Source organism: Puccinia triticina, chromosome 9A (genome assembly GCF_026914185.1).
Source record: "Puccinia triticina chromosome 9A, complete sequence".
Taxonomy (NCBI): Eukaryota; Fungi; Basidiomycota; class Pucciniomycetes; order Pucciniales; family Pucciniaceae; genus Puccinia; species Puccinia triticina.
The window spans coordinates 325,730-396,768 of NC_070566.1; the positions used below are offsets into that span (position 1 = coordinate 325,730).

The 71,039-nt window shown below is 49.5% G+C and overlaps 5 protein-coding genes across 5 annotated transcripts; 3 read left to right on the forward strand and 2 right to left on the reverse strand.

Annotated features, from left to right (window-relative positions):
- Window positions 1-19,450: 19,450 nt before the first annotated feature.
- PtA15_9A27 (uncharacterized protein) lies at window positions 19,451-19,657 on the forward strand (the record flags this gene model as incomplete). The annotated part of the gene is made up of 1 exon (XM_053172472.1): window positions 19,451-19,657. One exon carries the CDS (start codon window positions 19,451-19,453, stop codon window positions 19,655-19,657), a length of 207 nt encoding a protein of 68 aa, XP_053023458.1.
- Window positions 19,658-25,941: 6,284 nt separating this feature from the next.
- PtA15_9A28 (uncharacterized protein) lies at window positions 25,942-28,845 on the forward strand (the record flags this gene model as incomplete). Its single annotated transcript, XM_053172483.1, has 5 exons — window positions 25,942-26,054; window positions 26,139-26,898; window positions 26,976-27,448; window positions 27,537-27,791; window positions 27,873-28,845. 5 exons carry the CDS (start codon window positions 25,942-25,944, stop codon window positions 28,843-28,845), a joined length of 2,574 nt encoding a protein of 857 aa, XP_053023459.1.
- Window positions 28,846-29,835: 990 nt separating this feature from the next.
- On the forward strand, window positions 29,836-31,481 carry PtA15_9A29 (uncharacterized protein; the record flags this gene model as incomplete). The annotated part of the gene is made up of 7 exons (XM_053172494.1): window positions 29,836-30,035; window positions 30,118-30,304; window positions 30,412-30,495; window positions 30,630-30,763; window positions 30,855-30,887; window positions 30,977-31,047; window positions 31,114-31,481. 7 exons carry the CDS (start codon window positions 29,836-29,838, stop codon window positions 31,479-31,481), a joined length of 1,077 nt encoding a protein of 358 aa, XP_053023460.1.
- A 1,555-nt stretch (window positions 31,482-33,036) lies between these two features.
- PtA15_9A30 (uncharacterized protein) lies at window positions 33,037-35,214 on the reverse strand (the record flags this gene model as incomplete). The annotated part of the gene is made up of 1 exon (XM_053172506.1): window positions 33,037-35,214. One exon carries the CDS (start codon window positions 35,212-35,214, stop codon window positions 33,037-33,039), a length of 2,178 nt encoding a protein of 725 aa, XP_053023461.1.
- An 82-nt stretch (window positions 35,215-35,296) lies between these two features.
- PtA15_9A31 (uncharacterized protein) lies at window positions 35,297-48,034 on the reverse strand (the record flags this gene model as incomplete). The annotated part of the gene is made up of 8 exons (XM_053172516.1): window positions 35,297-35,437; window positions 35,498-36,278; window positions 36,343-36,720; window positions 36,823-36,989; window positions 37,139-37,465; window positions 47,573-47,612; window positions 47,711-47,859; window positions 47,948-48,034. The coding sequence occupies 8 exons, from the start codon at window positions 48,032-48,034 to the stop codon at window positions 35,297-35,299; spliced, it is 2,070 nt and encodes a 689-aa protein (XP_053023462.1).
- Window positions 48,035-71,039: the final 23,005 nt, after the last annotated feature.

A 71,039-nucleotide genomic window follows, 5' to 3' on the forward strand; every position in this document is an offset into this window, starting at 1 on the left:
TATTGATTAGAGATCGCCAAGTGGACCCGGGTACCCGCCGCGTTTCCGGGTACCCGCGGTGTTTTTTGTGATATTCAGACACCCGTACCCGTACACGGCACCCGCGGGCGGGTACCGGCGGTACTTTTTGCGGGTACCGCGGGTACTTCTGCTTTTTTTTATCCAACACCCTCACTCAATGACAGCTACAGACTGTTCATCGGGAGTGATGGTTCCTCCCGATGACCGGGCTCTGTCCCAGTCATCGGGAGGGTTGTTTCCTCTCGATGACCAGGCAGATCCTGGTCATCAGGAGTGATGGTTCCTCTCAATGACCGGGATAGACCCCGCTCATCGAGAGGCTTGTTTCCTCTCGATGACCGGGATAGATCCCGCTCATCGAGAGGCTTGTTTCCTCTTGATGACCGGGGTCTGTCCCAGTCATTGAGAGGAAACAACCCTCTCGATGAGCGGGTTCTTTCCCGGTCATCGAGAGGGTTGGTTCCTCACGATGAGCGGGTTCTTTCCCGGTCATCGAGAGGGTTGGTTCCTCACGATGACCGGGTTCTGTCACGGTCATCGAGAGGGTTTTTTCCTCTCGATGACCGGGTCCTGTCCCGGTCATCAAGAGTGTTGTTTTCTCTCGATGACCGGGTTCTGTCCCCGTCATCGAGAGGGTTGTTTCCTCTCGATGACCGGGATCTGTCCCGGTCATCGAGAGGGCTAATTCCCCTTGATGACCGAGATCTGTCCGGGTCACCTAGAGGGTTCAATTCCTCTCAATGACCGGGGTCTGTCCCGGTCATTGAGGGGGTTGATTCCTCCCGATGACCAGGATCTGTCCCGGTCATCAAGGGAAAACAACCCTCCCGATGACCAGGACAGATCCCGGTCATTGGGAGGGCTGATTCTTCTTGATGCGGTCATCGAGAGGGCTGTACTATTCCTCTCGATGTCATCGAGAGGGCTGATTCCCCTTGATGACCAGAATCTGTCCCGGTCATCTCGAGGAATCAACCCCCTCGGTGACCGTAAAAGCGGGTACCCGGGTGCCATGAAGACCCGCCTGGCGCGGGTATTTTTGGCGGGTATCTGGGTACCTTGTGCTTTTTTGCCAGAAATCCCGCACCCGGACCCGTACACGGCACCCGCGGGCGGGTACCCGACACTAGGTCACGGGTACCCGCGCACGGGTGCCAGGTACCCGCCCGCGGTTCCTGACGGCGATCTTTAATATTGATCATTATAGCCTATATTGATAATTTTTTTTTTATTCCTCTTGATACCTTTGTCTGTGTTCCATGTTGCATTAAAAATCTTCTATAGTCTCTCAACTTCCCCCTGGGTTAGCTTCAAGCCACAGGAATCTTTTATTTTTTTTCCCTAATAAAATTCATCAATTTCTACATACACCATTTTGTTCTTCCTGAAAAAAAGACATTTCAAGTTTTACGATTAATCCAGGGTGGCTGAGGGGTCTCAGAAGTTTTGTATTGTTTTTTTTTTACTTCAATTGTTGATGTTATCAGAAGTCTCCAAATCTACTTTTTGTCAAAAAAGGGAAACATTGACCCCTCACCTCTCTCACAATACCATCCTTCCTGGGTTGTTAATTTGGTGTGACCTTAAATTTCCTGAAGATGTTGCATATCATCCTTGCAGGTATGCTACATGCATATGAGGCCTTTTGAAATTAGTTTAACATGGTTATGCATATTTTTTTCAGGGTCTTAACACCAAGAAAATAACAAATTAGTGATATCTGGCAACCAATCATATTGTAGCTGCTACATTTGGGGGTTTTGCGGTCATTCAAGGTACACAATGAATCTTTGAGGTCATTCTATCATTTTTTTACCAATATCATGGAAGAAATACAACGCTGCGCTGAGATATAGTGGCAGAAACACAAAGAAAATACCAAATTAGTGATATTTGTCAACAGATCACATTGTGGCTGATACGTTTGGGGTTTTTGCGGTCATTCAAGGTACACGATGTATCTTTGAGGGCATGTGATTCTTTTGGTACCAATATCAATGAAGAACTCCCACGCTGCTCTGCGATATAGTGGCAGAAACACCAAGAAACTACCAAATTGGTTATATTTGGCAACTTGTCACATTGTGGCTGCTACATTTGGTGGTTTTGTGGGAATTCATGGTACACAATGAATCTTTGAGGGCATTAGATCATTTTAGTACCAATATCATGGAAGAAATCCCACGCTGCGCTGAGATATAGTGGCAGAAACACCAGGAAACTACCAAATTAGTGATATTTGGCAACTGATCACATTGTAGCTGCTACATTTGGGGGTTTTGTGGTCATTCAAGGGACACAAAGAATTTCCAGGGGCATTTGATCATTTTGGTACCAATCTCATGGAAGAAAGCCCACGCTGCGCTGAGATATAGTGGCAGAAACACCCAGAAACTACCAAATTAGTGACATTTGGCAACTGATCACATTGTGGCTGCTACATTTGGGGGTTTTGTGGTCATTCAAGGTACAAAATGAATCTTTGAGTGCATGTGATCATTTTGGTACCAATATCATGGAAGAAATCCCACGCTGCGCTAAGATATAGTGGCGGAAACACCAAGAAACTACCAAATTAGTGACATTGGGCAACTGATCAGATTGTGGCTGCTACATTTGGGGGTTTTGTGGTTATTCAAGGTACACAAAGAATCTTTGAGGGCATTTAATCATTTTTGTACCAATATCATTGAAGAAATCCCACACTGCGCTGTGGTATAGTGGCAGAAACACCAGGAAACCCCCAAATTAGTGATATTTGGCAACTGATCACATTGTGGCTGCTACATTTGGGGGTTTTGTGGTCATTCAAGATACAAGATGAATATTTGAGGGCATGTGATTATTTTGGTACCAATATCATGGAAGAAGTCCCACGCTGCGCTGAGATATAATGGCAGAAACACCATGAAACTACCAAATTAGTGATATTTGGCACCTGATCACATTGTGGCTGCTACGTTCTTCCATGATATTGGTACCAAAATGATCTAATGCCCTCAAAGATTCATTGTGTACCTTGAATGACCACAAAACCCCCAAATTTAGCAGCTACAATGTGATCAGTTGCCAAATATCACTAATTTGGGGGTTTCCTGGTGTTTCTGCCACTATACCACAGTGCAGCATGGGAGTTCTTCAACACTTCAAGGATAATTAAATTTCCCAAAAAAAATACTCAAAGTTTGAGGTTAGGAAAATCATTGAAAAAAAATCACTCGGTACTGAAAAAAAATGCAAACTGAGCGTGCTCAGCCAAAAAGATAAAAATGTGTCAGACTGAGTAAAAAACAATGGGGCACATTTTTGGGGTGATTTATTGGACGGGCCTGCACAAGGCCCGCATGGGCCCCTAACAGGCCCGTTGGGCCCATTGAAAAAGTAGTATTTGTTTGGAATTCCAATGCTCTGCTAAAATGTGAAATGGGCCAAACTGAATAAAAAACATGGGGGTACATTTTTGGTGAGATTTTTTGGACGGGCCTGAATGAGGCCCACATGGCCCCCACAAAGCCCACTGGGCCCATTGAAAGAGTAGCCTTGGTCAAGAATGCCTATGCTCAGCTAAGAAGCAAAAATGTGTCAACCTGAGTAAAAAACATGGGGCCACACTTTTGGGGAGGGCTTATTGACAGACCTGCATCAGGCCCGTCAGGGCCCACCCAAAGCTGGTTCGGCCAACCCAGAAGTATTCTTGGTCAAGAATGCCCATATATGATGTTTCAGAACAGCACCAATTGACCACTAATCAACAGAAGATATTGAAGGGCTTCTGACATCTGTATGACATTTGTGCACTCACAGAATGTATGTCCAGGCCCTTTCCTTTTCCTTGGAACCCTGTTGGCCCATACGGGCCTGCTGTAGGCCCGTCCAAAAAGCCTCCCCAACAATGTGCCCCTGGGGGTTTTACTCAGTCTGACACATTTTATTTCTTAGCTGAGCATATGCTTTCTTAACCAAGGCTACTCTTTCAATGGGCCCAGTGGGCTTTGTGGGGGCCATGTGGGCCTCATTCAGGCCCGTCCAAAAAATCTCACCAAAAATGTACCCCCATGTTTGTTATTCAGTTTGACCCATTTCACATTTTAGCAGAGCATCAGAATTCCAAACAAATACTACTTTTTCAATGGGCCCAACGGGCCTGTTAGGGGCCCATGCGGGCCTTGTGCAGGCCCGTCCAAAAAATCACCCCAAAAATGTGCCCCATTGTTTTTTACTCAGTCTGACAAATTTTTAATTTTTTGGCTGAGCACGCTCAGTTTGCATTTTTTTTCAGCACCGAGTGATTTTTTTTCAATGATTTTCCCAACCTCAAACTTTGAGTATTTTTTTTGGGAAATTTAATTATCCTTGAAGTGCAATGATATTGGTACAAAAATGATCAAATGCCCTCAAAGATTCTTTGTGTACCTTGAATGACCACAAAACCCCCAAATGTAGCAGCTACAATGTGATCAGTTGCCGAATATCACTAATTTGGTAGTTTCTTGGTGATTCTGCCAATATATCTCAGTGCAGCGTGGGAGTGCTTACATGATATTGCTACAAAAATTTTCAAATGCCCCTGAAGATTCATTTTGTACCTTGAATGACCACAAAACCCCCAAATGTAGCAGCCACAATCTGATCAGTTGCCAAATGTCACTAATTTGGTAGTTTCTTGGTGTTTCTGCCACTATATCTTAGCGCAACGTGGGACTTCTTCCATTATATTGGTATCAAAATGATCAAGTGCCCTCAAGGATTCATTTTGTTCCTTGAATGACCACAAAACCACCAAATCTAGCAACCACAATCTGATCAGTTGCCAATTATCACTAATTTGGTAGCTTCTTGGTGTTTCTGCCACTGTATCTCAGCGCAGCGTAGGACTTCTTCCATGATATTGGTACCAAAATGATCACATGCCCTCAAATATTCATTGTGTACCTTGAATGACCACAAAACCCCCAAATGTAGCAGCCACAATCTGATCAGTTGCCCAATGTCACTAATTTGGTAGTTTCTTGGTGTTTCCGCCACTATATCTTAGCGCAGCGTGGGATTTCTTCCATGATATTGGTACCAAAATGATCACATGCACTCAAAGATTCATTTTGTACCTTGAATGACCACAAAACCCCCAAATGTAGCAGCCACAATGTGATCAGTTGCCAAATGTCACTAATTTGGTAGTTTCTTGGTGTTTCTGCCACTATATCTCAGTGCAGTATGGGAGTTCTTCCATGATATTGATACCAAAATGGTCACATGCCCTCAAGTATCCATTGTGTACCTTGAATGACCACAAAACCCCCAAATGTAGCAGCCACAATCTGATCAGTTGCCAAATGTCACTAATTTGATGGTTTCTTGGTGTTTCTGCCACTATATCTTAGCGCAGTGTGGGAGTTCTTCCATGATATTGGTATCAAAATGATCACATGCCTTCAAAGATTCATTTTGTACCTTGAATGACCACAAAACCCCCAAATGTAGCAGCCACAATGTGATCAGTTGCCAAATATCACTAATTTGGTAGTTTCATGGTGTTTCTGTCATTATATCTCAGCGCAGCGTGGGACTTCTTCCATGATATTGGTACCAAAATAATCACATGCCCTCAAATATTCATCTTGTATCTTGAATGACCACAAAATCCCCAAATGTAGCAGCCACAATGTGATCAGTTGCCAAATATCACTCATTTGGTCGTTCCTTGGTCTTTCTGCCACTATATCTCAGCTCAGCATTGTAATTCTTCCATGATATTGCTACAAAAATAATAAAATGCCCTCAAAGATTCATTGTGTAACCTGAATGACCACAAAACCCCCAAATGTAGCAGCTACGATGTGATTGGTTGCCAGATATCACTAATTTGGTAGCTTCTTGGTGTTAAGACCCTGACAAAAATATGCTCAACCATGTTAAACTAATTTCTGTAGAGACTATAAAATGAAGATGCATCTGGTGAGAGTCGAACTCACGACCTCAGCTATGCTGAGACACATACTAGAGTGCTGCCTTTACCAACTAGCACTACGGGCAAATAGGTGTTGTTTTGGCCCGCAGTGTCACCTGACGTTGCATTTGGGGTCGCAGCCGCAGTGACTGCGCCTACTTGCGCAGTCACGCGGGCTTGCAACGACAGGGTGACGCTGCATCCCGCAGTGACAGCTACATGCCTGTAGTATAGGCTACAGACGCTTGTGGCTGCCAGCTGGCCGGTGGTTGGTTGGTAGTGCTCATGGGTCAATCCAACAGCCCTCCATACTGTGGTGATACATCATGGTAGCAGACTAACAGACAACTCAACAATCTCAAAATGCCTTATATGCATGTAGCATACCAAGGATGATATGCCAAATCTTCAGGAAATTTCAGGTCACACCAAATTAACAACCCAGGAAGGATGGTAGTTTGAGAGAGGTGAGTGGTCAATGTTTCCCTTTTTTGACAAAAAGTAGATTTGGAGACTTCTGATAACATCAATGGTTGAAGTAAAAAAAACACTTCAAAGTTTCTGAGACTTTTGAGCCACCCTGGATTAATCCTAATTCTTGCAATGTCTTTTTTCAGGAAGAACAGACTGGTGTATGTAGAAATTCAAGAATTTTATCAGGGAAAAAAAAGAAAAGATTCCTGTGGCTTGAAGCTAACACAGTGGGAATTTAAGAGATTATAGAAGAGTATTAAGGCAACATGGAACACAGACAAAGGTGTCAAGAGGAATAAAAAAAATTGATCAATATAATTTGATCAATATACGCTATACTGATCAATATACGCTATACTGATCAATATACAACATCACAAATTCATCCATGTTGGTAGTGTAACAAGTGCGCCTTTGCAACTGCTGATCAGCCTTTTGGGTCAATCAGGGGGCACGAGGTTTGAATCACCCTCACAGTCAACAAACCATATCCATTGGCTGTCAGCCACAGAGTACATGTCACAGTACCTTACACCTACCAAGTACCTGCAATTGTTCACATTACTTATAGTACATTCCTGTACACCTTTATTACATATGTATATTATTAGATACAAGCTTAAGAATGTACTCTTGTTATACATCACATTACAGATAACCATAGTTAAATACAGTTACCATAATGTACTGTTGTTATAAGAGTTAAGTTACGTGCAAACAGTAAGATTACAATACATTGTAATATTACTGTACACGTGAAATACCCCAAGACAGGTATCACTTATTTATCCCCGTTACACCTCAGTCCCTATTTACATAACATATTGGTTATGATATAAATACATAAACAATACTTGATGTAATCCAATTCAAAGAGCACTGAATGGAATCAATGATTGGTTATGATCAGCTAGGGTGCACTGCTACTGATCTAGGATCAGTACTGATCATTAAACTGCCTTGATCATTTCCAATGTTGATCCTCATGATGATCTGCTTCCCTTGAGCGCTTCCAGTTCCCCCCTGGTCCTGATGCGCCTCCAAGCGCCTCATGTTCCCTCCTGCTCTTTCCCCTCTATATAAACACACCCCCCAGGACTGTTTATCCCTCAGAATATTATTACAGCAAAGTTTAACCCATACTATAGTTAAACAGTGCTTTCATTCTCACCCATCTTTCAATTCAGGAATAACATCAACTCTTGATTACCCTTACCTTTCTGTAGGTAAAACCACGAACCCAAGTTGAGTTATTCCTTGGATGCCTATTAACACCCTGTGTTGATCTGGATGCACCTTAATTGAGCAAGCCTCTCAGTCAAGATTACTGATAGAGTGAAACCTTTTACAGGTCTTACCACAAACCCATTGGCCCATCCTTGGCATCTTACACTATCATCTTGCTAGTAAAAACCCTCTCAGACACGGTTAGTTACCTACAGGCTGACATTGGCCCTGCGGAAGTCTCCGTACCCGGCCAGCCTGCGCACTCGAGCTGCCATAGAGGAACACATTGCCCTGCTCATCAAGATGGGCATACTCCGCAAAGTAGGTTCCAATGAGGGAGTTGCAATCACAACTCTGGTGATAATTGCATGGAACAAGGAGAAATCACGGCTAGTTGGTGATTTTCGCGCCCTGAACACGTATACCACTCCAGACCGGTATCCCATGCCTAAAATCACAGAGTCTTTGACTAAACTGCATGGTGCAACGTACATCACGTGCATGGATGTCCTCAAGGGATTTCATCAGAACACAGTCAGCAAGAACAGCCAACAGTTCCTACGCATTATATCGCACATGGGGATCCACGAGTATCTCCGCATGCCGTTTGGGATCAAAAATGCGCCATCACATTTCCAGCGCATGATGGAAACCAACTTCCAGCAGGAATTGAGCAAACTCTGGTTGATCATCTATATTGATGACATTATAGTATTCACGGATACATGGGAAGAGCATGTGGTGAAACTTCGCATTATCCTCCAGCGTGTTATTTGCATGGGGATGAAGATTTCACTTACCAAGTGTTCTTTTGGGTTTTCAGAATTAAAAGCCCTGGGACATATTGTGAATGGCCTCTCCCTTGGCATTGATCAACACTGCGTAGCGGCCGTGCTGATGAAGCCCATACCGGTCACTGTCAAAGAGCTACAGTCCTTCCTTGGATTTGCAGGCTACTACCGGTTGCATATCAAGGACTTCAACCGCATGGCTTCCTGCTTGTATAAGGTCTGCAGCCCTAACGCTGCTTTTGAGATGACCCTGGAGAGGATTGAGGCTTATAAAGCGCTGCGAGTAGCACTGACCACAGCACCCCTGCTTTTTCACCCTGATCCTCAAAGGCCTTTCATACTGTATGTGGACGCTTGTATGGAGGGCATAGGCGCAGCCCTCCATCAAATGAAATTGATTGGGGACCAAGAGCAGGAAGGCCCTATTTGCTTTATATCTCGGCAGTTAAAAGAATTGCAGAAGCGATATGGTGCCTCACAGCTTGAGTGCTCATGTCTTGTCTGGGCCCTGGAAAAGTTGTACTATTATCTGGATGGATGTGTCTTCACTGTCATCACAGATTGTGTCGCGCTGAAATCGCTGCTTAATATGAAAACGCCTAGCCAACATATGATGCGCTGGCAGATCTCCATCCAGGAATGGCGAGGCTTGATGACTATCATACACCGGGATGGCTTGGTCCATAAGAACGCCAAAGGGCTGTCGCGATGGGCCCTTCCTAATGACAAAGACAATCCCGCGTCAGACAAGGAGGACTCCCCTAGGGAGGTGCCAATAATGGCTATTAGTGTAAGTGGTCTGTCCAACAAATTCTGGGACTCCGTGGAACGTAGCTATGAAGGTAATTGTAACACGGCGGCTCTAGTAGGAATACTGCGCTCAAAGCACACGCAACAGGATTTAGTGGCCCAGCTAGAGGAACCCTGGAAGGCAAATTTTAGCGCAGGCCGTTTTATACTTTTGGACGGTTTGCTGTATCATTGCACCGGAAATCACTGTGCACTGGTGTTAGTCGACAAGGATCATATACAAACAATGCTGCATGAATTTCATGATAACATTGCCCTTGGCCACTTTTACAAAGACCGCACGGTGGATAGGTTGTAAGCCTTAGCGTGGTGGCCGGGATGGACCGTTAGGGTTGAGCAGTACTGCTCCAGTTGTGATCGCTGTCAAAAAGCAAATCGGGCCACAGGCAAGAGGTTTGGGCTCCTCCAGTCCATTGAGGAACCCAAGCAGCGCTGGGAAGTTATTAACATGGACTTTGTAACAGCGCTGCCTGCTGGAGGAAAGGATAGTTCCAATGCAGTTCTTGTAGTCGTTGACAGGTTCTCCAAGCGCGCACGGTTCCTGCTGTGTTACAAGAACAATACCGCCCTGGATGTGGCACTCATCTTCTGGAATAACATCATCCATGATGTCGGATGTCCAAAGGTAATAATTACGGACCGCGACCCAAAATTTACTTCAGAGTTTTGGCAAAGCCTGTTCCAACTGGTAGGAACTAAGTTGTCTTTTTCCACGGCCTATCATCCGCAGACTGATGGCCTGGCAGAACGGATGATTCAGACACTAGAAGATATGATTCAAAGGTATTGCGCATTTGGCCTTCAATTCAAGGATAGCAAGGGGTACACTCATGATTGGGTCTCCCTGCTACCTGCGCTAGAATACGCTTACAACTCTAGCATACACGCAAGTACCGGTAAAAAACCTTTTGAACTTGAGCGCGGCTGGATCCCCCATATGCCGCGTGATCAAGTGCTCAGCAAGGCGGTGATGTTACACCCTTCAGCCAAGCGCTTTCAGGAAATGATGCTCAAGGCGGAGACACAGGCAAGCAACTGCTTGAATGAGGCCATTGCGTACAACAAGGAACGCTGGGACAAGACCCATTGCAACCACGACATAACGGTTGGCGACCGTGTCTTGGTTTCAACCGTAAATTTTCAGAACTTGGGGGGTAACCGCAAGCTGAAAGACATGTTTGTGGGCCCCTTCTTTGTGAAAGCTCTCCACGGGAGGAACGCAGTAGAGGTTATATTGACAGAGGGCTATGACTTCAAGCACCCCACGTTCCCCGTTAGCCTACTCAAAAATTTGTGGTCCCAGGAGATAAACGGGAAGCCCCGCCACCCGTGGTACCTGAGACGCTATCGGAACCAGATTCAGATAAAGTTGCTTTTTGGATCTTGGACAAGAAGATGACCTGTGTACAAGGACAGGATTGCCGTCTTTACCTGACAAGGTTCAAAGGTTTGACGGCAGATCATGATAAATGGCTCCGGAAGGAGGCCATTGCTAATGCCAATGTTTTACTGCGCAAATTTTGTGTCACAAAGAGACACAACCCCGGCACAACTCCTATCAGAGCCGTGATTTTTTGTGGGGGCAAATGTCAGCCCTTGGCTAGTCCAGACAGCGCCAAGACTGACACTGCACGCACCACAGAAGAACTGTGCGCGCATAGTGCCTCTCCAAGCACAGAACGCGCCGACGACAATGAGTGCGCGCGCGTGCGCAACTGAGTAGATTGCCATCAAGTGTCATACCCGGCTGGGTAACACTCACAGGCTGTCAAGCTTGAGTGAGCACAATCCACGCGTGGATTTAGTTCGTCAAGCTCGAGTGAGTACAATCCACGCGAATGTTCTACGCGTGGATTTAGTTCAACAAGAATGTTGTGGAGACACAACGCCTAAGTGCAGCCATCACATCTGGCTATAAGAGACCTGGGGCCTCCGCCCCATGAAGGGTCCACCAGATTATTATTTAGATTACAACGTTCGTCTACCTTGTTTGATACAAACAACTGGGGCTTCTATCTATAGTTATCTCAACTTCTTTCAAACCTTTAAGACTTCCTCTCCTTGCCTTCCTCGACTCTGCCTCCGCCTCCCACTCCCTTTTCCGCCTTCACCTCCGCCGCTCCCAACTTCCTTTTCTCCCCGGTTCTTTTCTGCTCGCTCGCTACCTTGCTAGGTAAGCTAGAGCTTCTCTCCTGTGAACCTTCTTAGGTTCAGGTACAACTTAGCTCTACCAGCCCCTCCACCGGAGGCGCGGCTTTCTCCTCCCGCATTGCGGTCGAGTCAAGCGTGTTTTCCTCTTTAGGAACTCACATCTTGTTCTTTTCTATTCAGGGCGTCGCCACTTTAGAGACGCGCCCTGACAGCCCATAGAGATCAATCCGTTGCTGAAAGGAAAAGTCATGCGCCTGAAGAAATCCCTGTACAGGACCAAGCAGGCAGCACGTTGCTGGTGGAAATTCTTCCAGAAAACTGTTGAAGCACTTGGTTTTGAGGCAAGTGAGATAGAACCTTTGCTCTATTTGTTTTGTTGTTCCCGCAACTTCATCATCATCTGGTTACACGTAGATGATGGATTTGCTCTTTCATCAGACAAGGAACTCCTAAATGACCTGAGACGCGGCATGGAGGCACAGCTTGAGAGCAAATGGTCCAATAATGTTCAACGTCTGGTCGGCATTGACTTCACCTGGGATGGCTCACACCTCAAGCTTAATCAATCTGTCATGGCAAAACAAATTGTGGAATCTTATGGCTTCTCAGTCTATGGCCATAACTGTCCATTGCCTGAGATCAACCTAGAGACTTATTCAGGCAGCCCAATAGACCAAACCAAATTCTTCTCAACAATTGGATCTTTGATGTACCTAGTGTGCGGACAAGGCTGGATCTAGCGTACGCGGTGAACCTGTTGGCTCGATTTTGCTCGGCTCCATCTGAAACTCACTGGAAAGCATTGGACTGGTTGATTGGATACCTGGGGAAGACAATGGCGGCCGGACTGGTTTTCAAGGCAGGGTCAGGAGGACTGGACTTGTGGACGGATGCGAACTGGGGAGGGGAACACAAGCGGTTGACAACGGGATATCTGCTAACCCATGACGGAAACAGCATTGCATGGGGCTCGAAAAGGCAGACGGTGGTAGCGCTGTTGACTTGCGCAGCGGAATACCTGGCGCTTTTGGAAGGCGCTTAACAACTGGCACATCTCAACATTTTTGAGGAGATAGGAACTCAACCAAAATTGTTGATGCACTGCAACAACAAGGCGGCAATATTGATAGCTACTGACAACACATCCAAGAAGAGAACCAAATATCTTTGACACACATTTTATTTCGTGAATGATTTGATAAGAGAAAACAACATCAAAGTAACATGGACAAGCACTCAAAATCAACTGGCGGACGTCCTCACCAAAAGATTGGGCCCGAATAAGATGATCAGCGCGTTAGGACAACTGGGTGTAAATGGGTAGTTTTTGCAATCTCGGGGGGGGGGGGTGTTAGAGTAGAGGCAGCAGAATCATGGTTTCCAAGATTACAAAAACTATTTACAACCATAACCTTGTATTTAGTTTATCCTACCCCGGGGGATTCCCCGGGCTAGGACTGCGGCCACTACTTAGCCCTGAAGCGGGGCTCTTCAGGTGACAGAGGCTCAGCGGGAGGGGCGCGCGCACAGATGAGGAAAACTAGCTAGGTCTAGGATTCCGACTAAAAAAGGAACTGGGGAAAAACCCCTACAACTGAAGAGAGGCCACTTTATATAGTGGCCTCGAGAATGAAACAACAACACGTGACTACCCTGAATACAGGGGTACAAGAAAGAGACTACAGCCGTACAGGACAACCCCTGCGGCTGTAGCAAGAAGAAAGGAAGGAGGCGCTTTAGCCTAACTCTGGCACTAGTCCGAACTAGGCAAGGAAGGCGGGTGCCTCCTGTATCTCACCTCCAGAACGGGGGGTACCCGTCTGGTATCTGTAGCCCGGCTACAACATCCCCCTCCCTAAACGGGGGCCGTCCCGGACCCTGATGGCGGCGGTCCTAGCCGGAGCCGGAGCCTTCTTCCCGGTGCCTTGACCGGGGGAGCCTCTGGGCTCGCACTGGGTGCCTCAGACGTTACTGGGGGCTTATTCTTGGTCTTAGCTAACGACCGTGTCTTCTTGAGCAGGTCCCTCGCCACTTTGGCGTCGGCCCTCTTTTCGCGCTGCGCAATAGCAGGCGGTGTGGCTCACATATCATTGACGATGAGTGAGCGCAATGCAACGGGTTTCAAACTGTTCCTGTTAACTGGTCTAGGGTATTCAACACCCTGATGATCCTCAACAATGTAGACATTGTTTTTGAGGACTGCTTTGACCATGAATGGTCCAAACCACCTTGGCTGACCCTTGGTGTGTTTCTCATTGCGAAGCTTCACAGCTTGCCCGACTAAGAGGCTTTCTAAGTCTCGTGCAAAAGTCGTCTTCTTATCGAAGGCTTTCTTATTCTTCAATGCACGCGTAGCAGCATTGCCGGCGGCCGTGATTCTGGTCTTATTCAGCGTCTCAATGCGCGTTTTAAGTTCATCATGCCCCGGAAGGGCAGCTTCTGCGGCGATCATTCGCCAACGGTCCTGTGGCAACCTCGGCTTAACACCATAGAGGAGCTCGAAAGGAGAGAACCCACTGCTGTCGCTGGCGTGGATCCTTGCGGAGAATAACGCAGCCGGGAGAAAGTCCTCCCATCTTGCTGGGTCCCCGGTCTTGTTCATGCGGAACAAAGCCGCTTCTAAGATTCCGTTGAATCTCTCTGACTTTCCATTAGTTTGGGGATGATACCCAGACGTTTGGACTGGCTTGCTCCCGGCCGCAGCCAGGAACTTTTGGAAACCAGCGGACAGGTAGTTAGAACCCCGGTCCGTCAGAAATTCTTTTGGGGCTCCGAAAGGTGTAATCACCTCGTCGAAAATGGCTTGTGCCAATTCTGCCGCTGAAGCATCTTTCAGCGGAACTGCCACGGGCCACGAGGTACAGTGGTCTATTGCTGTCAAGATCCACTTGTATCCCTTCTTGTAGCTTTCTGGCATCTGCACTAGGTCCGAGGACCAGCGCTCAAACGGCAATACTGCCGGCAAAGGCTTCTGGAGGCCGGTCTCCTGTGAAGCGTGCGGCCTTTCGTGTATCTGACACGACTCGCATGTGCGGATATAACTCTGCACATCATCATATCTCTTCGGCCACCACCCCCGACCCCGCAGGATCTGCAAGGTGCAGTCTCTGCCTCGATGGCCGAGCTCATCGTGAACCGACCTGAGCAAATCGAACCGGTAGGCAAACGCGACGAATGGCGACCGTTCCTTCAACCCTCGGCGGCCCAGATAAATCAAGGTCTCGTCGTCCGGGTCGTACTCAAAAAGCTCGATGTTTTCCTTTGCCCGTATGACTAGGCGTTCTGGGATACCTTCAGGCAATGTTCTTCCCTCTATAAGATAGGGTATAATCAAAGGCCAGTCAGTCTCGTGAAGCTGATCTGTTACCTCTTCTAGCAAAGCCAGGTCACTTCTTCGCGAGAGCGCGTCGGGCACGATGTTCTCGGTGCCCTTCTTATATCGGATTTCAATATCCATCTCGGCGAACTCCTCAATCCAGCGAAGGAGACGCTTCGTAGGCAACAGCTGGGTCTGTAAGTATGCCAGGGAAGCATGGTCAGTGTAAACCACTGTCGTCTCGACTGCGCCATCCAAATAGATGTGCCATTTCCGCCAAGCATGTATGATAGCTAACAGCTCGCGTTCTTGCGCAGGGTAATTTCTCTGCGCCTTGTTTAGTTTACTCGACTCGAAAGCCACGGCATGTAGCAGCGAGTCGTCTCCGTCCTGCAGAAGCACCGCTCCTATGGCGAAGTCTGAGGCATCGGTCTCCATGACGAACTTTTTTAGGACGTCCGGTATTAAGAGGATGGGTGCGCTAACCAAAGCTTCCTTCAACTGACGGAAGGCTACCTCCTGCTGCGGCAGCCACTGGACTGACTGCCGTTTTGTTACTCCGCCCGCCGTTAGATCATGCAACGGGGCGGCTATCTTTGCAAAGTTCTTCACATAGCGGCGATAGAACCCGCACAGCCCGAGAAACGAACGCACGTCGTATACCGTCTGAGGCCGTGGCCAGTCGCGGACGCAACTGAGCTTTTGCTCCATCGGACGAATCGAGTTGTATCCAATGATATGGCCAACGTACTGGATCTCTTGGAGGCCAAATGCGCACTTAGCGCCACTACACTTCAAGTCTTCGCGCCGAAGCACCTCAAGAACTCGTTCAACATGCCGTACATGTTCTTCTTTGCTCGCCAAATAAATGAGTATGTCGTCAAGGTATACCTGGACGAATACGTCGATAAACGGTCAGAGGATCTGCGTCATCATACGCTGGAACGTCGAAGGTGCGTTCACGAGCCCAAAAGGCATTACTAACCATTCAAAATGGCCGTACTTGGTCCCAAATGCTGTTTTAGGGACATCCGATTCTGTGATCTTCATTTGGTGAAAACCCTGTTGAAGATCGATCTTCAAGAAGAACCGTGCTCCCCGCAGTGCATCAAAGCACTCTTGGATTATAGGCAGCGGGTGCCTGTCTTTCTTGGTAAGCGCGTTTACTTTTCTGTAGTCTACGCATAGCCTAACCTTTCCTGAAGTAGGATTCTTCACCATGACTATAGGCGATGACCACGCGGACGTCGACGGCCTAATAAAACCTGCTGTCTGTAAGCCTTCCAGTCTCTCTTTCAGTGTACCCAGAAGGGCCGGTGACAACGGCCGCACCGGCTGGTGGACGGCCTCAGCATCACCGGTGTTGACCAGGTGCTCTATGGTTCTAGGTTTCGAAGAAACCGACTCAATAGGTCCGAAGACCCCTCCAAAGCGCATCACTAAGGACTGCAACGACTTTCTGAGCGAGGCGTCAGATCCGAACTCGGTGCACCGGCAACTCATCTCTAGGCCCTTTCACTCCCTCCGATTCCATCAAGCATAGGAACGACTCCCAGGCGCCTTCGTAGAATTTGTGACGCCAGATTGAGCAAGGTAGGAAGACCTCTTCTTCCTCTGACATTACGGCCAACTCGTGAGTCATCAGACTGCAGACCGTTGACGAGGATAGGCTGAAAGGGACGACATTACTGAATTGATCCCTTAAATGCCACGTATTTGAATTCCAGTCGGTCGATACGACATTGGTGGATATCCAATTGCGGCCGAGGATGACGTCATAACTGGACAACAGTGCCACCCTACAAACTACTTCGAAGGCAACCCCCGAGAGAATGAAACAAACTAGTGCTAACCTGTCGTCGGACACCCGATCGCCAAAAGCTCTGGTAACTCTAAACGACTCGGCCGCTCGACTGATTGACAACTCACAATCCAAAACAAACGAACTTGACACATACGACGAACCCGCGCCGGTGTCGAGGAGGACCCTGGCCAAGCGGCCCTCGACTAAATGATGGAATTCTGCGCAAACCCCTTGGGGTTCATCAGGCGCAAACTCGACGGCATGGCATCCATCGATGCACAGGCAGTCCCTCACGACATCAGCGGACAACTCCGGCTGCTTGGTGCCGGTCTTACTTGGTCTGTCTGACCCGGCTACCCCCATGCCTGGGCGGCTAGCAGACTCTTCAGCTGATTCTGTCTCACAGTGGCACAACTCACGGTGAGGCTCTTGTAAGTCCTTCTCAACAACAGATGGATTGCATAAGGTGGAAGAAATTACAACTAACGTTGATGGGAGAGACTCTTCCTCACCGACTATTCTTTTTTTTGGTTCTTGGCTTGATTAGCCTTCTCCCACGCTTTTTGGGCGTCGGTCTTGGGTTCTGGGCAGTTCCTCGCGGAATGCCCCTCAACTTTGCAATTGTGGCAGGGCCACAAAGTCTTCTTCCGATTCTTGCCTCCGTTGCCGTCGGCTCGGCGCTTCCCGGATCCCAATCTTCCAGCAACTGGCGCTGCGACCAAGGTGCGGTAATGCTGGTTGTTGGCGATTGCTGCCATAACAACATCCTTCATTGCGCAGGGATTACCACAAATGGTTTCTCCGGTCACGAACTCCTGGACCCTTCGAGAGAGGCCCGGGGTGAGCCGAGTGATGAACGCGGTTTGTTCATTGTGGGCGAAGTGGATCGTCTTCGCCTTCTGCTGCCAAGCGCAGAACCGCTCATAGAAGAACTGGACGGCCTTGTTCGTCCCTTGTCGCAGCTTATCCAACTCCGACGCTAGTAACGCCGGCGTAGTGCCCAACGGATTCAACCAGACGAGCCACTCCTTGAACTGTGCCCAGCTTTTTGGCTGGGTGTCTTTGGCGGACGCATTGGTCCAGTTGCGAAATGCCTTCCCACTGAGGCGCTGGCTGGCTACTTGGTGCCAGATCCCTGGGTGGGCTCCGCGATCCTTGATGAGGACCGCGACTACTCTTAGCCAGGAGGTGGCGCTTTTGCCTAGCCCCCCCGAAAACTTCGGACTGTCTTTGTCCGGCCATCCCTTTAGAACCTTTGACAGATCGATCTTGGGCGGGATGACGAGCTCCGGCACATCGGCCAGTTTGGGGGCTTGATGGAACGCCCCCTGAGGAGTTCCTGCGGCTGGAGCCGCGTTCTGGTACCCAGTCTAGTGGTACCCTCCGGCCTGCGCCGATTGTTGATACCCTTGGTGCTGGTATCCTTTGGCCGGGGCCGGTGCTGCGGCTGAAGCCAAATTCGGAGCGTGGTGGGCCGGCTGGTGTTGAGGGTGGTTCACCTTCATTTGATTGAAAGCGCTCGTCAGAGACGCTTCAATTTTCCCTACGGTCTCCTCAGAGGATGCGCCAGAAGAGGGACCTACTGTTTTGGGTTCCCAGTCAAGTAAGTCATCTGAACCAGCAATCAGATACTCGCGCTGTCTCAGCCACTGACGTTGTGGGCCAGTCATGGCGTTGACTTCCTCCTGAGTATACTTCTCCTGATCCGCCGGCCCTGGCGGGACTTCGCCGAGATTGGCCGAAGAGCCTTCGCGGAACTTTCCCTTTGGGCTGTGGGCGACTTTTCCCATGTTTGACATCTAGACGACGCGCAGAGGGTGGTAAAGACAAAAAATAGTAAGCTATCTCGAGCCCTTCTCTCTTCTTCGAGCACTATGCTCGCTATTCTGTTGCTGAACCTCACCCAGAGGCATCACCCTCTTAACAGGGCAACAACAACTGTCACAAACTGTGGACTTCGGGACCAACCCGCACAGAACTTGAAAGTAGGAAGAAAAAACTGAAACCTTGACTGACCGCAGGGTTCTAGCGGCGAGGAGGATAAGATGATCCTTGAACGGAGGACGGTGACGGGTGCGTTGGATGGTGTGATAGTAAATCCGAAGTAAGTAGGTAAAAAAAATTTATAGTAATTATGACGAGTTGTTATGATCGGATGGTTGACTTTAGCTCTTGCTACCACTGAAGCGGGGCTCTTCAGGTGACAGAGGCTCAGCGGGAGGGGCGCGCGCACAGATGAGGAAAACTAGCTAGGTCTAGGATTCCGACTAAAAAAGGAACTGGGGAAAAACCCCTACAACTGAAGAGAGGCCACTTTATATAGTGGCCTCGAGAATGAAACAACAACACGTGACTACCCTGAATACAGGGGTACAAGAAAGAGACTACAGCCGTACAGGACAACCCCTGCGGCTGTAGCAAGAAGAAAGGAAGGAGGCGCTTTAGCCTAACTCTGGCACTAGTCCGAACTAGGCAAGGAAGGCGGGTGCCTCCTGTATCTCACCTCCAGAACGGGGGGTACCCGTCTGGTATCTGTAGCCCGGCTACAGCCCGGAGGGCCCTGGACATTCCCGCGCCCCGGCTCCAAATCTTTTCCTCACCGAGATTTGGAGACCGGGATCGACTAGTGCCGAGTGCTAATCAGCGACGGGGCTGTTTTGTCCAGTTCCCATTTGCCTAACTCCATACGGCATCTTATAGTATTGCCAGGTCAGCCTCCTCTAGCTACTGCGTCAACCGGAACTTCCCTATGGTACTGCAGAAAATGAGTCCGCACATTTCACCCGCCAGCATCTGCATGTGTGGATTGAACTTCAAAAATGTTAATCGTCGTCGCAGGTCTCTCGCAAAGCCGATTGACGTGTTCTCGCATTGTCGCCTTTTGGCCCTCAGCATCCTGATCTCCTGAAATGGAATTTCCTACCGGTGGACCTGTAGCACGCGACATGAAAGGAAATCTCAACAAGAAATTCCATCCAACTGACTTGAACGATGCCTTCCAAGCCATCAAAAATTCCGGATCATTCGCTGGTTGGGATGCGCTTCCGACCACTCCACCTGCTCGGTTCTTGTTCGAAGGAATTGGTGAAATTGGCTTGCCGCTCCACGACGGGTGAAGCGGGGCTCTTCAGGCTGGTAGAGGCTCAGACGAAAAGAGGCGCGAAGGAAAGGAAAACGAACTGATCTCTGAATTTCAAGAGACAGGGCGAACTGGGGAGAACCCCTACAAAAGAGGCCACCTTAAATGGTGGCCATGAAACTGAACTAGACAAAACAACTAGACAAGGGGCGCCAAGCCCCTGCGGCTAAAACATGACGAGAGAATGGGATACAGATTGTAACTCCGGGCCGAACCCGGTAGTGCGTCATGGGGAGCCGGCGAACCTCCTGCGTCCGGCAGGAGTCCACGTGGTCTCCTCGTGGTCGTGAGCGTACAGGGGGACTATGTCTCCCTGTATAACTGTAGCCCTGCTACAACATCCCCCCCTCTAAACGGGGGCCGTCCCGGACCCTGATGGTGGTGGGCCCAACCGGAGCTTGAGTCTCCGAGCCGGCGGGTTAGCCGGGGGTGTTGGGGTAGCTGAACTCGTCACCTCGGCAGAAGCCGACGTGTTTCTCTTGGTCTTTGCTAAGACTTTTGTTTTCTTCAATAAGTCCCGAGCCACTTTGGCATCGGCACGCTTTTCCCGCTGAGCTATAGCGGGTGGCGCGGCCCACATGTCATTGACAATGAGCGACCGGAGTGCTACCGGTCGTAGACTGTTGCCGTTAACCGGTCTTGGGTACTCGACTGCGTCGTGATCAGCAATGATGTAAACATTATTGTCTAATACTTTAGTGATGGTGAATGGTCCGAACCACCTCGGGCTTCCCTTGGTATGCTTCTCATTTCGGAGCTTCACGGCTTGGCCCTCGACAAGACTGTCCAAGTCTCGTGCAAAATGGGTTTTCTCATCGAAGGCTGTCTTGTTCCTTGAGGCGCGCACGGCAGTGTTGCCGGCTGCCTCCGTTCTGGTCTTGTTGAGCTGCTCAATACGGTTTCTGAGCTCGCTCTGGCCTGGGATGGCTGGCTCTGCAGCGATCATACGCCTGCGATCTTGGGGCAGTCGCGGCTTTACTCCGTAGAGTAACTCGAACGGGGAAAACCCGCTGCTATCGCTAATGTGAATTCTAGTGGAAAACAGGGTGGCCGGGAGGACGTCTTCCCACTTGGAAGGGTCCCCGGATTTGTTCAAGCGAAAGATAGCGGCTTCTAATATGCCATTAAACCGTTCGCTCTTACCATTCGTCTGTGGATGGTACCCTGACGTTCGGACTGGTTTCATTCCGGCTGCTGCCAGGAATTTCTGGAATCCTGCCGAGAGGTAGTTAGACCCTCGGTCTGTGAGGAACTCTTTAGGTACCCCAAAAGGGGTAACAATCTGATCAAAAATTGCTTGAGCGATCTCAGCCGCTGAGGCTTCCTTCAGAGGGACCGCTACCGGCCATGAAGTGCAATGATCGATTGCAGTAAGAATCCACTTAAAGTGGCTCTTATAACTCTCCGTCATCTGGATTAGGTCTGACGACCATCTTTCGAACGGAAGGACTGCCGGCAGAGGCTTCTGCAGGGCAGTTTCTTGGTTTGGGTGTGGCCTTTCATGAATTTGGCAGGACTCACATGTACGGATGTAACTCTGAACATCATCGTACCTCTTCGGCCACCAACCCCGACCCCGCAGGATCTGCAAGGTGCAATCCCGGCTCCTGTGGCCAAGATCGTCGTGGACAGACCGAAGAAGATCAAATCGATACGCGAACGCCACGAAGGGCGATCTTTCTGGCAACCCCGGTCGGCCCAGATACATCAAGGTCTCAGCTGCGGGATCGTACTCGAAGAACTTCAAATTCTGTTCTGCTCGGGTCACCAATCGCTCTGGGATCCCTTCTGGTAAGTCCCTGTTTTCTAACAGGTACGGGATGATGAGGGGCCAGTCGGATTCGTGCAGCTTATCCGTGACCTCCTCCATCAGCGCCAGGTCACTCCTTCGTGAGAGCGCATCAGGGACAATGTTATCAGCTCCCTTCTTGTAGCGAATTTCTATGTCCATCTCGGCGAATTCCTCGATCCAGCGAAGGAGGCGTTTCGTCGGCAGGAGCTGCGTGGAGAGATAGGCTAACGAAGCATGGTCAGTATAAACAACCGTTGTTTCTACGGCTCCGTCCAGGTATACGTGCCACTTCCTCCAGGCATGGATAATCGCTAATAATTCTCTTTCTTGCGCCGGATAGTTCACCTGCGCCTTGTTTAGCTTACAAGACTCGAACGCTACCGGGTGGAGGACAAGGTCCTCTCCGTCTTGCAACAGAACTGCTCCCACGGCGAAATCCGAGGCGTCGGTCTCCATTATGAAGCGCTTGAGAACGTCTGGCATTAGGAGTACCGGTGCGCTCGTGAGTGCTTCTTTCAACTGCTTGAAAGCCACTTCTTGGACCGGGAACCACTGAACTGGTTGCTTCTTTGTTACGCCGCCTGCTGTTAGGTCGTGTAACGGGGCCGCTATCTTAGCGAAATTCTTCACGTATCTGCGGTAGAACCCACAGAGGCCCAAAAACGAGCGCACGTCGAAGACCGTCTGAGGTCTGGGCCACTCGCGCACGCAAATTAACTTCTCGTCCATCGGCCGAATCGAATTGTATCCGATAACATGGCCGACGTATTGGATCTCTCTCAACCCAAAGGAGCATTTCGCTCCACTACATTTCAATTCCTCACGCCGGAGGACCTCTAGAACTCGCTCGACGTGCTTGATGTGCTCAGCTTCCGACTTTGAGTAAATCAAGATGTCGTCGAGGTATACCTGAACGAACTCGTCGATAAACTCTCGGAGCAGCTGCGTCATCATTCTCTGGAATGTACTAGGGGCGTTAACGAGCCCAAACGGCATCACCAACCATTCGAAATGGCCGTACTTGGTTCCGAAAGCGGTTTTAGGTACGTCAGATTCAGCTATTTTCATTTGATGAAAACCCTGCTGTAGGTCTATCTTCGAAAAGAACCTGGCGCCCCTGAGCGCATCAAAGCACTCCTGGATTATCGGCAACGGGTGCCGATCTTTCTTGGTAAGGGAATTAACCTTTCTGTAATCCACACACAGCCGCACCTTCCCTGACGTTGGGTGCTTGACCATTACTATAGGCGACGACCATGGAGAGGTCGATGGGCGGATAAAACCAGCCTCCTGGAGGCCGGCCAGCCGCTCTTTCAGCGTACCCAATAACGCCGGGGACAATTGTCTCACCGGCTGGTGGACGGGCTGGGCTTCGCCGGTATGGACGAGGTGCTCGATTGTCCTCGGATTATCCGAGACTTTCGATATTGGTCCGAAGACTTCTGCAAAGCGAGTCACTATCGACTGCAAGGATTCTGATAACTGGGCGTCGGTTCCGAACGCCGTAGGTAAGCCTACTGGCTGTTCATCCCTTGGGCCTTCTACTCTTTCTGACTCCATGAGACAGACGAACGACTCCCTAGCGCCCTCGTAGAACTCGTGGCGGCGGATCGATCGCGGGAGGAGCACCTCATCGTCGTCACTCATCACAGCAAGTTCGTGAGTCAACGTGCTACATAATGACGAAGAGGCTAAGCTAAATTCTACTACGTTACCTGTCAGGCTTCGTAGGTTCCAAGTATTGGTACGCCAGTCTGTTGAGACGACATTGCTCGCAATCCAATCTCGGCCTAAAATAATGTCGTAGCTGGACAACGGTGCCAGTCGACAAACTACCGCGAAGCTGATCTCCGCTAAAACGAAACGGACAGTAGCTAATCTGTCATCAAGAATCCGATCCCCGAAGGCTCCGGTAACCCTAAAGGACTCGGGAGAACGACTGATCAGTAAACCGAGGTCCGTGACGAAAGAAGCAGATACATAGGACAATCCAGCGCCCGTATCCAAGAGGACCCTGGCCAAACGGCCCTCAATTCTATGATGGAACTCAGCGCGGACCCCTTGGGCTTCAACGCTGCTCAACTCCATTGCGTGGTCTCCATCAAGACACAGGCAATCACTTACAACATCGGTGGCGACGCCCGGCGGCTCCCCGGCAGGCTCCAACTCATCCGAAGCGGCTGTCCCCATGCCTGGGCGATCAGCAATCTCAGCTTTTTCTAACTCACGGTGGCTCTGCTCACAATGAGGCTCAGGTAGGTCTCTCTCTAACTTAATGGTGTTTAAATTACAAGAAAGAGAAGGAACTACGGCTAAAGTCGGTGGGAGAGACGATTCACCACCGACTACTCTTTTTTTAATTTAGGCTTTATGTTCTTAGCCTCCCAAGCCAACTGGGCTTCGGTCTTGGGCTTCGGGCACTTCTGGACCCGGTGGCCGAGTTCCTTGCAGTTATGACAAGGGAACTCGCCTTTCTTCTTGTTGGACGAGTTTCTGTCTCCCTCGGCTCGGCGCTTACCCGATCCCGAACCGCCGGCTACTGGCGCCGCTTGCGACTCGCGGTATCGCTGATCGTGAGTGACCGCGTGCATGAACACAGTGTCCATGTTGATCGGGGTGCCGAGGATCAACTGATTGCTGACAAATTCTGAGACCTTTCGACTTAGGCCGGTGTTCAAACGTTGGATGAAGGCCGTCTGCTCGTCGTATGCGAAGCCGATAGCGTTCGCCTTGGTCTGCCACTCGCAGAACCTCTCGTAGAACAACTGGACGGCCTCGTTCGGTTGTTGCTTCAACCTATTCAACTCGGCCGCGATCATCGCCGGGGTAACGCCTATTGCGTTGAGGCGAAGCAGCCAGACTTTGAACTCCGCCCAGGATTTAGGACGGGTCCCGGCTGACGCTGCAGCCCGCCAATCTCGAAAAGCCTTGCCACTGAGGCGAAGGCCGGCGACTCGATGCCAGATAGCGGGGTGAATGCAGCGGTCTTCGAGCAGCATCGCGACGGTTTCTAACCAGTCAGGGCCACTCTCACCCGGGCCACCCGTGAACACGGGGTTATCTTTCTTGGGCCATCCTTTGAGGGCCTTGATCGGGTCCTTCTCGAGGACCAATTCTTCTCCGAGGTCGTCGAAGTACTCGTCGTCCTCTTCAAGGGATTCTTGGTGGTTGCCTGCCGACTGGTGGGCGGGCTGAGCCTGGGACCCGACTCGAGCGTCGGGCGGCGCGGATTCTTGAGGTGGGTCGACCTTCATCTGTTTAAAGGCGGTCGTCAGGGCTGCCTCCAACTTCCCAACGGTCTCTGAGGAGGAACCTACTGAATTCCCCTCGCCATTTTGTAACAGGTTCAACGCTGACTGGTCGCACAAGGAGTTATGGTCGACGAGCCACTGACGTTGTTGGTCCGACATCTCCTTCACGTCCGCGCCAGTGTAAAAACTGCCGTTAAAAGGAGGGTTCGGGCGGTTAGCCTCGACTTCGGCCTTCGGTTCCGCCGTTCCTTTGCCCTTCGGGCTATGTGCGACCTTTCCTAGGTTCGACATCTACTTTGCGAAAAAACCACAAACAAAAGTAAGCCAATGTTCTGTTTTTATATGTTCTCTCAGAGCACTATGCTCGATTCTAAGCCTCAACCCCAGAGGTGTCAACCACTAACTGGTCGACTACTCCAAACAGGTAGAACTTCTCTGATACAACGGGACGCTGCCGCTTCGGCCACGGAGGACACGAACTAATAAAGTGGTATAAGGGAAAGCTCGACTAACCGAGGGTAAGGCGGTGGGGTCGAACTACTAAACCGCGATAAGAGTACGCAGCCGGGGACGAGAAAGTGTTCCGAGAAAGAAATGATCGGAAAGCGAACAGCGACGAGTATAATTTGTAAAAGAGTAAGAAAAAATTTCTATTGTTTATAAGAGTAGGGTTTTTGTCGGATCGTAATATTAGCTCTCGCTACCACTGAAGCGGGGCTCTTCAGGCTGGTAGAGGCTCAGACGAAAAGAGGCGCGAAGGAAAGGAAAACGAACTGATCTCTGAATTTCAAGAGACAGGGCGAACTGGGGAGAACCCCTACAAAAGAGGCCACCTTAAATGGTGGCCATGAAACTGAACTAGACAAAACAACTAGACAAGGGGCGCCAAGCCCCTGCGGCTAAAACATGACGAGAGAATGGGATACAGATCGTAACTCCGGGCCGAACCCGGTAGTGCGTCATGGGGAGCCGGCGAACCTCCTGCGTCCGGCAGGAGTCCACGTGGTCTCCTCGTGGTCGTGAGCGTACAGGGGGACTATGTCTCCCTGTATAACTGTAGCCCTGCTACACGGGCAAGTTCGACAGCTTATCGCCAAAGCGCATCCGGCTCCCTCTAGACCTGCAGGCAAGACAACTACGGGCATTTCTGTCCCTCACGCATGGGAACTCCGTCGAGATCATATATCCTTCCTCGAGCCAGCATGGCAAAGTTACCTGATGGAGTTGACCAAGCGAGTCAAAACCAAGCTTGGCGTCCATGAGCCATTTCGATTTGCTTTTTTCGGGATGCATATCCTCGAAAAGGGTGCCACGATTGATTCCAGCGTCAAGTGAGAGTCATCTTTCAACTGTTTGACTCGGTGTTTTCAGGCGGGTGACTGACACTTAACCGATGTCTGAACGGTGATGCGTAGCCCTGAAAAGACTCCGGGCGTGTTTGCGACTCTGATAATCTGTTTGCCATCAGCTCATACTGGCGGGGAGGTTGTTGTAAGACACGATGGCCAATCAAAAACTTTGAAGACATCGGATGCGAACCAATCCTATGCGTGCTGGTGGTACTCGGACGTCGCGTATGATGTCCTTCCGGTCCAATCAGGTTATCGATGTGTTCTGACCTACAAACTAGCCATCAAGCCTGGTCATGATCAGACCCCACCATCAGCAAGTTTACTCGACTCGACAAAGAAGCACCTCAGAAATACCTTTCAAACCTGGCTGAAAGACTTCACTAGCAACGACGACACCGATGTGCCAAGTCATCTTTACCATATCCTTCATCACATATATACTCAAGATACCATGTCACTCGAAAAACTCAAGACTGTAGATTCCACGCGAATAGATGTATTGCGAGATTGTGCGCGCGAGCTCCCGTTTGATTTTTTTTTTGCCTTACTGGAGAAAAAAGAGGAGGGTACGGTGCGGCAAAACCGCTACGAAAACCGCTACGAGCATGGATATAATGACTACGATACCGATTCTGACTCCTGTGCTAGCTACCATAGCATTGACTCAGTGGATCATACCAGATTTCTTGTGAAGTCACTCCGTGGACTTGATGGCACCATCCTCGCCAGCAACTTCCACTTTAACCCGCGGTTTTGCTCAGTAACAGACCCTTTCAGAGATCCAAAAACCATCGACGAAGATTTCGAATACGAGGGACATGGTGTACGTTTCTTCAGTTCTATCATGTCTAACTTCACGGCCAAGAATTTAATCAGAAAGCTGCACATTCACTCCTCCAGGACGGTTACGTCACCCACCGATATCGTGGTTGGGCAGTGGTGATCGTTCCGCACCAGAAAATTGGCGAATATTTAGCTCGAGGCACATTTGGATCCTCCGACGAAGATGATACACCTGGAGATATATACGTGGATGATAGATCTGAATTCACAGAAGACTATGATCCAAATGAATCCTTAGGCAACATGTATTTCCACTCCGCTCTGCGATATCTTGGACAAATTCGCTCGGGCCCCTCAGCTCGAAAATCCATGCTGGATGCGATCTGCGTATTGTATGTCTCAAAGTCCAGCGAGAAATTGACGATGATTGAGATCCTCAAGAGTGCTCTTGAATACTCCCACTACACGCTATTCCAAACTGTTGGAGTTCGCCACCAAGGTCATTTGCCAGTCGAGTTTTTTGATTGGGCAAAGGGATGGCTGGACCTACTTCCAGATGCAGCGGACCGTACTGAAAAGTACCAGACATGGTGCGTATGAGGATTTCTGGGGGGGCCTGGCTTGTTTTTATCGAGATAAATGAGCAACTGATGCTCATTTCCATTGCATCACCAATAGGGTAACGTTACTCATCCAGGACTATCCGTATATGACTGATTGCATCAACATCATTAGGAGGATCTCAAATCCTACTTTTGACGTAGCTGTGGCAGATGGATCACTTTCAAGCATGGACAGCTGGGCAAAAGACACGACTCGTCGGTGTATTCAGAGTTTCCCCGAAACCAACAGGAAGCCAACTTTATCAGATGCAGAGTGTATTGTGACTGCTCTATTTGATCTCGATGAACCATGGCAAGATATATCTGCCCTGTAGGCGTTTGATTCATCCTGGAGGGCATCAAAGAAAACCATTCGGAATGTCACTGACTTGTGCTTCCATCCAATCTGCAGTCTTACATCGATTTTCGACCGCTTTCCACGCGCCGATGCTACCGCATTTCTGCTTGAGGTCCTCTTTCAGCTCAAGTTTCAAGCAGAAGCGAGGCATCTCCCGACTTCTGACACGATGAAGCTCTACAGAAGCCTTAGCTTGCGTCTTTTCAACCGCCACAGGAGGTTCTCTGACATCATTACCGCAGCAAAAGCCAGGTTGGAATCTCAACCCGGGCCTCGGGTCTTTTTGCAGTCTGGAGCTTTATTCGGCCGCAAGCTCAACAAGATTGTCCAGGGGTCATCTGGAACCGGGCTGGTGGTCACTCCACAGGCCTTAGTTAAATTTGCCTGCGATCTCAACCATATCGCCACCGATACAACGAGCCCACTCAAACAGTTCGTCCTAGAGATTACCGCACAATGCGTTACATTCTCTGCGGAAGACATAAAAGGCCTGTGGATGCCGTTTCTCTGTCAACTGATCCAGGATCTGGCTTCTCGATCAGTCTCGCTCAACACCCCGCACTATCAGCAGCTCACACACCAACTCATAAAGCAGGCAGATGACAAAGTCATTGGGCTGTGCCCTCAAGCAGGCGTCAACTCTCTAATCCCTCGCGTAGATTGTACATGCAAAGACTGCGAGGACCTCAACCGATTCCTTCACAACGGCCACCAGCGTGTTGGTCACTTCTCGATTCCAGAAGCTAGGCGTGAGCACCTGAAGAGACAACTCGATCAGGCACGCATTGCCGTCACCCAGAAAACTATAATGAGTGGAAGATCTTGTACGTTGGCCGTGACCAAAACTCGCACTCTAGAGGACGAGGTTAACGAGTGGAAAACACGCCAAAATGAGCTGTATGGATTCCTCACTCAGCAGATCTCCCAAGAGCAGCTGCAAAGCCTGCTTGGTGCCCAAGAAGCTACCCGCGTCCGATCCTTAGCCAAGCCAAGGCAACCTGCTATCGTGTCTTGTCTTCGAAAATAACCGAAAGCTTTCAGGCGCATTTCGAACCCTTCATTTTTTTTCACCTTGTTGTACATCACCGGGTATAGTTGCCTGAAACCCTGGGCATGCAGGTTTTTGCCGTTCCCCAATCCTCTGAGAAGAAAACAAAGAGGGATGAAGCCGTTGGTTTGTCTAATCCGTTCCCTCTGGAGTAAGGGTATGAACAAAATTTCAGCCTTTTGCACATTCTCCTTGCGGGCAAGACATGCTACGAAGTACCAGCGGGTGGTTTAGAAGACTCTTTTCCGACGAGACAACAAGAACCATTCAGAGAAGCCTTTCATTGATGACGGGTAAAGATCTCGCTATCTGCGGCGAGGCATCCTGACGATCGCTACATCGTTCATGTGTTGCCATCTAGGATAAACTCTCCTGACGAGTATGTAGTGTGGCCCCAACGTCGACAGGAATATTTCTGACGAGTGCCTGGTCAAGTATTGGCAGCGGCACCACACACTCTGGTACTACGTAGGAGTCAATCTTACCTGATAAGCAGCCAGTAGCAGCGGACTCCTTCACTTCCTCTTCCGCTACCACACAGATCGCGTGGTTTGTGGCTGAGGCAGGGCGAGCAATTTTTTTTGAAACCTTTTGAAACGGTATCAAATTCCGTCTCATTGCACGGTTTTCATAGTGTTCTCTTTTAATCTGCACTTAAAAATAAAATAAAAAAACTAGTGTTCTCGTCGGGAATTGTAAGACCGGGATCACACTCAGGTTGGCTGTGAGTGTAGTGATGACCCCCCTCCAACAAGCCGGAGCCGGTCATGGTTCGGGCGGATAGGCAGAGGATCTCACGATCTGTCACTGTCGCAACAAAAAGAAAGTTGAAGGCAGCACTGCCTTGCAAGTCTTCTCTGCAACCGCCATCAGAATTCTGGGTGCTCGTTTTATCCTCTTCCAGTGCTACCGGCCTAGGAAATTTTCAGCACTCCACCTCCATTCTCAGGTATCCTTGTAAGTACGACCATGTGGGTTAAGGTGAAACAACCCGCAGACGACGTTCCTCCCGCGACAATGACCTCGGAGGCGGTTCCTCACACTGTAACCGTCAATGATTCCGCAAGGCAACTCCCGCAGCAGTTACCGAGTACAATATTTGCAATACCTTTTCCCAAGCCAGTACAGCACAACGCAAACGACGAAGAGCCGGTGCCCTTTTTACTCTAGTAAGTATCTGTGAAAGATGATTCTAAAAAAAAAAGAGAAATAATTGGGTATATAACAGTTTTAACCCGAGATATACTCTAGCACGTTCCCGCGTTCGGTGTACGAGAAGCCGCCAAAAGATCCGGTGACTGGCAAGCGCGGGAAGGAAAAGCTAGTGAAGAAGTTCGAACGGAAGTGGCAAGAGGAGGTCAAAGAAGGCCGTGATATCAAAAGAGGTCAACACAAAGCCGCCGGAAGGCTCAAGAGAGCCAAAGGCGCTATCGCCAGAGTCAGTATCTTTTTTGACCAATGGCCATTTTCCTGTGCTAGCACCTCCCATTCATTCTAGTAATTCGCTGTGCTCAAAACAAAATATCTGTTACTTTCATCAATCAGGTTGCAGCTTCAACCATCCAATGGCTGCCCAACAATGTGATGGAAGTTCTGGCTAGGCTACCACCTCCCAAAAAGATAGGAAAAGTGAGTTCAGCTTGGGCGTGACCTTATCGTTCTTACTTTCCAGGATATGCGGATCTCCAAAAGTTGATGGATTGTGAATAGCCGGACTAATATTTCTCCGTGCTAATGCTGGTTTTGTTCTCCGCGACCTCAAGGTTTCGATTATTTATCCGGAGTCAGTAGATATGCCTTGGTTCAACACGACCAATTTATCCAAACCTCAGATACAGAAACGCTTTTGGGACCTCCTGATGGAAGCCAAAAAGAGCGCAAAAACAAAGATCGCACTGTACATCAGCAAATCCTCCCCTATTTCATCCTACCATACCGCAGTTCGAGTGTTTGATGCGGATTCTGTTTATCTGTTTCCTGCCGACCAGGTCCGGATTTCTGTTGCCGGTCACTCTGGCCATGTAAGCAACTCCACTGACTCCAGCAGGTTGACTGCACATGCAGGCATATTGACCAGGTTTGTGGTTACATGGTCTTTCGGCCCATACAGTGATATACTGGTCATTGTCCCATTGTTCATATTCGAGATCAACTTGGCTTACTTTGTCACTCAGCTAAACGGTCAGTTTCTCTCATCGATTCTACTCATTCGTGTAGCTGCAAGCTCAAATTATTTGAGGCTGTCAGGCTCCAGAAAAACTAAACATTTCGCCGAGGCGAACAAGCAAGCCCAACAGGCGGCTTCACACGGCGAGGAGATGGATTCGGTTTTTGAATTCAAGGCCAGCCCAGCGGATCGGTTCACTGAAACAATGAAACATCTTTATACAATTTCATCGACCATTGATCCGATCAAGTTTCCGCTACATGCAGATCTGCCACCACCCAATTATACGCCTAGGAAGGAGATTGCAGCCGAGTTGATCCACATGTTTCAAGAATCACTCGATCCTGATGTGCTTGCTCGACATAACTTGGATGAGGAATTGGTCGCCCTTGATCTCGATCGTGCATTGAGGAAAGGGGCCAAGGAATACGTGAAGAAACTGAAGTGAACAACGCATCCATCAATGTCCCTGGCACCATCTTCAATCTTTTCATCTTCAATGTTTTTTTTTTTTTTTGCCACACTTTCATCACGGCGAAATAGTTTCTAGCAATTCAATCTAATCTATATCTTATACCCAAAAAGTGAGCAAAGACTCAACAACAGCCAGCCTTGTCCGCCTTTGAACTCACATCACATTTGGGTTTACATTTGGTAATGAGGTGTTTAACTGGTCTGATCTTTGAAATAGTTTTGAGACAAGGTGGATCATGATATTTTTGGTAAATAGAAGTCCATGCAAAACATATGCTGCACGAGTGGAAAAATAGGGCCAGTGGGGTTTTAGTGGATGACTTGATAATTTTGGGATCTGGAGACCACGCAGAATCTGCCAAAACCCAGACCCTTTTGTGTCCAAATCAAGTACATACATCCGCAAGGATTTGCAGATGTGACAGGATAAGTGGAGGGCTTCCTCATGTTGCCAGTTGGCATCTGATACAGAGCTCTAGACATCCCTTGAAATCCTAAATTCACACAGCTACCAAAAACAGTACCATCGTGCATACAGGAAGTTGTCCCGTCGTCCAGACTCAGTCACTTCACAGCAAACAGGTAACCGGAGTTCCTTTTACAGAAGCTCACAAATACACAGCTTTATGTTGAGCACAGTTAATGCTGCAGCTTTGGGCAGTCTGCAGTCTTGATTCTAAAGATTGATATGCAATCTGCTTTATCCAATCAGCCACTCAGAATATGGGTTATTCAAGAGGTGGTCTGTACAAGTTGATGGCTGCATTAGCCTATACAGAAGCTGCAAGCTTTGATTTTGACTCTGTTTTGAGGTGATTGGTGTTGCAAGGAGCACATTGGCCCATGGGATAGCTATTCCGCTGCCAATCCATGTGCAGCACTTGTAGTCGGGTCCTTCATTCACTGGCAAGTTGTTCACAATAAAATTGGCATATGTATGTAAGTCTATATTCGAAACCCAAATAATCTACCATCGTGTTGAAATTAAGCCACGGTTTTTGTTCTATTATGCAAACATCCCCAGCGTCGAATTAGAAGATGAATTAGCAGTGCGAATGGGCTGGGCTTTTGAGTGATTCGTGTGGATTGGAACCCCAGAAGAAAGAGGAAAAAAGCGTCCAAAAGAGGGAAAGATCTATGTATGATCAAGGCGGGGAGAGAGATGATATATAGCTGAAGGTCCTTCCCAGCCGCCGGATCCGCCCCCCGCCACGCACAACGCCGCCTGCACCAAAAAAACAAAAAAACCAAAGACGAAATAAAAGGCGATCGGCGGTCGCCCTGGCCACCATCGAGATCGCCGACCTGTATACCCCCGCCCAAAAGAAACGGCGCAAGGTCAGCCTCCGTCCCCGCGTTCTAGAGGAGGGGCCAGAAGCAAGAGATACAGACCATGCAGCTTCCCCGGCCGGCCGGAGAGATCTCCGCGCGCGCCAAGTCCGCCAAATGGGACAGAAAAGAAGACAGGCGTGCGAAAGCAAAAGCGGGGGAGGAGGCGTGTAAGCGGCAGGGAAGAACGGCCGGGCGGGTCAGGCGAGCAGGTTCTTGAGCAGGCCGAGCGCGACGAGCATGGCCTGATTCCACGCGAGGTCTCTGCGAGCCTTGCGGGGGGCGCGGGGGCCGGGGCCTTGGTTCTCCGGGTGGGTCTGTTCGGCCGAGCCCGGAGCGGGATGGGGAGGGGTGGTGAGAGGGTTGAGACGGGCGAGGAGGGCGAGGTTGAGGAGGCGGGCCTGGGAGAACTTGTGCAGACGGCCGTCGATCTCGGCCAGCCTTGCGGCCTGCCACTCCAGCTCTCCCTTCTCGCCCTGGACGGCCCCCTGCTCCTCCTCCCGGCGGGCGAAGAGCCTGCGGAGCCGGGCCAGGCCGGCGAGCTTCTTCTCGATCACCAGCGCCGCCCGCCGGACGCTCTCCACCAGCCTGGCGTACTCCGCCCGCTCGTCGGCCTCCGTCGCCCGATACCGTTGGTGGTCGGGGACCAGGTGGCTCTCGGTCTGCGTGTCGAGACTGTCGCGCACCACGCCGCTGCTCAGGAAGCGTGTTGTTTCTTCTCCTTCTTCTCCCCCAGGACGATCGTCAGGAGACGAGGAGGAGGAGATCTGGAGATAGTGGTCGCGGAGAGGGTCGAAGGTGAGCGCGAGCTCTTTCTGGGCCAGCAGGGGCTCGTTGAGCTTCATGTAGACCTGGAAGATCAGATGGAGATAGGCGACTGAGAATGGCCGATCGGGTGCCGATAGGGCCTCTCTTCCGAACCTGGCGAGCAGGGCCTCGTGGAGCTCCTTGATGAGGATCCAGTCGCCGACGGCCTCGGCAGCCTTGATGAGTGCCAGATACCCCTCGACGCTCTCCGTAGCTTCTCCTGGCCGGCCTTGGTAGTGGTTTTGTTGGCTGTTGGTGGTGGGACACTGCTCGATGAGCTTCTGGGAGATCTTGATGAGCATCGGCTTGGGTGCGCGGGTGGCGATGAGTGCGGCGAGGATGATGGTGGTGAGGAGGCCGGTGAGGACGAGCTTGTACTTGAGCTTGATCTCCCGGTCGAGCAGGGTGTGGAGCCCGGGCAGGTCGTGGTTGATGATCCTGCTCCAGGCCAGGCCGATGATGTGGCTGGATCGGAGCTGGCTCTGGTTCTCGGCCACCTCGCGGTCGATGAGCTCTGCCAGCTTCTCTGGCGGGGTTCCGACCAGGCTGAAGATCCGGACCATCTCGGAGACGACGATGGTCGAGGGCTTTGCGTGATGTGGCTGGTCTGTTGATGGTGGCTGGTAGACTCTCTTGATGAGCTCGATCAGCTGGGGATAGCCGAGGCTGGGGTGGTTAGGATCGATGGCGATGGGGGTGTGAGGAGGGTGGTGGTGGTGGTGGTTGATGAGGGATTTGATTCTGGAGTTGGTTTGCGACTCGAGCCACTGCCTGGTGTATCTGAGGTAGCTCTCGAGCTCGCGTTCGCCGAGCAGGCCGTGCTGGTCGAGCCTCTGGATCCAGCCGGCCAGCTCGACCGGCTCGAGGGCTGGCTGTGTGGGCAGGAGCAGGATGTCGAGCCAGGCCGAGAGCAGGCGTCGGTTGGGGGGGTTCTGTGGCTGCTGCTGCTCGAGCCATCTGGTGAGTCCGGCGGGGCCCTCTGTGCGGTAGAAGTACTTGGCGAGGACGGCGGCGGTGATTGGGCCGTGGGGCGGGGCGCGGGGTGGGAGCGGGTTGTTAGTGGCTGCTCGTGCGCAGATGAGGAGGGCGGTGGCCTGGTCGGAGGAGTGGGTGTTGTTGGCGGCTGCGAGTGCGAGGTCTGGGCGGTTGCGGATGAGGTAGATGGCCAGCAGGCTTTCGCGTGCGCTGTCGCTTGGTTTCCAGGCGGGGCGGGCTGTTCTGATCCGCTGAGCCTGTGCTGCGAATCGGCCGGCGATGGGTGTGAGGGGTGCGCCGAAGTCGAAGCGGGTGAGGAGTGCCCATGCGCGGTGGGGCTGGTTCCATCGGAGCAGGTTTTCGATGTATGCCTCGATGATGGTGATCTGGAGTGGGGTGGTGGTGGCTGTTGGTGTGCTGAGGATGGGTCTGATGATTCTGCGCATCAGGCCCATCCCTCGTCCGAGCTGGCCGCATCGTCGGAAGAGGCCTGGGAAGGAGTCCTGTTCGTCGGGGGGTGTTGTTGGGTTGTTCTGGTTCAAGTGCTGGCTGAGCTGGCTTCGGTGCTGCTTGGTCGTGCTCAGCAGTCGCCGCATCGGAGAAATCGAAATAATAAATAATATTTTATTTTATTTTTATTTTTTTTATTTTTTTATTATTCTAGAAACATTTACAACATCAGCCCATCCACCGCGCAACCCCGCCCTCCTCCCCCACCCCCCGGGCACACTCCGGGCTGCCAAACCCCTGCGCCCGGCAGTCCGGGCAGAACCAGTTCCCCGTCGGGTCCTCCGTCAGCCCCGCACACTGGTAGTGGAACTATGTAGACAAAAACATCAGCAGCAACACCCCCAACGCAGGCCGGCGGAGCAAACCCACCCATTCGATCGGACACGCCGCATTGTCGCACCCCACCATCCGCTCCCCATACACCGAGCCCTTGCACACGCAGTACGTCTTCGCCGAGGTCGAGCCCTCCGACGAGCTGTCGCCCCCCGCCCCCGCCGCATCCGCCGTCTCCTTGCGTTTGCGCGTCGGGCCCCCCGACCCCCGCTTCACCCCCCGCACCTGGCTCGCCTCCTCCCCCGCCGACTCGCCCCCGACCCGCTCCGTCTCCGCCCCCGCCTCCGTCTTCGACTCGCCCCGCCCACCATCCGCCAGCTCGTGGAGAGCCGCCGCCTTCCGCTGGCGCGCCTTCCCGCCCGCCTCCGCAACCTCCTCCAGCCGCACCCCGCCCTCCTTCCCAGCACCCGCCTTCCGCCCCCCGCCCTCGCCCGGCCCAGCCCCGCCCACGACGGCCTTCTTGCCCGGGTTCCCCCGCTTCTTCGGCGCCCCGCCCGTGCTGCTCGCCAGCCCGGCCCGCTTGGTGTATGCGCGCTTCGCAGGCGCCCCGCCCCCCGGCCCCGCCGGCTTGCTACCCTCCGCTTTCCCCGCTGGTCCTGCCGTCGTCTGCCGGACCCCGCCGCTCGCCGTCGTCTTGCGGCTCGTGCTGCCCGTCGGGACCTGCGTCGTCGGTTTAGTAGGATGCGAGGAGGGCGAGGCGAACTCGGTGGTGGTGGTGGACGCGATAGCACCCTGCGGCTCCGTCGTCGGCTTCGTCGAACTGCCGGAAGGCTCTTCGGCTGCCTGGGCCTGCTTGCCTGCCCCTCCGGCCGGTTTACTGAACCCCCACAAACATATCATCAGATCATCTATCATCGCCCACAACAGGGGAACCTGCTTACCTCTTGCGTGCTCTTTTCTTGGGGCCAGACAGACCCCCCGGTGGCGGTGTAGCGAACGGAGGCCACACCTCGACCTCCGGTTCACCTTCGCCGAGTCCAAAAGACCGTTTGAGTTTGGCGGCCAGCGCGGTGTGGAGTGGGTTGGGCGTGCTGTGGTGCTGCGGGTGTTGGGGGGCGACCATCTTCCCAGGAGGACGGGGCGGAGCACCGTGGTGGTCATCGGGCTGGATCCCACGCTGGTGGGCGTCGAGCATCGATTGGGAGTAGATGTGCTGGTCGAGCAGTTTGCTGCCCATCTCTGCTGGGGGGTGGTCTCGTCTGAACGGCGAGGGATCGTCGTCTGGCTGGTACGGGAGTCCCGAGGGTCCGAGGCGCGGCCTCTTGGGGAGAGGCAGGTGGCCATCAAAGGGACGGGTATGATGATGTTGTTGTTGTTGATGAGGGTGGTGGTGCTGGTGCTGGTTAAGCTGACGGCGGGGCGATCCCTGGTGGAAGTTGATGAATTCGCGCGTCGGGATCGACGGCGGACTGGGCTGCTGGAGGTTGGATGGGTTCGAGTTCTGCCAGACGCCGCCGATCGGCTTGGAGCGCAGCGAGCCCGTCAGTTTGGGGTAGCCCGTCGGGAAGCTCGACGGCGGTATCTTGCTCTCCAGCGAGGGTGGCAGGGAGGAGATCAAGAGTGAGGTGGTCGTATCGAGTTGTCGGATATGATGAGATAGCTTTTTGGTTTGTTTGTTTGTTTGTGAGCATACAGTTAGGATCTCTGGTTGTTCTTCTTGAGACATGGATGACTGACTGATTCACACGTCCCGTTGGCCACTCTGATCTTATCCTGGGCGCCCAGCTTGTACCGCTCGATATCGGCCATCATGTTCCTGAGGAGCTTCAGGCGCTCCTCGGGGGTGATCGACTGAGGCTGCTTGAGCGAGCCGAGCAGCTGGTCTAGGCCGGCGTGGAGCTGGTTGAGGGGCGTGCTGAGCACGGCATCGAGCTCCTTGAGGTCCGAGAGCGATCTGGTGAGCGAGGGCGGGATGGCGTCGAGTGTGTCGGCAAACCCCTGGACGAGATGGACTGACTCTGCGAAGACTTCGATGGCCAGCCGCTGTGATTCCTGGCCGGTTTGCTTGGCCTGCTGCTGCTGCTGCTGTTGTTGTCTTGGCTGGTGTTCTGGTTTGGTGGTGGTTTGTCGGTGGTTGCTGTTGTTGGGCTGTTGGTTTTTGGCTGTTGTTGCTGCTGCTGCTGCTGATGAGGCTGATTTGGGTGGCATGGTGTTGGTGTTGTGTGTGGCTGCTTGACTTTCGACCAATTTCACTAGAGTAGGAGGAACACAAAAGCTGTGACAGCTCAGCTGAACACCAAAAGCTGTGACAGCTCAGCTGAACACCATATTGTGACATCTCAACTGTGCACAATACTCCAGTACCACCCTCAAGACCTGTAAACTCAAGTAAGAGTACTGACAACTCATCAACAGACCCGTACATCTTATTTGTTCCCCTCACCTGTGAAGGCAAGGTTCTCATATCCTTCATCACTTCTTTTGCTGCCGCAGTGCCAGTGAGTACAGCATCAATTTCAGCACTGGGGGTGTTCAAAGCTGACTTGCGTAAAACACCTTAGAACCATAATATTGACAGCCAAAAAGATAATTGGTTACAACCAAAGACCTGAACAATGAAGTAGAGAAATGGTTCTAAAATCATGCATGAAAAATGTTTACTCAAAAGTATTGTGATTTTATGAGTCTATGTTTTGTAAATTCTAGGGTTTCAACTTAGAACAGTGCAGTGTTGTGTCTCATCAATGGGTTATGTATTGCACATTGGCTTGTGTGCTGGCTGATTCTGCAATCTCCTGTGTTTCAAATTCATAAACAAAAGTCTGACTGAGTCTGTCTGGATCTTGAGCAAAAGCAACATATAAAGCTGGCATTCTTCCTACCTTCACATTCACTCTCCAGTTTTCTGACTTTCCACCTCTTGAGAGGGAACTATTTTTTGGTGCTTCTCCACCTCACTTCACCAACCCCCAAACTAACCTTCACAGAACCACATTTGAGAAAATGCTTTACCAATTTATGATAATTGCTGCCCTTTGCAGTATTCCAGCCTTGATATCTGCACACCCTTTGGGTGAAAATGTCCTTCCTGTCAGTACACATCCTGTTCCCAGATTGGCAGATACTCAAATGGAACACTTTGAAGGCTCATCCAGTCACCATGGTAGCAAGTCTTTTCACAATGGCAAATCTCAACCCTGCTTCCCAATGACTGATTGTTCTATGAATCCAATGGCTCCAGGTTTAGGATCAGATCATGGGGAATCAAACATGGTGGAGAACTCCCATTTGGATGCTGTGGAAAACTTCAAAAGGGAATCAGCCTTAGTCCCTGTTATCTGGGAACCAAAGAGTGATTTGGAAAATGAGGAACGTAAGTCAAGCTTGCCAAATTTTTATTTGAGTCAAACTGATGAGATGGTTATAATATTTCTATTTTTTCATATTTCTTTTCAGACTTGAAGATTCATGGCGGTTCAGATGAAGTCATCAGGTGTAAGACAAACTTTCTCTTTGAACAGCTTGAAATTTAACACCATAGTAGCTAATAGTATGACCAGCTTGATTTATGAACTTATAGCCAAGTTGATTGGACTTGAAAATGATTCATCCCGCATCCAGAAATCATTTGAAATGTTTGAGATTCATCTAACAAAGGCATATGAGACTGGATCAACTAGATTCCACCAATTTGTTCAGGATAGTGAATTAGCCATCAAATTTCATAGAAAAATAGGCATCCTCCAAAGATGGAAGTTTGGGCAACTAAGTAGAGTGAAACCAGAAGCCTTTAAGCATGTGATACTGACAGACAAAAAACTCCAAAAATTCCCTCCTCAGATTCATGTTCCACATCTTGAAATTATACATACATTGGTTAACAAATGTGTTGAAGATATAAAACAAATCATGACTGGTTGTAAATCAGAATTCTACAGCTACAGCAACAGCTACATTCAAGGTAGATTCTCTGAAAAAAGACACATTCTCCAATATGTTTTACAAGAAATCAACCTTTTGTTCAATAATCAATTCATAGATGACAGAATGATAAGAGAAATCTTTCAAGCAGAAAAAAGTGTGTGGTTTCTAGGATATGCAAACCTCTGGCACTTTTTGGAAGTTGTATACCCACATGCTCAAGGAATGCCAAACATCACCCACCAACCTTTCTGGAAGTCAGAGTTCAAATTTCTTACTGGTGAGATTCTAGTTTTGCTTTTGACATGAGATTCTATCAGAATTATTTGCTGGCGTATCAGAAAATGACAATTTTTTTTTTTATGTTTGAAAATGAAAACAAAAAAACCACTATAGCCTTTGGTGAAAGGACTCAGTTGATGATGGAATTTGACTTTTTGATTGACCACTTAATGTCCCATGTTCACAATTCAGAAGAATTCAATAAATCAAATGAATGGATTGCCTTTGATGCATCATTTTTCAGGGAACACTACACTGACACACTTCATGATGAAAAGATGCAAGCCTCAAAATTAATATTCTTAGAATGGAATAATACCCACTTGGAGTTCATAATTGATTTCAAAAACCTTAGACACCTCCTGCTACAATCACTCAAGACAAACAAACTATCAATTTCAAGAAGTGTTTGTCAGATCATGTCATTTATTGAAACTCATATCTTCACAGGAATAACTGAAGAGTCCTTTGAACTAGAAAATCCAATATCTTCACTCCCGCTTACATTCTTTGGGATTTCAGATCAATTGGCTTTTGATCAGGAAAGCAGAGATTTCAAAAGCTTAATGAGCTTGATAGTTGGTAAATCCAGGCAATCGTATCTGCAATACATAGAAAATGCCACAAGGATACATCAAGAAATGAAACAAAAAACCATCCAGAAGAATTTTGTAAAACTCATAGAATTGGTTGAAAATCAGGCAGAAAAAAATCAACTCTTCTACAAAGATCCCAATTTGAAATCAATGAGAAGTGAGCTCTGCAAAAATAATGACCAATACTTCCTCTATCTAACATCAATGGCAAGCTATATCAGTAAAAAGGAAGTTGATGGTTTATTCACATTGCTTGAAGAAAACTACTATAGATAGTGATTGTTTTTTTATTTATTTTGGAGACCTCAATCTTCCAAAGACCAATTTCATTCATGTTTCAGCTCCAACTTATTCTGATACCTGAACCCTTGATCCAACACTCACAATCTGGTATTCCATGAAGAGTCAATCAACCAACGTTGTAAACGCTGCGCTGCGCTAAAAAAAGCGGTCATTTAGCGCAGCGCAGCGGTCACATGGCTACGTCCCAGAGGCAAGTAGCGGAAGCTGTTGAAAAAACCGCTGCGCTACTCGCTACGCGCAGCGGTTGACCGCTACCCACCCAGGGCAATTAGCAATAGCGCAGCGGAAGTGGAAATCCGCTGCGCTATCCGCTAATTTAGCGGATAGCGGAATTTGACTGCATGTTAAACCTCTTTTAACATGATTTAGACCATTTTCTTTCTTCTTTTTCAAACCGCTGCGCTACTTCTGAAGCGCAGCGGTTCAGCGCTATGTGACCGCTTTTTTTAGCGCGCTAAAATTGTCTTTTTTTTCCAGGAAAACAAAAAGCGGTTAGCGCAGCGGTCTGGCCGCTGCGCGCAGCGTTTAGCGCAGCGGCACAAAAAACCGCTGCGCTAACCGCTTCGCTGCGCTAAAAGCAGCGCAGCTGTTACAACGTTGAATCAACCCAAAAATATTACCAGATCATCAGCTCTATCAAACAGAACATAATCATAGAGCCCTTTCCTTTTATATTTTTCATCTTTCATTATTTTCCATTTTCTTTCTGTTTCAATGATTCAAAGAGAAATCCTCAAGATTTTTTTGATCAGATTTATACTAAAAAATATCTTGATTTTGTCTCAAAAAATTGTCATCAAAAGATTGAGATACTGCACCCCCTGTTGCAAGCTCCCACCATCATACTTCACAGCGCAACATGGCTCCAGCACTGCCAACATATTTGGCTGGGATGAAGTCATCCCAGTTTAACTGGGATGCACTCAACCAATTTAAAATGGTTTGATCTCATCCAATGAAATATAAACCCAAGGGGGGTACCTTGGATTTATATTTCATCAGCTGAGATCAACCAAGTTTAAATTGGTTGAGTTCATCCCAGTTTAACTGGGATAACCTCAACCCAGCCAATTATGCTGGCAGTGCAGGAAGAATGAACCATTGAGCCTATCCTAAGCATATGGGAGGTCCTGAGATGCTATCAAAGACAAGTTATTAAATATTGGGCTCTATGGGGTTCAATTCAACCTCCCTGAAATTCTAATCTGTGCACTGGAACAGACTGGATTTATGATTCAGTCTACTTCAGCACTTATCTGACAGAAATCACCTCATGTGATCCCAAAGAATAATCATGGTTGTCCCCAAACGGGTACTCAGTACCCGTTTGGCCCTACAGGTACCCACCGGCGGGTGTCCAGAGTGTGAGAATTCACGCCTATGTGAACGGCATCTTTCTCACAAAGTGAGAAAGATGGACCTATGTAACCTCCAATCTCCCAGTGTTAGACTGGGCTTGCGCGTGCACAGCTGTAGACTGAGAATCCCTGCAATATTTTTCAAACTTAGCTAAGTCCCTCAATTGGAGGCGTGGGAGCGCTTTCGCGAAGCAACCCTCCAAAGGAGGGACTTACACCCTACCTCGCAAAGCAGTAGGCAGCAGATTTCTGTTTTCAGCCTTTTTTTTCTTGTCCCTCCGTAGAAACTACCCAAGGACAGCTGGGGCCAAGTCAACTGCTCCAAGAGGTAGCCAAGAAGCATGGCTCTGCTGGTTTTTTTTCTTTTATCTGTAACACTTGAACTTAATTTTTTAAAAATAATGTAAGAGCTGCTAAGTTTTGACAGGTGTCAAAAGTATGGCTTTGACCAAGGCCTGTTTGAACAATGCCCTCTCAAAACCCATGAACTACTTTTTGTTTCATTTGGGATTCAAGAGAGTTTTTGGAGGGATCTGACCCCAGGAAGGGGGCTGGTGCAAGTGCTGATGTAGGCGGACAATTCTGTCTGCTCAGATTTTCGATGGCTTTGACTTGAGTCAAGATATAAAGAGTTGAAGATTTTGAAAATTTTCCCCGGCCAAATGGGATTTCTGCTGCCTCCTGTTTTGTGAGGTAGGGCATAAGTCCCTTCTTAGGAGGGTTTCTTTGCAACAGCGCTCCTGCACCTCCAATTGAGGGACTTAGCTAAGTTCGGATGTTTTTGAAATCACTCTCATGTGAAACCTGCTGCAATCCCGCCTGGCTTTGACTTGTACATTGCCCGCCTGTCACTCCACACCGCTACTACACTCCAAACTTTGCCCCCACACTCCAAACCACATAAGTAGCTGCAGTCGTTATAGCCAGTCCAACTCCTGGGTTCAACCCATGGATCACAATACTATCAGCTCTAACCCAACTGACTGGTCTGCCTGCATCATCCACGGGCCACGTGACCTCTTGCCGGGAATCCAATCAAGAAGTCAATGTGCATCTGGGTCTTCACAAATCTGTCAATGGCCGGGGACGGGAGGAGTGATGTTACAGCCAATGGAGCCAATCTAAGTTGGCTGATGGTTTTGCAAGCCAAGGAGACCGACTTCTGCCAGCGCTCCCCGACCAAACACACTTGCCATTGACAACAACACACCCAGTCTCACCCTTGTCAAACAAACCAAACCAACACCACCACTGCCTTTGTTGATGCTGTCCGGCGCCACTGCTGCTCAGTCTTCTGTTACTTCCTGGTGGGCATTTTTTTGCTTCCATCACAAAATCATCTGAATTCAGTCCTCAATCAAATCATATTGAATCTTGGCAAATAACCAACCAATTTTCTGCATGAGCAAGAGAAAAAGGCGATCTCAGAACTATTTCTCACACAAGACAGGTGCATTCCTTCAACTATCAAAACTGCGCTAACAAGTTCCAAAACGATTGAATGGAGGACGGCTCTTAAGGAGCTTTCTGAGTGTGCCAGTGTATTTGGGGGCGTTGTCTGTCCAAATGTGCTTAGGATAGGGACCAATTGATGTCTTGATGTTTTTGATCCACTCCATTATCTGTGACGCGAATTGGTCTCTGCTGGTCAGAATTGCCGTCCAGATATAGGTTGTCGCGTGATCTCTCAAGGTTAGAAGGTAGTGCTTCCCTGAGATATCATATGGGAATGGCCCTGCGACGTCAGACACTAACAAATCCAAGGGCTCATCTCGCGGGATTAGAGAGTTTGATCCCAGAGACTTTTTGTCAAGAGCCTTTGATTTTGCACATTGATTGCAGAAGAATGATTTCCAGGTTTTCTTCTCAAGTTCTTCGGGGAAATGGATCTTTAAGTATTTCCTCACAACTTCCTCTGAGACGTGACCAAGACGCAGGTGCCAGAGATAAGGATCAAAAGATGGGGTTGAAGTGATTTTATTTATTTCAAACACTTCACTACACATAGCTATGTACCAACAAAAGTTTCTGAAGTGGGTCATAAAAGAAACGTTTGATGGCCTAAGAAGCATAGCCGTTTGTCCCAAAAAGTTGAGGCGCCATCCAGAGTCTGTCAGACAACCAACTGAGAGAATCAAACCATTGACTCCGGGGCAATGGTAGACATTGTCAATCCCAATCGGATCCTTCAATGTATTGATCTTACCCTTGAACCTGACCACAACAGTACAATTAGCGACTGCAAGGGAGATTGTCCTTGGTATTGCTAGCTCTTCTTTTGTGATCCAAGCCGTCTCCACTCGTTCTTTTTCTGCACACATTTCTGGGATGGCCCTTGCTACCGCCGCAGAAGCCTAAGGTCATCTTGTAGGCCCTTGTGGTCCCTACCTGCCGGTAGGTTTTCACTGGGGCCGGTGTTTGGGTCTCGGCGGAGACCATTTTTACATGCTATATTCCATTCCTGCTCTAAGCATTCTGACACCCACTCTTTGTTAGACTTGATGGTCCTGATATAGTGATAAGCAATGTCAATAAGACTTGTCATCCCAGGATTACATACAAGCATAACGGCGGATAATCTCTAGACTAAATGAGCCCAGCATGCATCAGTGCACTTAGATTAGTGGTTAAAGCAACACTCATGAAGTTTAGAGTCATGGGTTCAATTCCCATAGTGCACATCTATTTTGGTTTCTGACACTTGCTCTAAATCCTTTAATAATATATTTTCTCTTTCTTTTCTTTCTTCTTCTTCTAGTTTGTCTCTTTTCTCTTTTGCGTCTCTTTGATGTTTCTCAAGATTTGCTTTATGGTTGAATCGCTTGCTACTTCCAGCACCAGACATCCACCCAAGTTGTTTTCAATGTTAAGTACAATTGAGTACCCTGAGCCGCTAAGAGCGGGCTTTTACACTGCCAGCATATTTGGCTGGGATGAAGTCATCCCAGTTTAACTAAGATACTCTCAACCAATTTAAAATGGGTTGATCTCATCCAATGAAATATAAAACCAAGGGGGGTACCCTGGATTTATATTTCATCAGTTGAGATCAACCAAGTTTAAATTGGTTGAGTTCATCCCAGTTTAACTGGGATAGCCTCAACCCAGACAACTATGCTGGCAGTGTTAACCTATAAGGATGTGAACCTGACAATAAGGGACATGTCGCGTCTGCATAGGCGCGGCACGGGTATTCACTCCAAACTCGGTTTGATTGCTACTCACCTGACGATAAGGGACATGTTGCATCAGCACAGGCGCAGCACGGGTATTGACTCCAAACTTGGTAAAGAGAGAGAAAAGGAGCCAGTACCCGGCTCTGCCAGGAGTAGATTAGGTACAATTAGAGCGCCGCGGTAACTAGGTCAAGGATGATGATGAACTAAGTTACGCGCGCCTACAACTCATGTACTAACTCTGTTTGCACTCTTGGCTACCCCCTGCTACCCCTAACTCTAACAAGAGGGATTTCAAAAATATTGGAGGGATTCTCAGTCTACGACTGGGCTCGCGTGAACGCGCGAGCCCATTCTAACACTGGGAGATTGGAGGTTACATACATAGGTCCAACCCCCTTGGTGACCGTAACAGCGGGTACCCAGGGACCTGGAAGCGCCTGCCGCGGGTATTTTTGGCGGGTATCCAGGTACCTGGTGCTTTTTTGCCCAAAATCCCGCACCCAGACCCAAACACGGCACCCGTGCGCGGGTACCCACCCGCGGGTCCACTTGGCAATCTCTAGTGGAGGACTTCCCATCAGCTAAATTGCTTAATCTAGAGGGACAGGCTAAACCTTACTGGCTGGTGAAAATTGATTGATATCAAGTTTTCACCAGCAAACAAGGTTTAGCGGTATGGCGCTTCTACCTGTGCGCGGTAGACAGCGGGCTGAGGGGATGGTGCAGAAAAAGCTGCCCTCGTGGTTGATCCGGATGTGAGTCGTAGAATCAGAAAGATAGTGCTATAAGGAGGTAGGGATTTTGAGAGGACGCGGGGAAAGGAATACCCCTAGGCGGTTTGAGGTTTTAAGGGAAGGAAAAGGGGTTAGGGAATTCTTTTTGTGAAAAATATGCGGGAAAAGGTTTGGAACTATGCGCGAGGTGCGTTGGGAAAAGAAACTCAGACAGGATTGATAAACTCAGGGGTATCGGGATCTCAAAAAACTCAGACAGAAAAATAAGCTCCAAAATCGTGATGATACTTTTCTCGGATCCAAAAGAGGTACCATGCCGACCCCTCCTCCAAGTTTGGCTGAACTTAAGCTTAGGGTCGGTGACAGACCATGCGACAGGCTGCGCGACAGGCCCTCGTGCCCACCGCGCGCGCGCTACAACCGGGAAAGACGGAGAAGAGCAGAAACCACAACACAACAGAAACACCAAACAACAAACAAAAGGAAAGAAACAAAACACATCCAACCCACCACCTACACTCCCATCCAACGCGCGCCAATGAGAAACAAAAGAGAGAAAGAAAACAAAGAAGAAAAAGAAACAAAAGAAAAGAACAGGAAACAAAAACAAGGAAACTGAAAACTGGAAAAAAAAAGAATGGGAGAGAAACAGCAAAGACAAGGGGATAGAAGGGGGAACCAAGAGAGCCAGACTGAGTCTTGATCCTGAAACGCCGGGGCTTGATGAAACCGTGTATCATGATCCTGAGAGGGGGTGATTTCTTGATTTTACGCCTTTTCACGGCCTCCACCAGTTTGATCACCACAGCGGCCTCCTCTAAATCAAGCCTTTTAGGCGACGGGAAGTCCTCCAGTAAGATTGCATTTTGAGAGAACTTGGGGGTACTTTTCCATTTTCCTTTTTGCATTGTCTCTACAATGTGAAGGGAGACCATTGTGAAATTATTTTATTTTGCAACCATAGTTGGCACACATCAGGTATTTATCATGGCCCTGACCCTCAGCGACCCACCGAAGACCTGCCTCTCAATTCCGAGAAACAGACTCAGAATTTGGGAAAAGTTGAGTTTGAAAAATAGAAAGGGTGTGAAGTGTTGAAGGAGAGCGGGCACTGCCACTGGGTTTGCAATTAGGGTTGCTCCGTGGCACGTGCCAAATTTACGACATCTTGGCAATCTTTTAAGGTGCCAGTTGTTTCAACATCATTCCAAGTCCACATGTGGTTGCTGATGCAGCATTTGATTGTTTGAAGTATTGTTACCTTGAGACTTGAGTGACAAAGAAGCTATGAAATTGACAAGCTTTCAGCCCGGACATTGGTCCGGGATGAGAAAATTCACATTTGATCATTTACAACACATTCTAATTGCAAAACCGGCCCAATGTAAAAATGCACCCATCAACCCAAAAAAATAATTTTACAATGGAGTCTGATTTGAAGACTGCGTTGTAAACCAAATAATGGAAAGAAGACATTGTGAAAATACACCTGTACACGCAAAATGATCAAAATTACCAGTACCTCTGCACAATGAACCGACATTGTTAAAATCCACCATGTAAAACTATAAATTTTCTATTTTACGGGGCAGTCAATCTCTTCGAGTTGGGCCGAGTGTTATGTAGTGGATTCACTCTATCAGGAACGCGGGGATGCCTTCTTCTAATCAGGGAAGAGCTGAAACAAATTGAATTCACTATTCCCAGGTCTTCAGACTTCACTAAATGCAAAAGTCTTGGGGAACTGTAGTACAAATTGTGTGAACCAGTTGATCGGACGATGAGTAGGGCAACATACATACAACCGCGGATCAAACACTTGAAGAAGCTCGCTAGGTCTGATAAACCGCCGAGATCGCGCGGGCTGGGTTCAGGAGAAAGTCAAAGGACTCAATTCATCTGGGTTAGCTTTAAGGCTTAGGAAAGCTTCACTTACGAATGAAACATGTGCCAGGAAAGAGCATCAGCAGCCAGGGCTGCACGATGGCCTGCACGTTCTGTCAGCTCCAGAGCATGAATCACATCCCTGGCATATAGAACAGCATGCGAGCGGGCGGCGCTTTGAAAGAGTTCGCTGAGAGATAGCTCGAATTAAAGGATACAACCCAGTCAGCAAAGACTCGGTGGAAAGATAATTTTCTAGGCCTTTTAACTTCAGGATTCGAAAGCTCACAGTGGGGTCTTGATTGGGGCGGGCAAGCGCCATAGCATTGTGGAATAGGCCGAATGCCACGATGATGAGGATGATGGATGAGCGCATTTTAAGGTAATGATTGTTTCTGGGACGTTGCGGTTTTGATGTGGATTTTTGATGGTGGGCTCACAATGGGTGGGATGCTAATTGCGGAAGCCCACACCGGTGTAGCCGGGCTACAGATACCAGACGCGTTACCACCCGTTCTGGAGGCGAGACGCAGGAGGCGCACCCGCCTCCCTCGCCTAGTTCGGACTAGCTCCGGAGTTAGGCTAGCGCCTCCCTTCTTTCCATCTTGCTACAGCCGCAGGGGTCTTGTCCTGTACGGCTGTAGTGTCTGTTTGCACCCCTGTATTCAGGGTAGTTTGTTTCTCGTGTTTCATCCTTGAGGCCACTATATAAAGTGGCCTCTCTCATGTTGTAGGGGTTTCCCCAGTTCCTTTTTTCCCTCTCGAAATTCAGAGGATTTTCTCGTCACTTTCGCGTTGTGCTCCGCTAGGCCTCTCAGTTCCTGAAGAGCCCCGCTTCAGTGGTAGCGAGAGCTATATATTTTTTTCGACTTCACTTCATACGAAAGAAAAACTTCATTACACTATTACATCCCGAACTATATACCTTTCTACTCAAAAATTTTTCTCATCTCGGTCGCTAGCCGGTAAAATTCGTCCATCCAGCAGAGTTGCGGTTAGTCGCAGAACTTTCTTTTACCAACCTAGTTAACCGGATCAGAGGCCAGATTGGCAGAGTTCCGTAGTAGCGTACTTCTTTCCTTGGAGTATCAATCTGTTTCAAAGAGATCGGAGCCTCTGGGGTTGAGGTTTAGCACAGTCAGAATCTTGTTTCTACAAGTACACCAGACAAAGTGGACATCAGATAGCTTACTATCTGTATCCCACCTACTTCTTTTCGCGTTTCTTTAGATGTCGAATTTAGGAAAAGTCCAGCACAGCCCAAAAGGGAAGAGGCCCGCGCCAAAGCCCGAGTCCGAACCCCCTTTTGAAATGCCCGCGGATCCCGAGAATGGCGAAGCCTACTCGGAGGAGGAAATAGCGGCGATGAACGAGCAACAACGTCAGTGGTTCTACAAGAACGAACACCTCGAGTTGCCAGAGGAAGCCTCAGAGGATCTGATTGATTACGAGTCTGAATCTGTAGGTTCTTCAGCTCAAGCTTCTTCCTCAAAGACCGTCGGGAATATTGAAGCCCACTTGGCGAGCGCTTTCCAGGACATGAAGGTCGACGATCGCCCGCAAGGCCATGGGGCCCAGTTGCCTCGTGCACCACCGGCACCGTCCGTAGATCACCACTCGGCTTATGCCGGAGCGCCACCCGCGGCTGCATCGCAGCACCAGCGTGCGCCAGTCGAGCCTCTCCCGCTGCTCGAGCTGAAATACGAGGAGGATCCGACCCGTGCGTTGAAAGGTTGGCCGGACAAAGATTGTCCGAAGTTTACAGGAGCTCCGGGCGAAAGCGCCCCGGATTGGCTTGATACCGTGGCGATGCTCTTGGGGGACCGCTTGGCGCACCCTGGCATTTGGCATCGTGTTGCCGGTCTTCGTCTCAGTGGCAAGGCCTTCCGCGATTGGAAGGCAGCGTTAGCAGCTGGAACCCGACCCGCGACCTGGGAGCAGTTCCGAGCCTGGCTCCTTCGCTTAAACCCGTTGGGGTCCACGCCGGCGATGGTGTCGGCGGAGTTGAATAGGTTGCGCCAACAACCTAACGAAGCGGTCCAACTGTTCTACGAGCGGTTCTGCGATTGGCAAAGTCGGGCGAGGACGATCAACTTCGCCCATGATGAACAGACGGCGTTCATCCAGCGTCTTAACCCCGGCCTCAGCAAGAAGGTGTCGGAGTTCGTTTCAACGCAGACCGTCCTCGGGAATCCAGTCTCGATGGATACGGTCTTCATGCAGGCGGTCGCGAATGACGAGCATTATCGGGAGGCGCAAGCTGCGCCGGTTGCCGGAGGGTCGGGTTTTGGTAAGCACCGCGCCAAAGGGCAAGGTGGCTCCAACCGAAAGAAGACAGATTACGTCTGTCACAACTGTAAGCAGTCGGGCCACCCCGCAAGGAAATGCCCGGAGCCCAAGTCTGATTCCCAAAAAGCTTGGGAGGTGGCCAACCAGGCCAAGAAAAAAGAAAAAAAAGATTAGTCGGTGAGGAATCGTCTCTCCCACCGACATTAGTTGTATTTTCTTCTCCTGAAAGCAATCCTATTTCTATTGAGAAGAACTTACCAGAGCCTCATTGTGTGCAAGAGCCCCGTGAGATTAAGTCAGCTGAGATTTGTGCTAGTCGCCCAGGCATGGGGACAGCCACATCGGATGAGCCAAGTGAGACCGGCAAGGAGCCGCAGGAATGCGCCGCCGATGTTGTGAGCGATTGTTTGTGTATCGATGGTTGCCATTCAATCGAATACGCGCCTGATGAACCCCGAGGAGTTCGCGCAGAGTTCCATCACCCTTTTGAGGGCCGCTTGGCCAGGGTCCTCCTCGATACCGGCGCTGGCTCGTCGTATGTATCGAATTCTTTTGTTTCGAATTTAGGCCTGCTGATCTCTCGTTCTCCCGAGTCCTTCAAGGTTACCGGAGCCTTCGGAGACCGGATATCGGATGACCGATTGGCGACCGTTCGTTTCAATTTGGCGGGAGTAGATTTCGCAGTTGTTTGTCGAGTAGCGCCGTTGTCTAGCTACGACGTTATTCTGGGCCGGGATTGGATCGCGTCCAACGTCGTTTCAACTGATTGGGACACGAATACCTGGCACCTGAGGGACGGAATCAGTAATGTCGTCCAATTTTGTTTAGCATCGTCCTCAGTCTGTAGTTTGTTGTCTCACGAGCTAGCAGTTATGACTGATGACGAAGAATCGTTCTTACCTAGATCGATCCGGCGCCACGAGTTTTACGAAGGTGCCCGGGAGTCCTTCATCTGTTTGATGGAATCGGAGGGAGTCGCCGGCCCTCGAGACGAGCAACAAGTGGGTCTACCTACCTTGTTCGGGCCGGATGCCGAGCTTCGAAAGTCGTTGCAGTTATTAATAACTCGCTTCGGAGAGGTCTTCGGACCCATTGCTAAGGTCCCGGATAAGCCGAGGACCATAGAGCACTTAGTAAATACCGGTGATGCGGCCGCGGTCCATCAGCCGGTGCGGCAGTTATCCCCGGCTTTGTTGGATACCCTCAAAGACCGGTTGGCAGGGTTGCAGGAGGCGGGCTTCATTCGTCCTTCAACGTCTGCATGGTCCTCGCCCATAGTTATGGTTAAGAATCCCACTTCAGGGAAGGTTCGTCTTTGTGTAGACTATCGCAAAGTCAACGCACTTACGAAGAAGGATAGGCACCCGTTGCCCATAATTCAGGAGTGTTTCGATGCTCTGCGGGGAGCTCGGTTCTTCTCGAAGATCGATTTGCAGCAAGGTTTCCACCAGATGAAAATCGCGGAATCAGACGTCCCTAAAACAGCGTTCGGGACGAAGTATGGCCACTTCGAGTGGTTGGTGATGCCCTTTGGGCTGGTTAACGCCCCGTCGACGTTCCAGCGTATGATGACGCAGATCCTCCGAGTGTTTATTGACGTTTTCGTCCAGGTCTACCTGGATGACATTCTGATTTACTCCGCGTCGGAAGAGGAGCATGTGCGACATGTAGAATCGGTTCTTGAGGTGCTTCGGCGCGAAGAGCTGAAGTGTAGCGGCGCCAAGTGCGCCTTCGGCCTTCGTGAAATCCAATACGTCGGCCATATCATCGGGTTTAATTCAATTCGCCCGATGGAGGAGAAGTTGAGCTGTGTCAGAGACTGGCCGAGACCACAAACAGTCTACGATGTTCGTTCGTTCCTAGGTCTGTGTGGATTCTACCGGCGTTACGTGAAAAACTTCGCCAAAATCGCCGGTCCGTTGCATGATCTCACGGCCGGTGGAGTAACCAAGCGGCAGTCAGTCCAATGGCTGCCGAAGCAGGAGGCGGCTTTCCAGCAGTTGAAAACGGCGCTGGTCAGCGCACCAGTCCTCCTTCTTCCAGACGTCCTGAAAAGGTTCGTCATGGAAACCGATGCGTCGGATTTCGCCATAGGCGCAGTGCTGTTGCAAGACGGCGAGGACTTGCTGCTGCACCCGGTAGCATTCGAGTCGAGTAAGCTTAATAAAGCCCAGATTAACTACCCTGCTCAGGAAAGGGAGTTATTAGCCATCATCCATGCGTGGAGAAAATGGCATATTTACCTGGATGGGGCCGTAGAGACTACTGTCGTCTACACGGACCATGCCTCGTTGGCGTACTTAAAAACGCAGTTACTCCCGACGAAGCGCCTCTTGCGCTGGATCGAAGAATTTGCCGAAATGGACATTGACGTCCGATATAAGAAAGGGGCCGACAATGTCGTGCCCGACGCCCTTTCGCGTAGAAGTGACCTCGCTTTGCTAGAGGAAGTGACAGAAGGCCTTCATAAGTCAGACTGGCCTCTCATAATCCCTTATTTGATTGAAGGGAGAGACTTACCAACCGGGATACCGGAGCGCTTGATTATCCGGGCGAAGGAGAATATCGAGCTGTTCGAGTACGACCCTGACGACGAAACCTTGATGTACCTGGGCCGTCGGGGATTGCAGGAACGGTCTCCGTTTATTGCGTTTGCGTACCGGTTCGATCTTCTGAGGTCAGTTCATGACGAACTCGGCCATCGCGGCAGAGACTGCACCCTGCAGATCCTTCGGGGTCGGGGTTGGTGGCCGAGGAGATATGACGATGTTCAAAGTTACATTCGTACATGCGAAGCGTGCCAAATTCACGAAAGGCCGCATGCATCCCAAGAGACCGGCCTCCAGAAGCCGCTGCCGGCTGTTCTGCCGTTCGAGCGGTGGTCTTCGGACCTTATTCAGATGCCGGAGAGCCACAAACACCACTACAAGTGGATCTTAACGGCCATCGACCACTGCACGTCGTGGCCCGTAGCGGTCCCGCTGAAAGAAGCTTCAGCAGCGGCCATAGCTCAGGCCATCTTCAATGAGGTGATTACACCTTTCGGAGCACCTCGAGAGTTCCTTACCGACCGCGGATCGAACTATCTGTCCGCAGGGTTTCAAAAGTTCCTGGCCGCCGCCGGGACAAAACCTGTCCGTACCTCGGGTTACCACCCGCAGACAAACGGAAAGTCAGAGAGATTCAATGGAATCTTAGAAGCAGCTCTGTTCCGCATGAACAAATCCGGGGACCCTTCGAAATGGGAGGATGTTTTCCCGGCAGCCCTGTTCTCCACACGAATTCATGTGAGTGACAGCAGTGGATTCTCCCCTTTCGAGCTCCTCTACGGCGTCAAGCCGAGGTTGCCTCAGGACCGTCGGCGTATGATAGCCGCGGAACCAGCCCTTCCAGGGGTGGAAGAACTCAAGTCGCGCATAGAAGAGCTGAATAAGACCAGGACGGTCGCCTCCGGCAACACTGCTGTGCGGGCGCTTAAGAATAAAGAAGCGTTTGACGCGAAAACGTCTTTCGCTCGAGACTTAGAAAGTCTCGTAGAAGGGCAAGCTGTGAAGCTTCGCAATGAAAAACACACCAAGGGACAGCCGCGGTGGTTTGGACCTTTCATGGTCAAAGCAGTCCTAGAAAACAATGTCTACATTGTCGAGGACCACGAGGGGGTCGAATACCCTAGGCCCGTCAACGGGAATAGCTTAAAGCCTGTAGCCCTGCGTTCTCTCATGGTGAACGACATGTGGGCTACCCCGCCTGCGATAGCGCAGCGCGAGAAGAGAGCCGATGCCAAAGTGGCGCGGGATCTCATTAAAAAGACCAAGTCTATTGCCAAGACTAACAAAAAGCCCTCAGAGTTACCTGAGGCACCCAAGTCGCGCTCTGAAGCTCCCCCGGCTCAGCCGCCGGGAAGAAGGCTCCGGCTCCGTCTAGGACCGCCGCCACCAGGGTCCGGGACGGCCCCCGTTTAGAGGGGGGGATGTTGTAGCCGGGCTACAGATACCAGACGCGTTACCACCCGTTCTGGAGGCGAGACGCAGGAGGCGCACCCGCCTCCCTCGCCTAGTTCGGACTAGCTCCGGAGTTAGGCTAGCGCCTCCCTTCTTTCCATCTTGCTACAGCCGCAGGGGTCTTGTCCTGTACGGCTGTAGTGTCTGTTTGCACCCCTGTATTCAGGGTAGTTTGTTTCTCGTGTTTCATCCTTGAGGCCACTATATAAAGTGGCCTCTCTCATGTTGTAGGGGTTTCCCCAGTTCCTTTTTTCCCTCTCGAAATTCAGAGGATTTTCTCGTCACTTTCGCGTTGTGCTCCGCTAGGCCTCTCAGTTCCTGAAGAGCCCCGCTTCACCGGCGAGGAGGCGGTGTTTCCCGAAGCAGGGCTCTCCCGTGGGTGTCACCTGCGAGGAGCAGCTGATGTGTAAAAGCTTGCTGTTTTCCGCGCGTGTGCATTTTTTTTTTCGACCCAATTTTTTTTTTTCACCCCCGAATATTTTTTCCCCCGTCGCGGAAGCCCTGGTCACCCCCCGGCCTCCTCAGCTCACCAACAACCCCGGCCGCAAACCATTGATACCGCCAACGATCAATCCCGCTAAACCTTGGCCGCATACAGTTGGAACCATCCAGTGAAAAAATAGATCAACTGGTGAGTGTATCTTCCAATTTGATTCAGCATTCAGAAGATATTGCTAAATCTCATCTCCGTGTACTGGTTTTTTTTTGTGATTTGTAGAAATGGGTTATCGGAAGTACTCTGCAGAGTTTAAATACTCAGTTATCAGAGCCGCACTCGATGGGAAGACTCTAGATGAGATCAACACCTCATTAGCGTCTTCAATCAGTGTAGACTCTCTTCGTCAATGGACAAGTCTGTACGAAAGGACGCAAGCCGTTGTATGTGATCCCTCCACGTATCAAACCCGAGGCCAGCCATTTGAATTACTGGACAAAGATCTTGATTTCATCAAAGAGATGATTGCCAAAAAACCCACTATGTATCTCGACGAAATCCAGCGGGCTTTAGTCGAGGAGCATGGGATATTGGTCTGCCTAAAAACTATCTCTAAAGCCCTTCACGAGTGACTAAAGATGTCCAAAAAGACCATTAGAACTGTAAACTCACGACAGGACCCCAAAGCCAGGGCTTTTTACATCTCGCAGATCAGTTGTGTGCCAACCTCGTATCTGGTATTTACAGGCACGTAATTTCAATCTGTTGTACTGATCGGCACCTTTTCTAATTTGAGGCCTTTCTTTCTTTCTCTCTTAGATGAATCGGGGGTCTTGCTTGAGGTAGCAATGCGAACCAGAGGCTGGGCTCCGGTTGGCCAGAGAACCCCAAGGGTGCCGCACGAGAGGAGCACCCATCAGTACAATGTCATCCCAGCTATTGCCTCCGATGGCTTGGTAGCGCACATGGTCCAGGAGGAAACAATGAATCGGGCATTGTTTGAATTTTTCCTTGAACACATTCTGGTCAGCAAAGGATATATTTATTGTTTGTCCTTGGCTTGTTTGCTGATGCCAGTTTTTTTGTCAGGTCCCATCGATGAATCCCTCTCCAGGACCTTGTAGTGTGCTTGTCATGGACAACGCACAGATTCACCACCACGGTTGCATCAAAGAGATAGTCAAGGCACACGGGTGTCTTTTACAGTATCTTCCGGCTTATTCACCCGATTTAAACCCAATTGAGAAGGGCTTTGCAGTTTATAAGTCGGCTTTGCAACACAACAAGGATCTACTTACGGGTGGCGAGGGGGACTACAAGGTCATTGAAGCTTTTGTTAGTTTTGTTTTTACAGCCGACTTGACTTGCAAACTTTTTCTTGGCACGGGTTATTTTGTCCATTAATCTATAATACATTCAAAGTTAACATCTCCTACTACAATCATTTGCCAAAACAGCCTGATAACATGTGGCAATCAATTGATCCATCTTTCAATTGATAAACACAATTTTATTTGGACTCAAATGATTGTGGAGCTATGATCTGAAGTAATCTTGGCAAAAAAGGTTGCCAAACCCTATGAAAAGTGTGCTCTCAAGTTTCCATTTGGAAATTGAACCTCACTTGCAACAGTCCCCAAAAATTGTGTGAAAATTTTCATTTCTGGGGGGAAAACATAATACTTCACATTCTTGGGGGAGGTAGAGCGAGAGATAGAGAGAACAAAGGAAATGAAGCAGGAACAACGGGATACAAACAGTACAAAGTCACTTTATCGGGTGTGTTCTCGGCGCTTTCGGAGATGGCGGGCAAACTTTTTGATGCTACCCACAAGGGACCGGGCGTGGCTTTTCTTAACACCCTCGGATTCCAACTCTTCAGCCTTGAAGTTTTCGAACGCTTCAAAGTGGTTTATTCCATATTTTGCAAGGGCCTTTTGAAGTGCGTTGTCACTTGGATCCACATGGCAAAAGCGCAAGTACTCGCTGATGTCGACTGATTTGTCTGAGGGGGCTGGGGACGAAATAGGACCGGGAGCCTGACTAGCCGTGCTGTTGAGAGTGTTTGGTGAGAAGTTGGTATTACCAAATATGGCAGGCATACCGGTGGCTGCGGCGGGAATCCCAGTGGAGGCAGGAATACCGGAAGGGGCTGGAATCCCGGCGGCGGCGGCAGGAATACCGGAAGGGGCTGGAATCCCGGCGGCGGCGGCAGGAATACCAGCAGCAGCGGGCATTGCATGGTAGGACTTATAAGCGTTTGGTGGAACCCACCCCCAAGATGAGGTTGGCCAACCCATCATTGGGGGAAAGCCACCGATCCCAAATCCATGGAAGGAGGCTGCCATCGAGGGGGAAACAGTCGCAGGCAAGTTTGGGTTGACGTTACTTGCAGGCGATTTGTTTGCCGGGTTACTTGCGGGCAATATGTTTGAGGGGCTGCTACTCTAGTGTGTCGGGGTGTCCTAGTACTCGTATTGATCGGACTAGAATTCGTTTCATGCTCGCAGGGACGGCTTGAGAGCCTTTTGTACTCTTCCTTTGTTTGGAATTCAAAGCCTGGGCCTTTTGGTGGGTTGTGCACGGTGATCTCTGGGTTATTAGCCTAAAACAAAATGGTCAGAATCATTATTGACAAATAATCCCGGCAGATTAAATTGTAAAAGGCTACTTGCCATAGCTCGGGCCCAAAGGGCCACTCGATCATGAAAGAGGGCAATGAATCAGGTGGGATTGTTTGGGCTGATCATTACTGGAAGCTCGTGGGATCCGGTCAATGATTCACATGGGCTGTGAGTCGCTTTGATCTGGAACATATTGTTCAATATGTCTTGCGCGTGAGTTGCGCCTGCCGACGGCTTGGGCTCTGGTGATTGTTTGTTACCCCGATCTTGCTGCGATAGTTGTCGCAAAGCCTTGTTTCTCTGATAATGAAAAACCACAATCAGAAATCCCCCCAAGTCAATCCAATTGCATTTTAATCTTTTAGATTTACAAATGACACACCTCGGCAGCCACCTTGGGATCGTTTTGAACCAAGGAGATCGTAATCTTCTCCTTGAACTTCTCTGTATTAGAGGCCACCTCAAGAAACTTGGCTAGGACTTCGGCCTCATTGACAGTCGTCTTGTTCTTCTCTTGGAATTGCCCACCATGAGGAAAAATTGCGTACCAAGTAATTTCTCCTTCATTTTTGCAAAGTTGAGCGTGAGTCCCGAACTGTTTTGCATCGTGAGTAGTAATCATAAGGATTGCAAAGCGCTTGAAAGCGGCAAGATCATTGTTGGATACCTTCCAAGAAAAGTAAATTTTCTTTTGAGGAACGACTTTCGTGTATTTCTCCTCAGGATCATCGGCCGGGACCTTTCGTTTCTTTGTTGCTCAACCGGTCGTCACAGCTTTTGGTTTGGGAACATAAAGTCAATAATCAAGCAAAATCTTGACCTTTTTGTCACTTTCAGCCTGGTCCTTCGAGGTTGGTTCCCGCGATTGTTCCAATACCATGCCAACGACTGTTACTGAAGGGCTTTTGGATGTGCTTGAGGGATCGGTGGCTGGGGACGGAGCCTTCGGACTTTTGGGGCCAAACAACCACTCATCAATATCGTCTAGCGACCCGCTTTGATCGATGAGACTGGAATAGTCTGAAGAAAAAAAAACAATGATTAGTACATAAATGGAAAAGATCAAAGATAAGAAGAAAAAATAATAAAAATACATACCGTTCTCCATTGTGGTAGCCAAACCAAAATCGTTGTTTGGCGGTATCAATGGTTTGCAGCCGGGGTTGTTGGTGAGCTGAGGAGGCCGGGGGGTGACCAGGGCTTCCGCGCCGGGGGAAAAAATATTCGGGGGTGAAAAAAAAAATTGGGTTGAAAAAAAAAAAGCACACGCGCGGAAAACAGCAAGCTTTTACACATCAGCTGTACTAGAATATAAGCACTACACGGCAGTTGCGCGGATTAAGGTTTTTCTTGGCAAATTGCCGCGCGAGACAAACAATTGGCAATTTGACCTGTGCGCCGTCAAATTGCCAGCAAACTGACAGCGCGCCTGCCGGCACCTCACTTCACTCGACTTCAGGCAAGTTAACATGTCTTACCTGGGTCAAACAGCCGGCAAATAAAGATGACTACACATCCGCTGTCAGGCACAGCGGCAATATGCAGTCCAGAACCACTATCGGTCAGCACATTGGCAAGGATGGGCAACCAAAATCGACTTCCCCTCAACTCATCTTGCCTCACCACCTCATCAACTCACCACTCACCACCTCATCAACTCACCATCCACCCACATCCTCATCTTGTCTCACCATCTTCCCCGCAACCCTCCCACATTATGCCAACCAAGCCATCGGAGCCGGCCGAGAATCACCGATTGCTTCCGCCTCAAGACCCCCTTCCCCCCCACCACTTGGGATGCCCCAATGAAGCATTCGTAAGTTTTTCTGTTGGGAGCTTCTTCCTCAACCCCCCGATAGGACTCAATCATTTAGGCTGAACAGTATTTTTTTTCTTCTTTGCATCTACTGTTTCCGGCCTCGTCCGCTTTTATCTTTGGCTGTTGCGTCTCGTCCCACGTGTAGTCCATCTCATCGCACTCCCCAGACTCACATTCATGGAAGAACTGGCTGTCAGACTTCTCCGCGTATCCAACTGACTTGCGGCTAGCCGCTGCCTGGTGAGCAACATTCCGAACTTTCCGGCCTTTGGGCAATGTGGAAAGATATCCTCCTCTGACGGACAATCACCAGTGTGCGACTCGACCGTCCTGCTTTTTCTGACCAGGGGCTTCATTTTCTAGCGGAGGTGAAGGCGTCCGAGATCTCTTCTTACAACTCTCCGGAGTTGAGGGCGGCTTCTGGACAACTTGACATACTGCTCGCCAATGACCTTTTGATCTTGTTCCTGTAACGGGAGCTTGTTAATCACCAATGGTTTGGGCAGCTCAAGTGAAGATAGCTGGTCTGATACCGATGACCTCCCCCTTATCTGACATAGCTCTTTCTCACTCTCAACCCTCAAACAATTGTTTCAATGTAATAATTTCTTTATTCTGAGATTTTTTTCATTTATGTTTTTTTTCTACAACATATAAAAAAATGGCCAATGACTGAAACAAATATGCAAAAAATACAACTTGATTGTAACATGTTTTTGCTCCTTCAATCTTATCTCAAGTAAATATATGAATCTATACTCACTCAACAGTTCAAAACCAACAAAAAGGATTTGTTTTTTTAATTGTTTTTTTTTTTTTCCAGTGCCACACATACAGATGAAAAATACTTATTGATGACTGAAATGATTGGGTTTTATATTTGTGAGTTTTTTGGTCATGGTCGTTAGATATTCCCTGTATGAAATAATACTATTTGACAATCATTGCCTGGATGAGGAGGGATAATCTCCTGCAGGACCACCTGCTCTGGGGTCATACAAATGATCGAATGGGTTTTGTTCATGCATTGCTTGCCCTGCCCCAAGTGAGATTGTGGATGGAGAACGGTACATTGAACCTCCTCTGGTGCTACCCGCTGGGGGTGCATGTAATCCACTCATTGAGCTTGGTGAATAAATTGGTTGCCCCACCCCAATTGAACTTCTTGATGAAGATTGGTACATTGAATTTCCTGTGGTACTACCCCCTGCGGGGGCATGTAATCCACTCATTGATCTTGGTGAATATATTGGTTGCCCCACCCCAATTGAACTTCTCGATGAATGTTAAGGTCTGTTCTGTGGAGAGGAAGATGGGGTCTGGGTTCTGGGGTTCTGGGGGTTCTGGATCCAAGATGGTAGATTGCAGGATGAGGAAGAGGCTTGGATCTCCAGCCTCTTGAACCTTGAGTATGGTCCGTGACATGTACGTGTAGTCTATGTACATGTGAGTCTGCGCTGCGGAGCCCGCGCTACGGCTCATAACATTATCCCCCCTTTAATGCCCAAGCCGCCCCCTTTTCTGGTTGGTCAATGAGAAAAAAAAATCCTCCTCTTTTGGCTCTGCATTCTGTCCCTGGGCAGCATTAAAAAACCCAGTGGGAAAAAGCTTGCCCTCTCACTTTCTTCTCTGCGTCCTCTGATGCCTGGCCGCCGCCTCCGGAAATTTCGAGTTAAACTCCGCCAATAGGTCTCTGCTGTTCTTCAAGTTTGCCTCCGGCTCCCAAGAATTTTCCGCCGGTCCAAATCCACGCCAGCTGACAAGGTATTGAGTCGTCCGCCCTCTCCGCCGGCTGTCCAGTATTCCGTCAACCTCCCACTCATCTCCGCCGTTGACTGTTACTGGCTCTGGGGTCCGCCGCTGTCGGTGGGCGATCTCGTCGGGCTTGTGTTTGCGGAGTACTGACACGTGGAAAACTGGGTGGACTCCCTGCATGGGAAGCGGAAGGGTCAGTTTGTAAGCGGAGGTTGAAATTCTGCTAGCTATTGGGAATGGTCCAAGCCAGCGGTGTTCCAATTTGGGGCTGGGGCGTGTTGTCGAGATATTGCGCCCATCAAGCCAAACCTTGTCTCCACTGTTGCATTCCAGTGTTTTCCGCACTCCGCGGTCAAACTGGCTTTTCATGGCCTCCTGCGCCGCTTCTAGACAGTGCTTCAGTTCGTCCTGTACCTCCGCAAGCTGGCGGAGTCGCTCCGCCACTGCCGGTACACACTGTCCCGCCGATGGAATTCCGCTGTACGATGGGTTGAAACCGTAATTTGCCTTGAATGGTGACACCCCTGTTGACGTGTGGTCGTTGTTGTTGTAAGCAAATTCCGCCGTTGCCAGGAGCGGAGCCCAATCGTCCTGTCGATAGCTCACAAAATGGCGGAGATATTGCTCCACCGCTTTGTCTGCGATTTCTGACTGTCTGTCTGTCCTTGGATGGTACACCGTAGATGGTTGGAGGCGGATGCCAAGTCTGTTGTCCGATTCCCGGGTGATTTGGGATACAAAAATGCTCCCTCGGTTGGAAACAATAGTCTTCGGAGTGCCATGGAGTTTCCAAACGTGCTCCGCCATCAGGTCCGCTAACTGCTCCGCATTCATGGACTTCCTGCAGGGGATAAAGTGTGCCATCTTTTTCAGACGGTCAACAACAGTCAGTATGCTGTCGTGGGAGCGGGATTCAGGTAGGTCTGTGATGAGGTCATAGCTGATGTCCGTCCACGGCCCCGCCGGAATTGGCAGCGGCTCCAGTGTCCCAAATGGCTGTTGCGTCGAGGCTTTAACTCTTTGACAAGAATCACATCCATCCACGTATTGGTTGACGAACTTCTTCTGGCTGTTCCACACAAAACTCCGTCGGACCAGGGCAAGGGTGCGGGATCGGCCTGGGTGGCCCGCCGCTTTGGTGTCGTGTCGGCTCTTCAGGATCTCGGTCCGCAGTGCTGGGTCCGCCGGTACCACTATCCGCCCTTTGTCGTACAAGATGCCATCAATCTCCGTGTATCTGTTCCGGTTACCTGTGGGGGTTTTCATGGATTCTATCCATCCGGTCAGTTGGGCATTGAGTGGGGTCAATTCTCTGATTCTTGCAATGATCTCCGCATCAGCCATTGCAAGTTCATTTTCCGCTCCGTGCTCCGCGTCTATCCCCAGTACGTCTACCTCAAACCAGTGCTCTGCCTCCGCCAAGTCAATTGATTTGTCCTCAAACCAGGATTCAAACTCTGATATCTCCGCAAAAGTCCGCTCCGTGATGTTATTGGGCTTCAGCAGCTGTCCGAAGGTCAGTTTTTCACCAGGGGCGGGGGCTAGGTCCGGTCTTCTTGATAGGGCATTGGGTTTGGTGGCTTGGCGGCCCGGGCGGAAGATGATTTCAAAATCAAAGCAACCCATGGTCTCCGCCCACCGCGCCTGTCTCCGAGTGAGCTCCCTGGTGGTCATGAAGCTTTCTAGGTTCCGGTGGTCCGTGTAAACAATGGCGGTCAGGCGGTGCGGGTTTCCTTCCAGGTACTGCCGCCACTCTTTGAAAGCGGCAACAATGGCCAATAGTTCCTTGTCAAAGATCTCGTAGTTCTTCTCCGCCTGCACTAATGATTGGGATAAGTAAGCGACGGGGTGGAGTTCTTTTTCTTTGTTGCAGACTTGAGACAAGACTGCTCCAAGCGCGAAGTCGGAGCAGTCACATTCCAGGATAAACAGCTTGTACGGGTCCGCAATCTTAAGTATCGGAGCGGAGGTGAAGGCGGTCTTTAGGCATTCAAAAGCGGAGTTACATTTTTCATCCCAGACAAAGGGGGTTTTCGCTTTGGTCAGGTCGTGTAGAGGTCTGGTCTTCCCCAAGAAGTGGTCAATGAACCGGCGGTAAAAGTTGGAGAATCCGATGAACCACTGAAGTTCTGTAACGTTCCGCGGTGCGGGCCACTCCGTCACCGCCTTCACTTTTGCGGGGTCCATTCTAATCTGGTTACACGCAATTAAGAGTCCAAGATATTCCACCTCTGGTTTCAAAAATTCACATTTCTCCGGTTTCAGCCATAATTGGTGCTTGCTCAGGGTCTCCAGGATTCCGTTGACCGCCGCCAACGTGTGATCGGAGCCTTTCTGTGTGTATACCATAATTTCATCCAGGTATGCGGCGGTGTCCTTTCCAATTCGTTCAAGGAGAATGTCCTGCATGAAGTATTGAAAGTATCCCGGCGCTCCTGTGGGTACAAACGGCATGGTGAGCGGAGCAAATTGCCCCGCCTTGCAGATGAACGCTAGCTTATCCTCATCTCCCTCCGCCACTCGGAGGTTTCCGTAGGCGTTGCGGAGGTCCAGCTTTGTGAAGGTGTCGGCGTCTAGCAGGCTGTCAACCAGGTCCATGGTCAGTGGAAGGGGGTAGCGGTTCTTCACTGTCAGTGCGTTGAGTTTTCGGTAGTCAAAACAGGGGTGAAAGTTTCCGTCCTTTTTTCCGGTGAATAGAACTGGGGCCGCCCATGGTGACGTGGTCCGCCGGATTGTTCCGCTGGCCAGTCCTTCCGCAATCAGTGTGTCGAGTGCCTGGTTCTCCGCCGGTGAAAGCAGAATGATCCGGCTTGCTTGCGGTGTGGCTCCTGGGACTAGGTCAACACAGAAGTCATACTTTCTTCGTGGCGGTAGGCTCTTAGCGCTGGATTTCCGGAACATGTCAATGAATCAATGGTAGCACTGCGGGACAAGTTCCTCAACGGTCCGTGTTGCAATAGCGGCCTTTCCCGCCGCTGCTAGCCGGGCGGAGGTCGACCACAATGTCTTGGCAGCACTAATCTCTGCAGTGTACAGTTCTAGGAGAGAAAGGGGCTTGCCAGCTGCTTCGGAAAATGATTGCGGAGAAACTTTATTGGACTCACATTGCGGGGGCGTTAAAATACACACCCCCTCGTCACAAATCCTAGCTTTCCCCATCAAGGGCCCTTGGCCCTCTGTTGAGGATGTTTGCGGAGTGGACAATACCGCCAAAGCGGCAGCAAAATTGTCGGCGGGGTTGGCGGGGTTCCATTCCAGCTGCGGGGGGGCGGGATTCCAGTTGGGGTGCGGAGTACTATCTACGGGGACAAAAAGCTTGCCAGCCGTTTCAGGGAGTATGGAAGAGGGTAGTCTATCGAACTCACATTGCGGGGGCGGTAAAACACACACCCCCTCGTCACAAATCCTAGCTTTCCCCATCATGGGCCCTTGGCCCTCTGTTGAGGATGTTTTCGGAGTGGACAAAGCTGCGGAGGCAGCTGCAATGTTGGAGTGGTCGGAGCGGAGTGTGCGGGTGGTCCAGTCAATTTGGTGTCCGTGTTTGCAGATCCATGGCATCCCAAGGATGCTGTCGTACGTGTCTTTCAGTCAGGTGATGATGAATTTTGAAGGGCGGGGTTCTTCATTCAGGGTCAGGTTGATCTCATATGCCGCTCGGGATGTGGATCCATCAAATCCCAACACTGTCCGCCTTGAGGCGGTGGCGTTGCGGAGTAATCCCGCCACGGCGGCATAGGACTCGCTCAACACATCATGGGTCGCTCCGGAATCAATCAAAAAGGAGGCAGGGGGTAGGGGGTTCTGGGGTGTGGCTCTGGGAGTTGTGATGGTGCGAGAGATGAAACATCTGGGGTCAATTTCATTTCTGGTTAAAGTTTGACTAGCACCAATACTACAAGACAACTCCGCCGCGCTCAGGAAAAGCACAACCTTCATTCCTGAGCGCCTCCATTTTTTGACGAGTCGGCTCGGCCTTTTCCGCCTTTATCCGCTGGTCCGCCTCCGCCTATCACCGCCATCCCTTCCACTAATTGTTGGATCTGATCCTCCATTGCCGCAATCCTGGCGTTTCCGCGGCCTTTTCCCTTCTTGGTCGGACAGTCGCGGGAGATGTGGCCCTGCGCTCCGCATTGGAAACAGAGTCCTTCCCGCATCATCCGGGCCTTCTCGGAGTCGGATAGTTGTCCATTTAACGCCGATAGGTCCATGGCGTTGGGGTCAATCTTCTGTTTAGCCGGCGCTGTTCCGGCCTCCGCTCCGCTCATCGCCGTGTCAAGCTCCAGGGCCAAGGTAGCAACCTCATTAATGGTTGTGAATGCGGTGCGGGAAACGATGAGCGCCATCTGGATGTCCCGCTTCAGACCTTGGCGGTACTGGCTGAGGAGGGTGGGGATTTCCCATCCCGCTGCGGAGGCGTGCTGGACGAAGGTGTGGGTGTAGTCCGCCACAGAACCGGTCTGCTTCAGCGCTCGGAGGGCTTGTTCCGCCTTTGCCTTCTTTTCCGGGTCAAAAAACATGCCCCGGAAGGCCGCCGTGAACTCCGCGTAGGTCAGGGTGGGTGGTTCCACTGCTGCCTGGTCAAGGAACGGGGCTGCCCACACGCCCGCGGGTCCGGGCAGGTACGAGGACACAAAAAGGATTCGTGTTGTGTTGGTCGGGAACAAGTGCTTGTTCACAGTCATATAGATGCCAACCTGGCGGGCAAACGTCTCCGCCACCGCTCCGCGTTCTCCATTGAACTTGTCGGGTTGAGCGATCTTGGGGGTCTTGGTTGCGGTTGGGGGAGGGGGTGGATTTGGAGTGTGGAGTGCGTCCTCCAACTTGGCCTTGGCCTGGCAGCGTTTTTCCTCCTCGTTGTTGGCCTTCTTAGTAATGTCCGCCAGTTGTTGTCGGAGTTTGGCGGCTTTGGAGGCATCCATTGTATTGCTGTGTGATGTCGGAGCGGGATATTCAAGGTTTCTAGGAGTGGATTGTGGGATATTCAAGGTTTTGGAGTCGGGATGTTCAAGGTTTTGGAGTCGGAGCGATCTGGTTCTTGTTGGTCTGTTGGGTTCTTGGTCTTTGTCTCTGTTAAGTAGATCCTGCAATATGTTACGGTCTGTTCTGTGGAGAGGAAGATGGGGTCTGGGTTCTGGGGGTTCTGGATCCAAGATGGTAGATTGCAGGATGAGGAAAAGGCTTGGATCTCCAGCCTCTCGAACCTTGAGTATGGTCCGTGACATGTACGTGTAGTCTATGTACATGTGAGTCTGCGCTGCGGAGCCCGCGCTAGGGCTCATAACAATGAAGATTGGTACATTGAATTTCCTGTGGTACTACCCCCTGGGGGAGCATTGTATCCACCCAATGGGTTTGATGCGTACGTTGTTTGAGGCTGGTAGAATGGATTTCCAAAAGTGTTGCCTGCTGGGGAGGCATGTAATACACCCATTGTGTTTGATGTATAAATTGGATCTCTACCTCTTCATGGGTTTCTGGAAGAGGAGTGGTAGATGGAATGGTCCATAGCGTGGTCTACGGTTCCACATGTTGATGAGTGACGGTAAATGCTTCTGCTTGCTGGGCCAGGCATTGTTGGAGGGCCAGATGTTGCTTCTGAAGCGATCCGGAGACTCAAACGTATTGTTGAAGAATCCGGAAAGGGATTGACAACAGTTCCTCCTGATGGCATAGTGTAGAGATCATGCCTTGCATGCCTTGATTCTGTAGGTAAAGAAGGGTGTTGGTCTGGATTGAACTGGTTAAATATGTTGGGGGATTGTTGAATGGATTGTACAGAATTGCTTCTGCTCCTCTGAATATTCTGGTGGAGTTGGACAGATTGCACAGAATTTCTCCTACCCCTATGAGGAGTTTGGGGTTGAACAGAGCTCCTAGTGGATTCAAGATGCCGGTGTTGATGGAAAAACCTTTCTTCTTGGTCTGGTAGATTTTTTTCTGATTTCCATTTTTCAATTCCTTTTTTGATGGCTTGTCCAAATTCTCTGCCAGGGACTGGCTCAAGTTGCACTCCTGCAATTCTTCTGTGGGCCTCTGAGGCATGAAAGGAGCATGTATTCAGAATGAAAGAATCTGTTGGGTTGTGTTCCACCATGTATCTTGCAAGATTGCCCTCATGATCTTCCCAAATTCAGCAGCCTTTTTCCTATCTTTCAGCATATCTACAAATGCCTTTTTTATCGCATCTTGGACTCCTAAAGCTTTGGATTCAGTTATATATGCATCTCTGGAAGAATTCACCGCTGTTTCCCACAGTTCATATGAGCGCTCAATAGTCTCACTCCAAGATCTGTAATCCACCACATCCTGAAGAAGTAATGATAGGTAAGCTTTTTAACCTATATTTACAAAATTCATCAAGCAACTGCGTACCCTGTTACCCAAAGAGTCCATTCCCAAGAACTGATAAATATAATCTTCTCCCGATTTATCACTCCTCTTTTCCACTCCCAAATGGCAGATGCGGCAGGTGTCAGCCTTAGAGTCATCACAGCTGACCTAAAAGCTGCCTGTTCTACCTTTGTTACATATAAATTACTTTATATCTTTTTCATCTTAAGAGATAACCTTGTTTTGACTTCATATTCTGTTTCCTCATGCAATTTTAACCCTAGTTACAACTCATCAATTCCTTGTAACTATACTCCTTCCCTGAGTTACTGAGTTATGGCGCCCTTGCGCAGTTGTGACGTGTCAGCGCTACCAGGCGCGCCAAACCACATGTACATATGTAAATTACATAAGCAAACTGTGAAAATTTTCGTAGTCAGGATCCCCCTTGCCTGAGGCGGATCTACAGACTTCAGCACACCAGAACCACCACCCAGATAACCCCAGGATCACCACCAAAGAGCCTACTCTACTCCCAGTATACCTACCGTCATAGGCGCCTAGGATATTGACAGTAAGTAACCTCTTTCACTGAACCTTAATTATCTCAGAGGTACAACTCTGTGTCTTGCTTGATCTGCCTTTTCTTCTTGCTTTGCCTCCTCCTTGATCACAGGGCTGTCCCTTCAATTCTACAGGCCTTTGCCTCTATCTTGATCACAGGGCTGTCCCTTATAATCACTTGGCCTTTGCCTCAAAATCTAGGTTGCAGGGCTGTCCCTCAGGTTTCCCATTAAGAACCTTGACTGTCCAGAGAGAAGTCTAAAAAACTGTGGCTGGATTAAACTTATCTAATCCAGATACCCTCCTGAGAGGAAGCTGTAGCACTTCTAGCACAGATTAGCAGCACTCTTCTGAAGAGTAGCATTGCCAGTGGACGTGCATTCCCACTAGAATAACCTAGTACTTCTCTTCTATCTTATCCTGCTTGGTTTCTTTCTCTCTCTTTCTCTTTTTCTCTTACAGTTGTATTTTCTTTATCCCAAGAAATCAAACTGTTGTCCCCCATTTCTTGTGTCCTGCTGTCACTATAGAGACTCAGGCTCACAGCAGGGGTTCAATGCAGCACCTGGGAGAGGAGTATTGGTGATCTCTGCATGCATTGGGGAGTCGCCTAGGAAGCAAAGAACCACCGTGGTAACACAAACCTCTTGCTGCAATTCACAGTCAAATGCCACACATCCATTTAAAGTCATATCACTGAAGAAAAGAAGTACAGTTCAGTTATTTTATTTCTTAATTCTACTGTGTGTTGTAAATCAGACATCTCACTTCAGTTCATCAACTATTTGATCAGCCAATTCCAACGGACCAGCTGTGTTTGAAGTTGAGAGGAAATGACAGTTATACTGTTGATTTGACAACTTGGGAGGAAGACCTGCAAGTGTGAAATAATAACTGATGTGCTTATTCCACTTTTTGGATTGGTTTCCTGATGTATCATCACAGTAAAGGGCAATTGGAACATGTCTAATAATCCTATTACCAGACTTCTCCCGCCAGTCATTTGGTAAAGAAATGGGAGTGAAAGATCCATGATCCTCCTCTGAAAACAATCCAAAAGAAAAACATTAACAATTCTGCCACTAATTTTTGCCCCAAACCCCCCATGTGAAAAGAGAAGCTCACCCCATATTGTGTTTTTGCACACCAATGACAATGGTTTGTCACCCCACATGCAGATTTCAAAATAATTCAATGAAAATTCTTCACAAGCAATGGAAAGCAACCTTGGTGATTTATATGGCAGGTTTTTAGGTATAATCATCTTGAATTTTGGCTCTTGAGGCAAACCATCATGCTTCAGTTTGGCACACTTGGCATACATTTTATCTTCTTGTTTGTAAAAGAAGATAGGTACCACCAACTCCCCTGAGTGTAACTGACATGGCTCATAGATGTAATAATGCTTTTTGTTTATGGCCACCATTTGTGCACGATATTCCCGAGGAAGTTCCTCACGCCACTTGTAGCAAGGGTGGGCAGTTACGTTACGGTACGTTACGGAGGGCTAATTGGATACCGTAACTTTTTTTTAGTTATCCAAATTAGCCATTTGGGTAACGTAACATTTTTTTTGAGGAACGTAACGTAAAGTGACTTTTTTTATTTTTGAGTTTTGGAGGTTTTGGATAACGTAACTTTTTTGGGGTGGACATTTTTTGTTCAATATTCTCAAAAAATGGTTCATTTGAATAATGAATTTAGCATAATGGTTAGTGCTTGCCACTTGTATGTTTTGCAACATGCAGGTTGCGGGTTCAATCCTCACTGTGCACCTATTTTGACCTGACACCCTGGGCAGAAACTGGCATCAGTGGGTGTTTTACATCAACTTGAGCCCAATACATACTCATATTGAACAAAAAAACCCACAAATAGTCATTTCTCTTGGAAAGTTATGGCAAAGTTACCCAAATTTGGGCAAAACTGTATCGTAACCCATTTTGTTTGAAGCTTCTGGGTAACGTAACTAGAAAATAAACAGCCCTTTTTCTGCGGCAGATATCGTAGCTAAAATCAAGGTATCTGTAACTACTGGGTAACGACAGTTACGTTCCCAATTACGGGTAACGTAACGGCCCACCCTTGCTTGTCGCTCTGGGACAATTTGTATATATTTTTCCCACCTGAATCTACAGGGTAAGAATCCAAGTGAGGGGAAACATATGGGTTTGCCAAATCCTGCACAGAAGAGAATCCAACTTGTTCAACAAAATGAGGTTTTTAATTGAATCTAATGTAGTATACTTAGCAGATTTCACACTCACTAGGGTAATAAGCTTCTGTACACTCAGGGAATAGCATTGATTCTTAAAGACACTTTCTCTTTGATTGGGATTCATGTTGAGCATGTCTCTAAGCTTGGCCTTAGCCCGCCAGACAGAAGTCCAACAACAGAGTTCTAATCCGCAGAGCTCAGCGAGTGAGCAGACCTTGTCATGTTGCATGCGCGAAAGGATGGTATGCATGTAGCCGGTAAGAAGGATTGAGACCAGTTGCTGCGCCGCGCAAATCAAATTAAACCCTGTATCAGCATTTTGGTGACCCCAAGTGACCGGACTTGGGTGGATTTCGCAACACTCACCGCCAACCCTGCAAATGGGTACCACCCTTGATCTTTGACTTCCGGTTCTTCCTCCTCGCCTTCGCCCGCTTCATCTTCCTCCTCCATCCCCTTGTCCACCTGACTGGCCGGCTGGAAGATGTCGATCGCCTCCCACATGTTCAGGAGCTCGTCCTTGCTGTCGCTCTCACCGGTATTTGACCGATCATCCTGATACTCCACGGCCTCCATATAAATGTCATGCAGGTGGGGTGTTGCATGAAATGAATCACGCTGATGTTCTGTTTCATCCTCATCACGATCTGAGTTGTTCCCGGTCTTGACTGTCCCCACTCCGTCAATCTGACGTTCATTTGCACAATCTGATGTCTTGTCCGCTGCTTGACTGTAATCTGGCCGCAAATATGACGGAAGGTTTTCAAGGTGCATGGGCTTCTTTGAATGCTCCTCTGTTGATATCATCTCCCAACCACCGCAAAACCGGCAGAACCATCTTGGCCGGATATCATCAGACGCAGCTTGCTCAAAAACTGATGAGTGAAAATGAGAATCGTGAGTAACTGTGAATGTATGAATTTTAGATAGATTAAATTTTCATGTCGCATTTACCTCTTCAATCTACTCGCAGCACAGAACTCCTGCTGATACTCATTCTTCTCCTTTTGGTGTGAAGCTGGGGAGGGAACATTTCAATGGACCAACAACAGGTATTTAAGGTGTGCCTCCAACCTGGACTGACCCATTCTCCCCCAGAAGCCCACCCCAAATTAACTTGTTTCATCAGCCCAGCAACAAATATGTGACGAGCCGCAAGTCATGTACCAACCCACTCCCCCCTGCAACCCATCCTCGTTGATGACAACAATACCGGAGCCACTGTCCCCGCACCTGTCCCACGTGCCAAGTGACCTCGTCGTGCTGCTAGCCAGGCCATTTCCCGCACCCCTTGAGTGCATCCCGCAGGTTTGCCCATTCGCTCTTAGAGATGTTTACTGTATGG